At 37.1% G+C, this 60,948-nt stretch overlaps 2 protein-coding genes across 2 annotated transcripts; one reads left to right on the forward strand and one right to left on the reverse strand.

Moving 5' to 3' along the window:
* Positions 1 to 19,385: 19,385 nt before the first annotated feature.
* On the reverse strand, positions 19,386 to 20,912 carry LOC6647505 (aldo-keto reductase family 1 member B1). Its single transcript, XM_002070695.3, has 5 exons — positions 20,820 to 20,912; positions 20,295 to 20,462; positions 20,069 to 20,241; positions 19,869 to 20,013; positions 19,386 to 19,803 (listed from the first exon to the last, which is right to left on the reverse strand). The coding sequence occupies exons 1-5, from the start codon at positions 20,892 to 20,894 to the stop codon at positions 19,411 to 19,413; spliced, it is 954 nt and encodes a 317-aa protein (XP_002070731.1). The 5' UTR covers positions 20,895 to 20,912; the 3' UTR covers positions 19,386 to 19,410.
* A 6,144-nt stretch (positions 20,913 to 27,056) lies between these two features.
* Positions 27,057 to 59,988, forward strand: LOC6647503. Its single transcript, XM_023178704.2, has 6 exons — positions 27,057 to 27,987; positions 51,184 to 51,325; positions 53,178 to 53,386; positions 58,815 to 58,948; positions 59,347 to 59,623; positions 59,684 to 59,988. The coding sequence occupies exons 1-6, from the start codon at positions 27,879 to 27,881 to the stop codon at positions 59,737 to 59,739; spliced, it is 927 nt and encodes a 308-aa protein (XP_023034472.1). The 5' UTR covers positions 27,057 to 27,878; the 3' UTR covers positions 59,740 to 59,988.
* Positions 59,989 to 60,948: the final 960 nt, after the last annotated feature.

Raw genomic sequence — 60,948 nt, forward strand, 5'->3', positions numbered from 1 at the left:
TCGTTGCCATCGTTTCTAGTAATTTGGCTGGAAACCAAAAAAAAAAAAAAAAAAAATATTACCTCTCGTCTCGCCTCTTTTCTGGTCCAGTGTTCAAATGCGAATCGCTTCTCCGCGGCTTCTGGCAGTCATTGCCTTTTTGATGACAACCCAAAGATATCGGTAGAAAAGTGGCCCCGGCAAGCTAAAGTTACGCAGTGGCCATGAAGGAGCCATTACCATATATCTAACGGTGAACTATATACTATATAGACCGCACTGATTAAGCTCCTTGGCTTAAACCAAACGTTTGTGCCCCCTCCTCCTCACACAATGTACTTCTTTGTCATCTTGCGTAAACAGCAGATTCGGCGTTAAAGGAGAGCATTGGGATTGAGGTTGGAGTTTGGATTCCACTGTCTCTCCTTTAGGTGCACTTTTCAATGCTAACATGGCCATGCCTGGTCATTTCCATTTCCGTGGTTGACAAATTTTTGGCAACCGATTTTCTGCTTATTTTCCACAAAAAGCAAAAACGATTTTAGTAACAACTAGAGATGGTAAATTACTTCGATATTTTTTTTTTTAATATTTAAACGACTAATCGATGACGCAAAAGTGAAGAACGGTTGAAATGAAGGATGGAAACATTGAATCTGAAACAAATTAAGTGAATGTGAAAACAATTGGAAAACTTTGAAATGCGATATGATAGATAGGATTATATATCGTTAAAAAACATTATTACAGGTCGGCTTTTGTCAGTTTTGGTAAGGGACATCTTATAATCTAATTTGTGGTAATATTCCATTGTCTTGAACTTATCCATCTCTAGCATTTTGGCGTGCTAAATTCATTCCATTTCCTTTAATAGACTCGGTCAGACTTAGCACAGCTCAGCACGGCACGGCGAGGCTATAACTGGAACTGGCATTGCAGACAGCACGGCAGGATAATCATTTTTTCATAAAGTCATTATTGTTGTGGTTGCAGTTGGTGCGCCAATGTACTCCACTCCCTATCCACTCACCCCATCCTTAAGGGGTGGGCTAGCATTCCCATTCCCTTATACTTATCTCTAGTGCTAGTGCTATTGCTATTTCTATCCCCTGGCAACTATTGTTCTCAAGTGTTTGTCGTCGACTGTGGCAAGACGAAATTATTTTGCTGATGGCCGGAGCAGCCACAGCAGGATGAAAACAATTTCCATTTAGGACATTTGCTTTGTGAGTAAACATTATTTTTTTGTGGGTGTTTTCTCTTCTTACTTTTTTTTTTTGGTGTGTTTTTCTTTTTAAATGTGCCACGGCGTTTTATTCAGCGGCAAATGCCACAAAGTTGGCGACAGCCTAGACGGGCAAATGAGTAGAAGATGAGAAAAGAAAGAAAGACGGAAATTTTCATCTGTTTTCTTTGCATCTTTGTCACTTTGTCTTGTCGAGTGCGCCGACAATTAACTGCGGCCATGATGATGAGCTGGCTTAGTGGCAGCAGCCAGCTCCGACTTTAAGGCTTAGTCTTCAAATTAATTGATCGACCAGCTTTGGCTCAGCCAATAACCATATCACATTTCAGACAATTAAACTGGCATTTAAAATTTCTAACCTCCCACCTCCTCTTCCATTGACGCCACCCACTGGACCCGAACTATATATTCATTTTGACTCATTTAGCCCAGTCAAAATTCTAATAGGGTCAATTGCAATAATATCATTAGGAAAATTAAACACGACCGACGAACGCTGAACGGCCGCAAAGTTTTAGCCGTCGAGCAACGACACCCAACCAACTCAAGCGTATTATGCCTAATTGGGCACTGCCAGCACCAACGAGTCAGCCAACCAGACCTCCGAATGAAACTGAAAAGCACCTACCTAGCTGTCGCCATCTCCAGCTTCAGCTCAGGCTCCGGCTCCGGCTCCACCATTAGCATCAGCACCAACACCACTACTATTGCCATTGCTACTACCACCATCACCATCACCACGGCCACTTGAGCCATCTCCATCGTTGCCTTCGCCCTTGCTTTGCACGTTTTGTCTACGCGAGTAATTAACTTTAATTGCGGCCATTAAAATAAATTGGCAGATACCTTTAAATATTGTTATTGTAGCATACTTAGGGTACGAGAGAATAAGTTGGTGGGCAGGTGGGACAGGTGCGCGCAACACAATCGCATGTAGTGGGGAAAAATTAAATAAAAATTCTATTGCATGCATTTATGGCTGGCATCAAGACATTTTCCTTTACTCATTTTTCTTCGAAATAAATACAAGTTGCTTATGACAAATTTTTAATATACACACATATTTATTTTTTACTTTAATACCAGCTAGTCTTCTTATTAACTATGTATTTTAAATATATATCTAAAAAACATCTTATTTTTAGACTTAAACAATATTCGGAATGAGCTTTATTATCCTTCAATAGCTAGCAAGTTTTTTTTACTAACTTAAACTATGTGATAGGGTCTAAGGTGACTTAACATGAATTAGCGGTTTAAGGCCAGTTTCTTCCCATAGGAGACATTATTATTTGTATATTGAAACATATGCCCCCAATCAGACTAACGCACAATGTCGATGTTTTGGTGAGAAACAAAGAAAGGTTCAATAGGAGCTGTAACGTTTTTTTCATGAAATCCCGCACAAATCTTACATGTGCTTGAACCATGTAATAGTATAGGAAAAATTATGGTTTTGAAAATGATAATTTTGTAAGCTGTAGAAAGTGTTATTGAAAGAAACATTATTGATTGATGATCATGTATAATGTGCAGTTATACCAGTTACCCAAAACAACATCTTTAAAGATATTGGTTGTTATACATTGTTGTTGATTTTGAAGCTTTAATTCGAAGAATATGGACTTCAAAGTTTTACAATTTTAATTTAAATTATATAAAGTTATATATATTTTTCTTTTATGGTCAATTACTTTAATGGCCAAGTAAATAAAATGATACTTTTAAATAAGTAGTACAACAAAAAGAAAAAAGTAAATAAATGTATAACGTGCGCGAGCCTTTAGTGATAGAATTTAAAAACAATTATGTCTTTTGAGAGTTACTTTGTGCGAAATCCTACTAAATTTAAGTAATTTTTTTAGTAAATGCCAGAGTTAGTTTTTGTATTGTAAATGAACATAACTTTCTACACTGAAACTGATATGAAAATTAAAGACAAATACAAATGTTGATAGGGACTACATTTTCAATTCCATTATGTGTATGTGTAAATGTATGTATATATTATAGGTACGATGTTTCGACCTGACTTTTGTTTTAATGGCATTGCCATCATAGTGCCTAACAAATGCCAATTGAATATGCATGAGGCAAAAACATGCCAGCTATTTTGTTGCATACTACTTTGGATGATGTTCCGCTTGACTTGGCAAAAATGCCTAAGAATACAAACATTTTGTGTATGTTTCGTTTTTTGATATTCTGTTCTGTTTTCTTTCCTGCCATCGGATGCCAGGCGATGGGTTCTGAGACAAATTGCAAATGTAAAACTTCTTTAATTTTGTTGAAACGCTGTAAGCCAGGACACGGCTCACAGAGTGAAACTAAAAATGCTTGGCCTACGGCAATAAATGTCAAACTAAAGTTTCGGCGCACTTTTTTTTTTCAATTAGACGAAATTCTTTTGAAAAAGAAAACTGCATGGCAGGAACACTAACAGAGAAAGAGAATGGATGTGAGATGTGGCCAGGTTTATATACACATGAGTATAACAAAATCCCGCTGAGTGACAACCCTGGAAAAACAAACAAACGAAGCGAAGGGTTCGTTCAGTTTTCAATGTTTTGTGATAACCTTTTTGCGCATACGACTCTAAAATTTATTTGTTTTGGCCAAGACAAATGTGACTTTTAGCTAGGATTCAGACTTGAACTGGAATTTGGACTCGGGCGCGGACGTGTTTCAGGTGGATGTTGTGCTGCTAAGGCAAACACCAAGTTGAATCTGAAATACGCAACGCACGCACTATGCGACGCTGCCTCTTCTCTTCTTCTTTTTCTGTTCTTTCGCTGGTAAACTTCCGCTTCCGCTTTTAGTTTTTGCGTCCGCTGACCGAACCACTCGAAAGCGAGTGGAATGCCGCAGGCGCTAACTTGATATTTACTTTGTTGCTGTTTACCTATACCCACATCGCCTTAGTTACTCCTCATCCATTCCTCTGCCATGTGCCTCCATCAGGCGCAAAGTTTCTTGACTCGTTTCCGTCTGACCGTGCGCCCATCAAACTTATAGCCCGAGTACGCTTGACCAGCAAACTACTCAGCATCGTTCTGAAAATGTTTTCGTTGATGAAAAAACTTTGTCTGCCTTCAACACTTCTCAACTTTTGTGTAGTTTGTCTGGCCAGTGTTCTATTCCTATTTGGTTCCTACCACCACCGCAATACTCTCTCTACCACGTTTTGTCTCCATTTCTTTTTTTGTTTTGCCCCATGGTTCTATCAGCCTTTTACTGGCCATCTTCGTTTTCCCAAAAAAAAAAAAAAACCCTGACCATGATTCATTTTATCATTTGCTGTTAATTGTTTTCGTTTTCATCACAAAATATATATTGAAAGACCATTAATGGGTCAGTGGGTGGGTGAGAGCGATGGGAAAACGAACCAAATTTACTCAATACTCATATGCCATGTTGCCAGAGTTCGTTTGGCGCCAGCAATAAACCGAAGATGAACTTCCGGCTTCATGCACTGTAAATATCAATCAGTTTATCTATTACATCGTTACCGAATAAACCCTGTATTGATCTTGAGTGGGTCTGTCTATATTTTCTCAGTGTAAGCCCTGACCAAGTAAGTGCGAATTGGAAATGCGCTTAATCACTGCTTCTACGATAGGATAACCGAAAGTTTTGGGAATGGGAAAGAGCTGTCAGCAGGTCAGTCTCCAAGTAATCGAGTAAATAAAAGCAAAAGCTCCTTCCCTTCCCTTCTCTTCCATTCACTTGTTCATTTCCTCTATAGACAAAGAACCCATATGCAATGTTTGTTTGTGTAGCAAAAGATTCTGAAACTATGCGCATAGAAATTGAGAAAGACACTAATTGCTTTTCTTTCCAACCAACTCTTTTTCTTTTCTAATTACTATATACATATATACACAGATGTCTTTGTGTGTGTGTGTGTGTGTGTGTGTGTAAGACAGACTCTTGGCGACTGGCGACACACATTCTCCTAAGTAGGAAAATGATAGTTTGAATCCTCTCCAGCAAACGAGACGACGTCGAGAGGAGGAAGAAATGAAGACAACGACGCATTTAAAGCACATAATTCGGTTTTGATTATGTTTTTGGTTCTGGCCGTCGTCGCTGTTGCCAGTGCCGTTACCATTGCCACTGCCATTCCTGTCGTACTTCTGAAGTTAGCAACTTCATTATGGCTAAAACCCCAAATGTGTTGATATTGCGGTTGAAGTGGTCGTTCCCGTTCTTTGTTAAGGGGGGGTTTTGGCCAAATGAGTGGGTATTCATGTGTGTGTGTGTGTCGGTGTGTGTGTTTTTGTGCGCAAATATGAGCATTTCTGATTATTTGCAGCTTAAGCCATGTTTACCGGCAGATAATAGAAGTGAAAGATAAAAGAGTTGGCTATCCTTCGAGTCTTACTCATCCAATGTGAATGGGATGAATTTCCAGTTTTGTGATTGCAACGAAATGAGTTCCTCGTTTGTTCACACAAATCTGTTGTAAACCTTCATCGTTCAGACATATTGCTATATGTTATCAGATATGAAATGTGGAAAGATTTTTGTCCGTCTTTTTGTCCGTATTTTTGCCCACATTAGATATACCTATGTAAACATAGGTAGGTTTAACTTACAACGAGACGTAGGAGGGAAATCTTCAATGGTGAAATTTAAGTTTCGGTATATTTATATAAAACAAATTTAAGCATTTTCTTACCATGTATCGCAATGTTTCTAGTTGATTTCACATCGTACTTGTATTCGACTTTCTGACGCATTTTGCTCTTAAAATTACTAAAGCCCTTAGCGCTTCGTTGCCTCGCACATAATTTAAGCTGTTTATACGCAGCTTTTGCTATAAATTATAAAATAAAAGCCTAGGCAGCAAATCAGCACATAATTTTGGACACACTTAAACAACATCATGGCCTCCAGCCAGCCTGCATTCCCAGCGGAAGTGCGTAGAAGTCGCGCACAGGAAGTCAGTAAAACAAAAAGTTTACCCGAAAAAAAATAATGAAACAAAATATAAAAGGGTTAGGTCGACATGGGCTAGGTTTATTTTGGCACAAATTTGGCTAAAATCAAAAAACAGAAACAAAACACAAAAAGGCAACAACAAGAAAACAAGAACAATTTAGCACAACAGAAGCAAAAGCCAAACTGAGGTCGTGGGCGGCGAGCACGTTGTGACAATGTCCCTAGGACAAAGACGCGACGCTCGGGGATCACTGCAGACGCAATGGGATGCAGCAGGAGAAAAAGCGTCAAAAAGGGTACGTGGTAATAATCAGCGACAAGCGAGTCTTTAAATATTTTATGCGGCTCAAATTGCCGACTAAAGAAAATAACAAAAATGCAAAGAAAAAGTGAAAAAAATACAATATATTGGACTTTTAAATACCTTGCAAACGATCATTTACTAACGCAATTGTCATAAATTGGAAGAAGCAGAATCCAATAAAAAAGGCATATAATTGTCATTGTCTGATTCGATTGGGTAAAACAAAGTTATAATTCTTTCATCCGGTTTTATGAGATTGTCAATATACTCTTGCTTTCCCTACTTATCCTGGCTGAAGTTTGACTGAGGCTGACAACGAGTGATACACCCTCACATACACACGCACACACACTTCCAGTTCCAGTGGCAGGCAGGGATGGCAACTTGAGCCACTTTGATTTTTGCTCAAGCGTAATTACAAGTTAAATGAGGCCAGGACCGCGGCCAAAGCTGGGACTCTGGTGGCTAGGCCACCAAAAACAGTGTCATCATGCGGAAGGATGCTCGGCTGGCAATGAAACGGAAGGAAGGAAGGAAAGACGAGCGGACGCAGACGGACGGACGGAAAAACGAGCGCCTGGATGATGTAAAGGCGGCGATTGCAGGCACAACCGCGGACATGGACATGCCGACGCTGTATGCCGGCAACCAAAGCACTGGTAATGAATGCGAATGGGTGGTCCAATGCGATGGCTGGCTCTCATTCTCACACTCTTCCTTTCTATTTCTCTCGCTCCCTTTATGTCTGTCCTGGACGAGAATGAAAAATTACGCCGGGCGACGCAAACGTCGACATGGCGGACTCGGACTCAAGCTTGTTTGGCATCCTGGCCGCGTGGTGACGTTGTTTGTCCTGCAAAAAGGGAACGGACCAACAGAAGGAAGTATGCGGAGAAGAAAAAAAAATGCCAGAAAAGAGCGGAGAAACTTAAAACAAAACAAGAAATAACGAAGCGCATAACAAAAATTGCGAAAACAAACCGCATTAGCGAGAAAGCAGAATAACAGAGGAAACGGAATTGGGGTAGGTATAGGGAAAGGGATAGGGATAGGGATAAAGGAAGGCGGATCTGACAATGGAATGTCAGTTGATGGAACATCACGTCAACCAACAATGATGACAACGAAAGTGATGAGGATGAGGATGAGGGCCAGCCAACCGATGGTTCAGTGCTGAAAACATTGTCGCCGGGCGTCTCAATGGACATTGCATAGCATGGCATTCCGCTCAGAATGGATTCACTTGGACAGGAAACGGCAGATGCTGTTTGCTCACTACCAACCCGCTCCAGCTCCAACATCATCAGCGTGGAAAAGTTCATTTTGCAGTAATTAACAAATTGTAAAACGCACGCGGAGCAAAGAGGCTGACTTTAGAAGACCAAGACCAAGACCAAGGCAACCGGCAACTTGCAACTGGCAACCAGTGCATTCTCTGTCCAAGTTTGTTTAAGTGTAAGAAATTATAGATGCTGATGCCTGATGGCTACAGCTTTGCCTCAACTTAACTCAACTCATCTTCAACTGGTCCACTCAACTCCATGACCGGCTTTTCGGTTTCCTTCCCTGATGATAGTCAATTGCAAAAGTTCGCTTGACTATTAATATTTTATCCCATTTCACTGCTAGCCAGCCCATGGACCAGAACGTTCCATTGTCATCGGCACTTGTTGGGTTTGTCAAGTGAAAACTTTTTACAAAACTTAAAAATCCAAGAAGGAAAAACTACACGAAGCAGCAGGACAACTGATGAGAACTATGTAGATATGTATAGAACTGATTTCTGAACAAATTGAAGCAGCCAGCCAAGTTTTGATTAGTTTCACAGCCCATCAAAAAAAGAAAAATATGGAAAAATTATTAGAAAATGTGTTAAGCAAATTGTTGTCTTTACATTTTTCTTAAGTAGACATCGAGTCAAAAGTAGGTGGCAAAACTAAAAAAACGTAAATAGAATTCCCCTGCTTTTAGGATTGAATTATGGTGGGAGGTAGAGACGATGCAACTAAATGCCAAATGACAGATGCCGCGGCGCTGCCATCAGCTTCACACTTTCACACCCCCAATTGCCCGCCCATTCGCATCTTCATGCCAATGTCAGCCCCATGTGGCACATGTGCGTGTGTGTGTGTGTGTGCGTGTGCAGCGAACAACATGTGACAGCGGCTGCGACAACGTTCGTAAAAGCCGTGTCAACAAAAGTAGCAGCAACAGCAGAGCCAGCAGTCGAGAAAATGCCAAACTGTTGAAGCTGGTAACCAAAATGTGCGCTTCCTTGAATTTGACTCGCATCCACCCACCCACATTGCCCGCCCCACCACTCAATCTATCTATTTCACTCTCACCAGGGTGGATCTTAAATAGCTTCATGGCGTTGATTCTACTTGCGGTGGAAGCCTCCACCAACCAAGACCTGATGCTGACAGTTAGTACTTACCATAATGGTTTTAATTGCAAGTGACTGGCCTTAGTCCGACCACGAGTCTTCCAAAAACTAAGACATGCTTTACTTAGTTAATAAATAAGTAAGATATTAAGTTGAAATTACAAATAATTGCAAATGACATACAAAGTCTTGACACAATGCAAAGATGTGGTTTTGGTCTGCAAAAGATGCCAACCAATAAAATCTTATAGTTATTTTAATTCATTTGAGAGAAGTAAATGAATACCCTTTTTATTATATATGTAGTTGATCTCTGTGTGATAATAAATAAATTAAATGTGATTTTAAAGATCAAATAAATCAAACGGAAGGAGTTGAGCTTAATTAGTTCAGTAGATTGATGGTCCAAGTCAAAAACTTATTCCTTATTTAAATTCCTGCTGTCTCAACAAATCAATTGATGTCTTACTGATACGACATTATAAAAAATATATTGAAAACCGAATAATTTGTTAAGCTAAAGACAAACTCCAAGTGCTTTTGGTTACCACACAAGTTACAAAGTCGAAAAATAAAGCCATGTTTCATGCTTAAAAATATTATTTGGCTGTTGGGAATATAAACAAATTAGCATACATTTTTATATACTCTTTAGAAACAATTGTATGGCCACTTTTTACAATTTTCTCCTTTAAACACCATGTCATATATGTAAGTAATATTTACCCTTTGAAGGTTAATTAATATAAATTAGTTAATTCGTTATTCAAAAATAGTTTTAACGTTGCATATATCAACCATTTAACCAGTCAAGTGCATGGAGTTGATTATGGATAATAAATAAGTGACAAACAAAACTTTGATGTGAATTTTATTTTCCAGATGTTGCACTTGCAACTGGCTAATTTATTTCTTATTTGTTAACTAACTTTTTCAACTAGTCGCAACAGTTTGTGTTAAAAGTTTGCTAAGAACTTGCTAACGCCAACATCCAAGATTGGCAAAATGTTCCATTTTATAGGCAGCAGCGGCAAGAAGCGTAAAAGTGAAGATGGGCTAAAGAGATATTTGTGGTGGCACAGTGGTGCAATGATGAATTTTGGAAGCACTGTTATGGTGGAAACCCCCGCTATGGCGGCGTCGCCCATCAATTTGCATGGCTCGTCACTTCAGCAACGAAATCTTCGCGCATTTTGCATTTTAGTTGTTTCGCTTCGTTGCATAAATAACTGAAAGCATTTTGCAAAGACCCGCTTCCACCCACTCAACTGCAGCATTTTATTGTTTCAATGCCCCATTTGCATATATGAAAGCGGAGTGAAGCTGTCCCGTTTCAGTCCCTTTCTCTGTCTCTGTCTCTGTATCTGTCCCGCCTCTCAATGGCAGTCCCAGTCGTTGCACAATTCTAAGCGCAAACAGATTTTTGTTTGCAAAAACTTTATGGGCTGTGCTCTAGAGGAGGAGACACAGAATGTGGAGTAGAAGCCGAAAGACTTGAAAGAGACAAGGGACGAAGACACTAGCAGCAGCATTTGCAGAATTTTTCTGCTTGACTCGGCAAAAGTGTCGTAAATTTTTGATTTCATTAAAATGCGTGCAGCAAGAACAATCATCCAACCACCCAACAACCCACCCACTCTACCTCCCAACCTACCTCCCTTTACTGCCCCACCCGCCTCAATCCGATTGCCTCTGAGGCCAATTGGAGCATAAAATATGCATTGTACAATTATCATCATCTGCATTCTGGATGCTTACAAGAACATAATTAAAAATTGTATGTACATTCTTTACTCTTACATGCATACATATATGTATATAGTAAATGTCTACTCCATATAATGAACATTTAATATAAATCAAAGCAATGGCAACCTTTTGCAAACATAAATTTGTCAATTATGCACTCGGCAGTTGGACAAAAGTTCATTTTCAGTCAACTGGAACGGGAATACCAAAGCAAAAGATAATTCAATTGCCAAGAATTCTCATGGCAATTCTCGTTGGCATTTGGCTCTGGTTCAAATTGAAACTAGTTAATCGGCATATATGTTGAACAAGTCCAGCCAAAATCGGCAAAAGTGCCAAATAAATGCGGCTGAAAATCAAATATCAGAATTATTTCTCTTTCTCAGCATTTTTTTGGTTTGCCCCTTACTTACTTCCAGCCTTCTACATACTTCTTCCGATTGCCAAAGAAAATTTGCACTTGCTTATCGGGTTTTATTTTTTTTGTGTGGCACAAGCGCATGAGAAAATATGCCACGTGCCACGCCCCCAAGCCTTAGAGAGTTGGTTTACACGCCTTTGGGTAGCATTTTGTTGCTATTTGGCCAGCCAAGTGCAATGGCAGTGATAAAGATTGACGGCGTTGTAAATTCTGTGATTTTGTCACTTCGGAAATTGGCAAAATTTCCGTATAGCTATGTAGCTTATTTGCAAACGGGTGTATACTTAGATTATGGCCACAGTAAATAATATTTAGAAAATCCCATAAATGGAAATTTATGTTAAGCAAATACATAATTGGAAATCGAACAAATAAATATGTCTATCTATCTACACATAGTATATATATCAGATAATGTTTTCTTTTTCCAAATGAAACGGAGCAAATGCTTTTATCGCATCAAATTTTAAAGACTGAGTTTCCATTTCCATTTAATCATTAAACATTTCAAAACTTCATATCAATTCCTTAAAATAAAATATCAAGAGCAAAGCTGAACTTAAGAGTAAGAACTTCATAAGAAGCAAATATCAACTGCTAACTATTGCGATTAACATCAATTGTCTTTAAATGTAGTCAAGAGTTAATAAGGGTCTAACAAAATATAAAGAATTCTAAACCAAAATTCGCTCATACATTTTTACACCAAATTCTTCTTAAAAATAAAAACAAAAGTTGAAATAGTAACAAACGAAAGAACAAACAATAGCAATGACAATGCGACAACGATGAGAATTCCCAAAACAGAAAACGAGAGCTAACGTATGTTTCTGGGTGTCGCTTCTGCTGGGTAGCTCCAGGGCCAAGGCGTCGAGGCGTCGTGCTATTGCGACAAAGTGCAAATAGAACAACAACAATAACAATTGAAAAGAATTTAAATTTGCATTTTGCGCAAAACATAAGAGGGCTTCACGGTAAGGGCAAGGCAGAGTGGTAATGGAAAGGATAGTACAGGACGGGGGCCCGCATCATTAAAGCCAAGGAGTCCAGCTTGGACCACACTTGAGTGTAGCATTTTACATTTGTATCACTTCTTCGGGTTTTTTTTTATCGCCATTTAAATGTAAATCGTGGACAAACGGTGCGGAGTGGGGTAAACTTTCGACTGGGGGGGTGAGTAATGGTAAAGGACCAAAGAGAGGGTCGCTGGCAGTTTATGGGAGTGCGACGACTTCCGACCGCAATTGAATTTTTTAAAAGCGCTGAGCATTGATAACCAAAACAATAAAAGTGGGGACCATACACACATACACTAACACACACACACACACATACACACACACACACACACTAAGAGACATACCCAGGACCAAACAGACACTCACACCCAAACAGAGATATAAAAACACACGGAAAAAAGAGTAACAAATGTTTTAAAACCGCTTAAATATGCAACAAGCCAGAGAATGGTAAAAAGTACAAAAATACAACAAATTCTTACTTTCGAAAAGAATCTTCGACTTTTGCATACACTGTAAGAGTTAAGAGTTTTCCATTTGTAAATAACGATTCAATTCCTAAAAAGTATTAGGTAAAAAGTATTAACATTATTAATAAAATCAAGTCAAAAGTACATAAAAATTGAATTACCAATGTTTCAGAGACCCAAGAAAATTCGAAAATTACGACAAAGCTTCTGGAATCACTTAAATTACCTTAAACACTGACTAAATGTTTTGATAAATAGAAATTAACTAATTAAATCTTAACTAACTGATCTTTGTTAAGGTCCACCTGTGTTTTTTTGTTTTAATATTCATGCCAAGTTTGTTGAAACCGTGAACATACCCTTCTTAGATGGGGCATAAAAAAGATATGTCGCAAAGGCACAAAGCGCAAATCGGCCTATAGCAAAATATGTGCTAGGCTCTCGTACAATATGTTTGTGTGTGTGTGTGTGTGTGTGTCGGAGTCTCCCCTATCCTGTGCTTTTCCTCCCTCCTTGTCCTCTTTCTCTCTCTCCACTCTGTGCCCACCCATTTGTTTGTTATTGTGACAACAGAGAGGCATTCATTTTGTATGCGCCATTGTGAAGAGCCGTTAAATTTTATATGCATTTTGGCAACAAGAAAAAAAAACAACAACAAAAAACAAAAATTTGTTAAAATTAACAATAAAACGTGACCGGGCAAATATTTTGGGCAAAAGTCAATTGAATATTTGATACTTACAAATATGTATGTGTATGTGGTATGTATATAAACAGTTATGAGACGAGGAAAATTCAACGTTTACTTTTTGTTTTAAACTTGATGGAAATTATTTAATGACTTTAATTTTTTATTTTGTTTGGCCTAAACGATGGATGAACTTTTTAAGAATATTAAGAAGGTAAAAAAATTCACATATATATAGTGTTTAGAATCGTTTTTCAGGTTCAACTAAAATTTAACAACTTCAATTAATTAATTGTAATAACTTATATATAATTTAATTTTTCTGCTAATAAAGTATCGAACATACACATTTAATCGCATTACAAATCTCAGCAATAAATAAGCTGCCAAAAATAATTATTAATAATTATTATGTGCATTATGTGTATTAAAGTGCAGAAAAGCTGCATACAATACAATTTGCAATGAGCCAGCAACGATTCACATACATAAATGTAGATTCAACTACAAATACCCTGTAATCAGTTTTCAATTAATTGTTTATCAATGGGTATTTTAACCTTCTTTGGTCATCTGGTGGCTGTTGAGTTTATGGTCTAACAATAAGATGAAGGTTTTTTCTACTTAGAGTCAAAGAGGTTTACCGACTAAATTTTTACACTCTTTCTCAGACTTATCCATTTAAATCCTCAATTTCCAAAGCAGAAATTTAAAAAAAGTTCCATTTTTACTTATTAGGTATACAAATGTCGAATATAATCCTATTTGTGCCACGCTTTTTTTTACATGTTCGAAATTATCATATTTAGGTTTGGTTTTTCTTTTTTCTTGTTTTTTTTTTTTTGCGTATGTAAAATTATTTTAAAACTAGAATTACCAAAGGATTTTCAGTGCTGTTGGCTTTGTTGAACTTGGCATTAAATGCGGCATAAATAATAAAATTTAACAACTCGACAGCGACAGCAACAACAGCGGCAGAAGCGGCAGAAAGCATTGTGTAATTGTCAGCTGGTATTACATTTAAAATATGCTAATTTGCATTCATTTGATTTTTGGTTATTTTATTTAAATTTTATTTAAATGAGGTTTTTTGTTAGCAATGCTAAACAAAGGCAGTAATTAATGCCTGTTTTGGCAGAATTATGGGGAATTAAATTATCTGGGCAGAGTAAAAATACAAAAAAAAACTGAAGTAAAAACCAATTGTAATACATAATTAATGGTTGTGATTTAAGAATTGAAAGAAAGGTTTTGGTTTTCAAATTAAAGCGGAGGTAACACCCATTAACCATTAAGTCCTACTCATTTGTATAAAGAGTAGTTAAAATTGTGTTTAGTCTTTTACTTTCAAAAAGTATATATGGCGCATATCCTTGGCATATCCTTCACAAACCTCTGTTGTTTAATTTCTTTATTTATCTCTTACTCTATCTATTTCATTTATCTACACTTTTTTTTTTGGCTTTTTGTCAGACATTTGGGTGTTAGTTTGCTTTGCATTTGAAAGCTGTCAGCGTATTTTATGCTCTTTAACAATGGATGGACAACACGTACGTGGCCTGTAAATGAAATAAAACGATAGAACAGAGAACAGGACTTGAGAAGATGGGGGTGAGAAGTCAGGGGCCTTTGGTAAGGGCCAACTCCTTTGAGTGGGGCAATGTTAATTGCTTATCTACGTGATTTCTTACCAAATTAATTTAGCCAAATTGCAAATGGTAAATGGCAAATGGCAGAGACAACTACTACCAACTGAAATAAATCAGTTAAGTTGCTGTATTAACATTGAATACATTTGCCTAATTAAATATGTACATATGTACCTATATACAAATATACATATATATACATATATACAAATATATATGTTTATATATGTGCATTAGAAAGGGCAAAGAAAGCTTTTCGTTTAATTGAAAACCGTTAAGCTTATGGCTTGTTGGCTTTCTTTTGAGTGTTTGAATTTGTTGTAATTGGATGTACCCCAAATGTTTTGCTTTTATGATTTTGTTTAACTAAAAACGACACATGCGCGCGCATAGAATCGCAAACCAACAAAACTAGCATTAAAATCAACATACGCCCCTAGCAAGCGGAAGGTCGCCAACTCTCCGGTGTTTGTATAACGCAACACACACAACACATGCACACACACATACATACATACATAGACTTATTGCGGGTCAGAACCGGCAATGTATGTAATTCGTTTGCAATAAATTTCGCATATGAACGAATAAAAATAGGTAGCTCACTCGTTTGCCATGAAAGTTGCATGATGTTGACAAAATGTCTAATAAAAACATTTACCCTTCTGCATACAGGGGAGGGAGGGAGTGTGTGGGAGGGAGTGTGTGTATGTGTAGAACGAGTGTACATACACCTAGGGCCTGCTGGATGCTGCGACTGGGCGCAATACAAACATAACCATGACAGCCAAAAGGATAAATAAACAGAAACATGGAAGTAAAATTATTTTGTTATCATATATGCGCTATCAAAATAACTAACCGCCCTACATGGATGAGTTCAAACTTTCCATGTTGCTACATAGGAGGATACTTATATTCATATATATTCAGAACTATGTGAATACATTGAAAACATGTTTAATCGAACCACTTTTTTTGTTAAAGGGCTTAAAGCGAGCTTAAGCTTAAGACGCACTGAATGATAACTTACATAATCGATTTAAGTTTGTTGAATTATCTCTCAGATTCAAAATAAAATTTACCATTAACTAACAACCAATAAAGCATACTAACATTTCCAAGATGAAAAAGGGATATTAAATTAGATGAATCCTCCTGATCTTTAAAAATATTGTGTTTTTTAATATCTTTACATACCAAATTTATTTAAAACTCAAATTAAAATGCATTTTGTCTTAATAAATCTCGTGTGGAACGTTTAAGCAATTGGCAACGTCAAGAATAAACAGTTTTTCACTTGCTCACTTGTTCTTCTGTTGGTAAGTAGATCAAGTGTGTGCTCCATTTCACTTTTTTGCCGAGTACAATTCTGATGGCATAACTGGCCTGTTTCTTTCATTGTTTCAGTCTTTCAAGCCTGCCCTTACCCATTGAGTCCTGGCCATAACAATACAGCTTCTATAGCATACTTTAGAGCGCAATACTTGACACTGATAACACACGTCAGCAACGTCTGCGACTATGACTGTGCCGCATTAAATGGACAATGGACAATGGGTTTTACTTTTACCCAGTCAAGGACTTAACATTCTGCAGCCAGTTACTGTTGCAGTTTAGGCCCCATTCTGTGCCCTTTCAACCTTTACTGTCGGCACGATTGCCTTTGTGGTGGGGTTTCCTGTCACATTCTGCTCTGCTTGCTGAGATTCGTCCACCTTGTCCGATTCTCTGTTTGTCAGCTTTATGTTACCCTGCTCCCTCATCCCTTTGGATTCTTTTGTGTTTCGGTTTTATTTATTTTACTCTTAGCATTTGCATTGGCATTGTGCGGCTGCTGCACCGTGTCTGCAGCTGAAACCTAATTTTCTGCACTTAATTGTTTCATTATGGCGCCGCATAAAACAAAAGACTTGGCTCGATGCTGGGCCCACTCAGGCGCAGCTCAGGCCAAAGAAAATGTTGAAAGAAATCCAGCAAGTGAAAGGAAAGAGAAACAGAGAAACGCAAAGAGAGAAAAGATTCAAATATAATGTAACATGTAATGTGGCTTTGACTTGATTGGCCTGTCTTTGTTGTTGTTGCTGCTGCTGTAGCTGCTGCTGTGGTTGCTGTTGCAGCTGCATGTAACCTACTTTGTGTGGCCATTGTTTGCTTTTAATTAGCCGCAATAAACGCATACAAATATCCACAAACATACTCTCACAGACTCTCACACAGATTACCATGGCACGTGCAATAGGCCCACTTAAAATAAACAATTGCAAATGGCATTTCACTAAGCAATTGAATTGAAGCCAAGGCCTTGAAACAATTTGTTTACAAAATGTGCCCCTTATATGCAACTGACTGGCAATCACCCCACCAACCCCACCAGTCCAGCAATCACTTTTTTCCCTTCCCTAGCCAGTCTCTTTGTGCTAATTAACTTGCACAACATGTGCGCCTAACTTTGAATCCATTTCCATTTAAATGGGTCTCCTTGTATGGTAGTGTGTGTGTGTGTGTGTATGTGGCAAGTTGGCGGCTCAAAATCAAATTAGCTAGCCAGCCAAGCGAAATATAAATCTGCTGATTTACACAGATATAAAGTCCAAGCAGCCATAAAAACAAATTAAGCCAAAATGTTAAATAAATAACTTTTGCCGACCCGCTGACAGTCATAAGCCAGCGGTTGTCCGCCAAACTCTCAGTCCTTGCGGCCCCACACATAGACAAAAGTTATCTTATTAATTCCTTGCCACATACCCACACCACACCACCTCCCCCCCACCACCCCATTCCAAATAACATCCGCTGCCGCACGCCCCACTAAACTCTCTCTTAATACGCACAATCAAATGTGATAAATATAACGAAATATTGTGTGTAGCATAATTTCAGGCAACTAAGCCGACAGAAATAACACTTAGGTAAATATTAGGAGAAGGAAAGTGAGAGAGAGAGAGATTGAGAGAGGCAGAAAGAGATGTGATGGAGCCATTGCTCACATTTTTTTTTTTTTTTTTTTGGCAAAATAGTCTTCTACTCGGCACACACAACTACACACACTCTCACACCCACCCACACACACACACACTCGTCCATTTTGTTTTTCCATTTGCCCGCCTATTAAGCAATGTTTGCTATAGCAATTTCTTGGAACCGAGTGGAATGGGAATCATCTATGGATGTATGAGTAATCGCTTTCATGCTTGATGACCAAAATGATTAATGGGTCTTGGGAATTGAGCCAAGTCCAAGATTAAACGCAACAGTTTCAAGCATTGATCATTTGTTACATGGCCATGGGAAAGCGGACACTTAAGCCTTTGCAAGTAGGCAAGGCCGAGATAGGAAATTGATATACCACACAAATATGAAAGGGCCCCCCCTTTATTAATTTTCTTTTTTTATAGAAAAATTCAATAAGACCATCATCATCTTGCTTTGTCTTTAAAACACGAAACTATCCTGGAATGCTGTAGTCCTTTGTGAATTATATCCACTTCCGAAGAGGCGACGCAAATAAATGTTTTATCTCATGCACGAATCAACAAGCCATAAACAAGCCAAACGAACAGCACTAAAAAGGATGTGCGCGTACACTGCTGTTGTCCTTGTTGCATCTTCATTTTCTTTATTTTTTGTTTCTCCGGGTTTGGGGTTACATTTTGTTTGTTGTTTTTTCTTTTTTTTTTGTTAAATTTTGTGGAGCTCTAGCTAGTGCAATGGTGTCTATGGTCTGGGGCCAGTTGCTTTTGTCATTGTTTTTGGCTTGGCATTTGCTTTTGCCAGTGCTATCTGGCCGCAAGGATTAATGGGGTCAATTTGACTATGACACGCACCCGCAACTGCAACTGCGACAGCATCTGCATCTGCAGTAGCAGTAGCAGTAGCAAGTGGGCCCATAAACTATGGCCACGGGATGCGGCTCATTTCATGCCAGTCGAGTGCATTTTGTTACGAGTCGACCAAAGATTCCATTTCAATTTGTGTTGTAAATGCAAAAACTCTTGAATGTGTGTATGTATGTAATGTATGTGACGGCTTAAAGTAGAAGTAAAAGAAAAGCCATTTCCTCCCGAGTCTCACGCACATCCTCTTAGCACGCAACAAGAAAAACAAATGAAGGTAGAGGAAGAAAAACTTGAAGAAGTTGAAAAACCTACAACGACAAATTCAACATGTCAGCCATTAGAAGCAGATGGGAGAAAGCAAACAAAATGCTTGGCAAAGCATGTGGAAGCGAGAAAGAGTAAAGCCGTCACGAAGATGAAACTATTATCCACGGAAATTAGCGAGTTCCAATGACAAAAACACATGAAATGCAAAAACTTTTCACCCTCCAAACTCAAGCTCAATTTCTAAATTGTTGTTGACATTGTTTGGTCTATAGTTACATACATACATACATATATGCATGTAGTATGCGTGTGTATCTATTTAAGTAGGTGTGTGTGTGTGTGTGTGTGTGAGTTTCCCCCTTGTTGGTTTTGGCACACTTGAGACAGAGTTTATATATGTACCCAAAGCTTCATTATGCTCGGTATTAGGTAATGAACTTTAATCATTGTTAAAACTCAATATTAAAAGGATAATTAATGTTATTTACTGCTTGCAGGGCGCGAACCACACGACCATCTGGACTATTAAACGATTCCAAAACTTTATGATCTTCGTCATCCAGTTGAAAATCAAATATGTTAAAGTTCTCCTCAATCCGCTGGGGGGTAGAGGACTTAGGCAATGGTACAGTTCCAATTTCAACTAAATAACGCAAAACAATTTGTGCCCGTGTCTTGCCATATTTATCCCCAATAGCCTGAACTTTATCGTCAAATAGAAAATCTGGTTTCTTTTTGCTTGGATCTGGTCGACCTAAGGGGCAAAAGGCGCAAACCACAATATCATTCTGCCTGCAAAATGCAATTAACTTTCGTTGATTTAGCGCAGGATGGCATTCAATCTGAAATGAAATGTGCCAGGTTTTAGTTAGTTGGTTTGTATTTCACATCACAATTCAAGACTTACCTGATTATGTATGGGCTTAATCTTACAATTGGCCAATAAACGTGCAAGTTGTTCTGAATTGAAATTGGATACACCAATACTCTTAGTCAGACCCAATTCGACTAGTTTCTCCATTTCCCGCCAAGTGTCTAGATAGTCCACTTCGCTGCAATCTTTCAAGTGTAATTTCAAATATTTACATCTTGATGACAAAAACTTACGTTAATTCCACTTCCCCCTTTTCATTTAAGGGTATTGTTTCGTTATCTCCACGATATACATATGAATAAGGAAAATGTATCAAATACAGATCAATGTAATCCAGACCAAAGTTCTCCAAACTTTTGCGGCAAGCATGTTCCACTCTTTCGGGTTCATGGAAGTGACACCACAGCTAAAAAAAGTTTATTTAGAAAATCTTAATGTGCAAGATTAAAAAAAATTTACCTTAGTTGTAATAAAAATCTCTTCCCGTTTGATGACACCTTCGGCAATTTTTTTATTCACAGCTGCTCCAACTTCAGCTTCGTTTCCATAGAAGTAAGCACAATCCAAGTGCCGGTAGCCAGCATCGATGGCATGTAAGGTAGCTCGCTCGCAATCGCCGCCTAAAGACTGTGTTGAAATGGAATTTCATAAGATTAGAAAATACTTACTTTAAAAAGCACTACAAATTACTAACGTTAATGAATGAACTGCTCACGTTAATAGGTGACTTGACTCTAAACAATCAAGTGAAAACGGTCTAACGGTGATCTTATCTTATCATGGCATAGAATGGGACCAAGCCAGTGGCTTATCAATTATTTAGCTTTAAAGGGGGCGTCTACTCAAATATGGCAAGTATTAATATACAAGATAGTTTTCAATATTCGTCTCCTTTGAACCCCGCCACTTAAAAACTACGTTAACAGGTCCACATTATTCTAGTGACGTTTGCAAACATTCCGATTAAAATATATTATTATTTACCTTGAAGGTTCCCAGTCCTATAGATTGTATTTGGGTGCCATTATTGTTCTTGACAAACGGAACTTTAGAGGTCATTGTAATCAGAATAGTTTAACTGGCTCTGCTCTTATTGCAAATATTTCACACACTGTTTGCTAGACGACTTGTAGTTGCCTTTTTATAGGCACATCTTATCAATCTTATGCATTAAAGTTAAAACAAAGGCAAAGTCACACACAAAAACACACAAACGACAAAAAAAAGTGAAATCCATTAAAGATTGTGTTTTTTGTATCTATATTTATGTATCTGCAAGGCAACAACATAAAATCTCCTCTCACCGCTATTTTTCGTTTGACTTTGGGGTCATAAAAAGGCAAAAGCAAAGGAAACCAAATAGAAAAAAAAAATGCGACAAGGCACATAAAATATGCGTTAAATATACGCAAAAATAGTTGGGTCATCTAATAGCAGAACATCCTTGTCTATGTCCAAGTCCAAAAGATAATTGCGCTAGGACTACTTTGTCCACTCGCTCTCTTTCTCCTTCTCTTTTCCTCTCCCTTTCGTTCCCTCTTCAACAATTTTCGTTTTTTTTTTTTTTTGTGAATCACCCGACTGGGCCGGCATTGCTTCGTCCCATCAGAAAGATACACTCAAAAATTTTACGATCCCAAAATGGCATTAAATATCCAAATGTACTTGACGCGACTTTCTTGGCTACGTGAAGTGAAGTAGAAAGCTCTTGGCATGAGTTTTGGATTTAGTCTGGTCTGGTTTAGTTTTGCCTAGTTGCAAGTGTACTATATATATGTATATAAGCTGGCGAAGGAGGGTTAACTTTTATTGCTGGCCATCAAAAAATGTTAAAAGCACGATTTCCATGGCCATTGTCTGGCATCTGTAATTGCTTTGCCTTTTGCTTTGGCCAAGCTGCTTGGAAATCTGAAATTCTTATTGCTCTCCAACATAAAATAGAAATTTACATAGTTAGTATACTCAATTCTTCAGTCAAGTCAATACAAAGAGACAATGTAGTAAAAAAAAAAATAAATTTTAAATTAAATAATTATGCCACCAAAGTAAACATAATAAACTATGCAATTGAATTAAGTCCATTGACTCACTTAGATATAGAATTCTTTATGACTCTGCTGGAGTCTGTAAAATTATACCAGAAATCTAAGCCCAAGCCACATTAATGATAAATAATAAGGGTTTTCTTTCATTTTGTATACTTTAATTAAGCACAACATACAAATGAAAGTTACATCAAATATATAAATGTTGATCTGTATCTAGTTTTAATATTATTATGGGGGAAAAAATTGAAATGACAATGTAATGTAAATGTCTTTAGAGTTAACAGCAATTCAAATATGGTTTTAACATTTTGTGTAGACTTTTTAACAGAGCCGGCAGCAATAACAGCGCTATGTTAAAAATATAAACAAATTTACCAATAATGCTTAGAATATGTAAATATTTGAATATTTGTATATTATTTTTAAAAATATCCAATATGAAATATATTTTTAGTCATTGGGTTTATGATTTTGAATGCTTCGTTTGTTTCCCTTGGGAGACTTGTAAACTGTTCACATAACTGACCTAGAAACGTGTGTGTTAGGCGAGTCTAAGAGAATTTTGGCAGGGCGACAAAGCTACAGAAGAGTGAATGGTACTCGAAAACCGACATCGACTCTTACGATGCTTTGACGCTGCGACTCGTTTAAGTGTTAAACTTCGTCCTTGATTTCGGCAGCAAATTTCTGGCCATGCGACAATATGTTATGCTTACTGTAGCCATAGCCGCATGACTGACTGGCTTCAGCTGCAATTTTGGACTCCCCAAACGAATACAGGAGAAGCAGGAGTAGCAGCAGCAGCGGCACCAGCGGCAGCAGTTAAGGCAGCATCCATATACCAGAGGCGAGGCATCAGCCAGACACTACTTCAACGGTGTTGCTGGTGTGTCTCAGCCTTCGTCTTGACGTGACATCAGCGAAGTACTTCGCCTTTTGCTGCCATCGTCGGCTTCGCTGGCAGAGGCAGCTCTGCTGTGTGTTTGGCTGGCCCCAGCATCACCAACATCAGTCTTGAAAAGCCTTCTGTTCGTGCAGAGGTTGTTAACGCGCGACCGTGCCACACGCGGCGTATACGCAACATACCAACCCAAAACCGAAAAAGAAAACAAGCCAAAAAGACGAAACTTGACGACAAAATACATGTAAACGAACGAACCCAAAAAGTGAGTGCCCCAGTATTTATAAATGTGTGTGTGTGTGTGTCGAGTGTTTGCCTTTGACTACCACCAATGAACCATGCCAGAGGCATTGAACTGTGGCTTACCATGACTGGACGCCGGGTAATGCTGCTTCTGCTGCTGTGTGTTGCTGTTATTGTTACTGGAATGGGTTAAGGCAAGAGACGGGCAGGCTATTAAAGATTGATGCCCATTGAAAACTCTTAGCAAGTGCAGAAGGTGGACCTCAGGCCGCCCTTTCTTAGCATTATTCTCGCTTTGCATGTTTTTGACAGTTTTTTGGAGTTTGTGAGTTTTCTTTGCACTTTCACACGCACTCATTTATGGGCAGAGGTCAAAGTTGAGCATCCGTTGTGTTCACTTGTCTCCTCGAGTGTTGGCGAATTAATTAACATGACAATGACGAAGGTGAATTGCCAGTTTCAAATCAACTCTTCTCAGTCTCAAAAGTGCTGTGCGATTTTTTGGTTCTTTTAATTTTTTTCTCCCTTTTTTTGTATTTTTTTTTGGTTTTACAAGCTTTTAATTAGCCCTTTACCATGCCTTTTGTGGGATGAGAGACATAGAATTGACAAATTGCTGTTTGGCAAACACAAAAATGCCCTGTAATTAATTGTTTATTGTTGGCGATTTTCGGGACTTGACTAACAGGCTATTTAGTCGTAGGCTTAGGCCTAGACAATGCCAAACCTAAGGGTCTTGGTCCCCTTGTGCTGGTTTGAGTGTGCGTGATTGAAGTCTCTTGATGGGGAGCAGACCCAATCATTTGCAATTGATGCTAAGTGAGACACTTGACCATAAGTGGAGTAAGTTCTTACCACAATAATCACCATTGGAATGCGGTAAGCACATACTTAACTCTGCTGTGAATGAGGAAAACTTCCTACAAATGCTTAGAACTTCCCATAAGCAGTAGAAAGAGTCAACCTGAAATAAGCTTGTTAAAATGATTATCAAGTAATTATATTACTGAAACTAGATTGATTGGTTCATAGACTTACAGAGTTCAAAGAATTCGACTCTTAGGCATTGTTTGTTTATTTCTCTAATTAAAATTAGATTTATTATTATCATTATATAAGTGCTTTAATATGGTAATAAACAAAACGTAGGTGATTTCTTTAGAGAAGTTGCATAATAGTAATACCTAATACCTTTTGTATAAATTTCCATTTCATTGTTAGGTTAACCTTTTGCATATCTTATTCACAGGAAATTTGCTTTAAAATTATGTAAATTTCCTGCTTTTATAAGCGAAGCAAAAGTTGCTTTAAACTTTTCCCTTAACAAGCATAAGTCGCTCGTCATGTTCGAGTTCGAGGAGTCATAGCAACAATATTCCAATTTTTTTTTGCCTTCATATTTGTCTAGCATTATGGGGTGGTTCAAGTGTAGCCACTTAAACCCTTTTGACAATGTCAAGAAGGGCAACTCATGACTGAGATGATGACAATAATGATGATGATGATGATGATTATGAGGATGATGTCGATAATGATGCTAAGAGCGATGATGACAAAGTTGGTAATGTTGGCAATGATGGTGAAGCTTAATTGAAAGCATTCGTCGAGTATTTTCTTGTCTCTTTTTTTGCTTTCTTTGTTTTCTTTTATTTTTTTTTTTTTGGGCCATGCATAAGTATGATATATGGGAAAACTCCTTCAAATATTAATTAATGGTTAATAAAGCATTCAATTTCTTGACTTTCTATTGAATTGTTTGCTTTTGTCTTTGAACGAGTAAAGATTTACATTAACAAAATATGGCTGAAAACTCATTAACTCATAAATTTTTTAAATAAACAGCCAAAGGTTTTTTGCTTGATAAATGTGTATGTGTGTGTTGGAAATTGAAAATGTAAAGCATTTTCAAGTGCCACCTACCCCCCACACACACACGCACACACACACACACACACACACACACACTTACAAAACATGTACATAAGCGTTTAGGAGGGAGGCATGTGAATATTTTTCGCAATAATAATTTATAAATGAATGAATAAAGGGCGCAGAGACGAGAGGCCCAAGCCAACGGCAAATAAAAATAAATAAATAAAACTGGCAATGCGGCAGAAAATGGGCCCAAAAGAACCAAGAGAGCAACGGAGAACAACGGATATGTTGTAGCTGCGACGCGTTTATTTTATTGCGTATACGCCGAGCACAAAAGTAGGCAACAATTTTTCCCTTCATATTCCTGTGCATGCATGTGTATATGGATGGATGTTTGTATGCTTGTATGCTCGTATGTGTGTTTATTTGTTCATCTGTGTGTTTGTATTTCATATGTGTTATATGGCCGCCACAGCAGCGGCTCAACTTATTTTCCACAAAATTAAACCATCAAAAATTTGCCAACAACAATGTTGGGGTAATTTATTTGACTCATGGCATTTTACTGGGCTGTTTAGAAAACGCCAACCAGCCAGTCACCCAGTCATCCAGCCAGCCAGCCAGCCAGCCATCCAACCATCCAACCAGTCAACCAGTTTGGCCTGCCAGCATAGAAGCCACATAGGCAACAACATCGTCCTGCAGTAAACAAAACCAAGCAGAAAAAATAAACACACATTCACTCACTCACACTCACACACTAACACACATACATATAAAGCAAACACTCACACTGAGGCGCTTGCATATGAGGAACATAGAAAAACATTTGGCGCTAGCTGCGGCTTTTTGGTTATGCTGGTGACGATAGCAAGCTGGCAAAAGAGGAACTCGGACCTAACGCAAGTCAGCACCAACTCGTTCTCTTGACGCACACGCATACAAAAATCCACAAACACACACATTCACGCTGACACCAACACATACCATACATCAACACTATGAAGAATTTTGTTCTTTTTTTTTTTTGTTTTTTGGCCTACGGCTCGACTCTTTTTTGTTGGGTGAAATTAAATAAACTGAGCAGTCGACTAAAACTACGCTACAGTACCGCATCCTGGTCGCCACTTTGCCGTTTCCAGGCTCTTGCCACTCTCTGTGATGATGAATTGATGATGATAATGCCGCCAGGGATTTGGCCAAAAAAAAAGAGCAAAAAAAATATAATATAATGCAGAAAGTCGAGCCGCGTTTTTATGGCTCGACGAACTTGGCTTTGAAAAGAGTTAAGCATTTATTTATTTACATACATTTTGTTGCTGCCCGTTGGCTTCAGTTTATTAAGTCTCAAGTGGCCGACTCCCATCCAATGTTGTTTCCCATGTTAAGCACAGCCAATTTCATGCAAAGTTGAACTCTGCACAGAGCTCCATGTCGTTGTCTTCCTGCTCCACTTGATGGATGACTTTTGACGCCAGCCAGCACCCAGTGACTCATTCAGTCAGTCAGTGTGTTTTGGCGGCCAATTTGATTTGAGCCTTTGCCTCAGTAGTCATATGAAGCAGCCAGCGGGGAGAGAGGTCTGCAAGTCTGCTGTCGATTTGTCAGTGGCAATGGCCCAGGCAGTACCATACAGATTGAGTTTTGAATGGTTGAAATTTTTGTGCATTAGTTAGCAGAAGATGCAAAACAGGAGCGGTTTAATATTTCCAAGAAAGTTTAGCACTTAAAAATAAATAACATGAAGCCAATTTTAAAGCTTTGAAGTGAATACATTTTTTATTAAACAAAATGAAACAGAAACAGAGTTCTCCTTTCAAAATCTAATTCTGTGTCTAATTCTAATAACTGGAACCAATGTTATTAGTTACATATAATTGCTTAATAAAGTTTAGTTAACTTGAATTGCTAAAATCAGTCCAATGGACATGGATAAGATGAATGATTATCTTGTCGGGTATATGACATAAACGACTTGGTTGATCGGAGCTTAAACTTTGAAAATCTATCTTTGGGTCTTTGGTGAAAAATCTTTTGTCTGCTTCCATTCAAGTAATAACCTGAACAAAAGTGTGCTTTGTGTTGTAGTCTTATGTTTGATCAACTTTTCCGTTTTCATTTTGTTTACTCTCTCTGTCATAATGCCAAGGACAACTCGCATCAGAAACACAAATATACACACAGACATGTACTATATACCTCTACCTTGGCAGTGCAACAGTCAGCTATAGTGTCTCTCCCCTTTTGTTAGCCAAGAGCTGTCTCGACTTTAAGCCAATGCTAAAACTGGTCTTTGCCAATGTCTGAAAGTCGACGAGACAGACATAAATTCTCAGAAATAACAGCGGCAGCAACAGCAGCAACCAGAACCAGACAACGATAAATCTTTAACGTGGATTTTGCATGTAAGCTAGCAGAAATCTAGGCTATGTGATGATACATGAACCAAAGCTCGAAAATTTAATAAGCCAACTCTTTATACGCAGCAAAAGTGCATTGTTAATTTTTGAATAGACTATGGCAGCAGCAGTAACAACAACAACAACAACAACATCAGTATCTTTGGCAACTAAATGGTAATAAAATGTTAAAAGATATAAAAGGATACCCAAGAGTCAGCCATGAGAAACTAGATCCAGTGCCATAAACATTATCAGCAAAGAAAAACCAAAGAAGAAAAAAAAAGAACAAGGAGAAAAAAAATATATATATAAACGCAGCAGGGCGCAGAGTGCGGCATATTTAGCGGCAGGCACACTTCCTGCCATCCTCGTGCCCATCAACTGCTTAGAACCTTCCCAGGCCATCCCTTCGTTTAGAGTCGAGAGCATTTCCGTTTCTTATCGCGGCAATGTAAACGCGTTTCCGTTTAATGCCCGACATCCACATCAGGCAGCCAGCAACGACATTAAACTAGAAGCTCTCTGGCTCAGGGATACGGCATCTGGATTACAAGTAAATTGGAAAGGATTTAACATGAACACCACGCCAACGCCAACGTGGACGCCAACGAGGACGCGGATAACTCCGTTGCAGCCTGTTCTATGCCTGTTGTTTGGCGTCCTGTTTCTGGCCGCATTTAATGGTAAGTACGTTGAATTTAGCCCCTGATATTTATGCACATGATTAACAGTAAACTGTTGCCATTCCCACAAATCTCCAACATCCTTCCCAATTTTAACTTCTTTCCGCCCTCCACCACCACTTAGGACCCTCTATCACCATCGTGGCCATAAATGTCATAAACGTTCGCCTATCGCATCAGCCGCGATTTATTTTCGCTTGCAATTTATTTACACAACTATTTACGAGAGTGCCGCATCGGCATTGGCATTGGCAATAGCAACAATTCAATACTATAAATGCTACAATTTGCACCGACAACAACAATAAATTTATCTGAATTGAACAAACATTTTGCTTGCAGCTTTGTCAGACCGACAAATACAATGAAACAACATATAAAAAATTAACAGAACAAAAAAAAAAACAGAACAGAAATTGAAAGGCTTATCGTTGCCACAAAAGGCAGTAACAACAATAAGAAAAACTTCATATATAGCAGGTACTAGTTGATGAAAATGAAAAACTCTTTCTTTTTCTTTATCCCTCTGTCTATCTCTATCGTACGCCTTTGTTCGGTAATAACAATACATTGCAATTTTTATGAAAATTCAAGAGGTCAAGTACAGAAACAAAAAAAAATAATTTCAGAAGTTTTTATTTTTATCATACATGAATATACATATATTATATATACATATAAATTACAGTATTTTAACCTTGCATTCAAATTTGTAAATATGTTGAAGGTAGGATTTCAAACAAATGTATATATGTAGATATGTAGTGCAAGGATATAAAAATAATCCAAAATATATGTTCAATTTGTCAACCCTTTTAATATTCTTACAGTTTACTCAACATATTAAAAGCTATCGTATGTCATTTGGGAATAACTCATTCATTGGTCAATGATTGCAGTTAGGATAGATATTGATATCTCTCTTAGAATCTTTAAGTACATTTTAATTCTTGCTTTTCATTTCGATAGAGGTTACTCATCCTCGTCTGATTCTGACTCAAGAGATTTGTATAATATTTGGCTCAATTATGCAGATTCATTGCTATTTCTTTAAAATGACTAAATTCCTTAGTTGCTATGGTGAAAACTGAATTATTCTATCAATTTCAGTAGCTTTAAGAGAGTTTGAATTGTCTGAAACAATTTACACTTTATGGTAAAGACCCGGATGAAGCCCCGGAAATGGAATTGTGAACTGATTGATATTTGCGTTTATGAATTGTTTATAAGACACTGGCATATTTGCAGGGTTTGCATATATATATATACATACATATACACAAATGCATGTGTATATAGTCTTGAGTACATTTTCTGACAATATTCCATTGCCGATATGTGCATTATTTTGATTTCGCTTGTCTCTGGCATGGCAAAAGTCCCATAAAAATATGTCAAATGCAAATTATGTGCACAAATATAAATAAATATATGAATCAACAAATAAATATGTCAAATAAAATGATATGCATGCCTTCCACAGACACCGCCACCAGCCGCCTCTTTCTTTCCATCTCTTTCTCTTGCTCTCTCTCTATCCCTCTCTCTCTCCATTATCTTTCCCTCTTCTGCATCTTTGTGTAAAAGTCAATTTGCAGTCATCGACCAAAAGTCGCGAGTGTCATAAACATGGCGAAATGTGCGTGAGACCGCAAAAGCTGCCAAATGGCAGATGAAAATAAATAAAAATTATGAAAGTTATTTCACAGATGGAGCAAGGAGGGACACAGAGTCGGTTTGGCTATGATGGTGGTGGCATAATAATTGCATATTTATGTGGAGTCAATCGCTCAAGCGAAATGCAAGAGAAGCCAACTCACATTCTTATATCCAGGAAGCCTTTTAATGAGCAAGTCCTGTATGTATGCATGGCTGATGCCACTTGCATCTTTTTGTGGCATTAACTGAAGCAGGGCGTAAATTAATATCATTTAAACATGAAATACATATACATATATAGCTCAAGGGCTTTTTAAGCCTTAAAATAGGCTTTTCAAATGGAATAAGTAAAACAAGAAAATGCAATACGAACAGAGAGCCACCAAACCGGAATTATCATTTTCACATATTCACAACTCATTTTTACCTGTTTTTCCTTAAAACAACCATGACATATTGAGTCTCAAATTTCACTATGAACAGTAATGAGGAAAACTCTATAATGACGAAATTTAGACTATGATTTTAATTGGATGTAAAATTTAAACAGAAACGCATTTGCACTAATGAATTTCTATTGGGCATTATCGTTAATTAGAAAATTTATCTCTTTAAACTAAAGTCCCGCACATTAAATTTAAAAATATATGTACATACATATAATAAGAAGCTCAGTTGATTTCATAATGAGACATCTATTACGTTCCAATTTTCTTTGCTTTTTCCATCTATTTATGTGGGCGATGAAGACAGCAATAAAATAAGCTAAAAATCACTCAAGAGAATGAATGCCAACGTTTTATCTTATCATTTGTCTTTTGTGTTGTGCTGCGGTAACGGAAAAGGAAACGCGTTGATAATGATTATAATAATAATAATAATAACAATGATAATGATAATGAAGCCAACACTTGGCTTTTGTTTTGGGTGCCAGAAAATAACATGACACTTTAATAGGGCAAAATGAACGGAACTGAACAAAACCCAAAAATCTGTGAAAAACGGAGCCAGCGGCAGCTGTTTCTAATGAAACAGTCAAGGACAATAGCCAGGCGGCCGGCGGAAATACAAAATCCCACCCCCCTCCCGTTTCATTCCATGCCATCCCATGCCATCTATCTAACCATGGCATCCATCCGGCCGACCATGTTGATGATAAAAGCGGCAAGCGAAATGTTGTTGTCCAACGGTATGACCATTTATAAGAGCATCAGTTACAATGGCAATGCGTCCAGGGAGTACAGACTCCGCGAATTTGTTAGGATGGCTTGTATGCGGCATTGTAATAAATTAAAAATGAGAAAGTGTATAAAAATAAACAAAACCAAATTTCAACGGAAATATAAGAACAAAAAACTTTGATAAATCTTATTAAAATAAACAGAAAAAAAGGAATAAAACATAAAAAACCACAAACTTAAGAAGCTAAAAAGCAAAGAAAAAGTGTTTAAAAGTGTATTTGCCCTTCTGTGGCCTAGGTTGTGAGCCTTCAACCCCAAAATCACTTGGCCACTTGGCCACTTAATTTACACTTTAGGCATTTGTTCTAAAATTTAAGTTGTTGTTGCTGCTGTTGTTCGCTTCAATTTGGCATGCCAAATTCAACGCGTTCCACAAATTCTACGAAATTCGCGTATTTGGGAAATGTGTTTTATGTGTCGCAGTGTCCTTCCCATATTCCGACATTCAACCACTCTGTCCGCCATGGCTAACAAGGACAACAATGCGCAACACACACACACAACATCTGAGTGGCAATTGTTACATCCATGTAGGATGTAGTTGCTATCCTCCTGATGGAATTCACAAAAACAGGCCACAAAAGCAGGATCGAGAAACGACTTCGGGATACTCAGTAAATAAAAAGTGATAGTTCGATTTGCTTTAAGTGTTTCAATAGTTTCCCCGTTCAGTTGTTCCAAGAAAAATAAAATTATTTAAGAAAAATCACTGAAGTATAAATTAAACAAATATTACAATCCCTGTGAGATTTAAGTATTTGAAGTTTCCCTTATCATGTTTAACTAACAAGCGAACAAATGTGACTATGAATGTCGTACTTAATCTCTATTACGAGTATTCCTAAAAAAAATTTTAATAGTCTGGTTTGATTAACTAAATTTCTGCCACACATTTACCAGCACAAAATCCTTAAACTGAGATAACTACTTAAATATCAATAAATTGAAATTAGGAGCATAATGCATAAACTGCTTTATGAGATCATATGAGTTAATATTTACATTCAATAACATTCAATAATCAAATGTATATTGATAAACAGATGATAGGTGGTGGCATATGTGATAATTTTCATTCATCAATTTACTAAATTTATAAATTTCCATCTAAATATTCAATGAAACCTGAACTAAACAAACAAAATTCAATTACCGCTTCGTATATTTTAGAAATATTTAGTTGACAGCAGCTTTTGATTTTGCTATAGAAATTTCTCTTTAAAGTTTGGATGTAGATAAATATGTACCAAAATTGATATACTGTGTATGCATGTATATACTCCTTCAGCTTATTTGCTAGCCCTGCACGTCCATTTTGGGGTTTTTTTGTTTTTTTGGGGGGATTCTTGGACGCGTTCCGGTTTTGCCTCTGCTTTTGGCTTTATTTTTAGCTTTAGGCATTTGTTTAAATTAAAGATTATGCACAAGTGTTTTGTTTTTTCATTTTTTGTTGGAGCAAGTAACAAAATGAGTCCTTGGGATTTTATTAAAATGGCATTTTATAATTTAAATATGTGCACAAAGCTTATCCGAAGGCCCATCCTCATGGCGCTGAATGAATTCTGCCTGGATGACGTCAATGTCACAGCAAAAGGCCACAACCAATTTGACTTTGTTTAGGTTTTGACTCCAGACTCTTTCGGCTTACGAGAGTCAGTCAATAAGTAAGGGCAAAAAAACTATAACGTTAAAAAAATTAATCAAACAAATGTGTAAAAATTTAAATCAAAGACCAAGTAAATATGGCCTTCTTAAGAGGATCTAGAGAAATATTGAATCAATTTGTTAATACGTAATGTTTTTGGTATTAAATATTTTTTGAAAAACTCAAAAATAAAGACTCAATGTATTAAAAGCCAATTCTTAAAATTTAAATTGAATATGTTTAGAGTCTTTGTTATCTTATGTTTTTTTTTCGATTTTATGTCCAACTTATCGATCAACCCATGCATACTATTTCTATTAGATTTATTTTTAATTCAAGCTTTTGGGTCGTTTATATAAACAGGCAATTTTTGCTAAACATGGGAAAAGTTGCTAACTCAGACGTTCCCAAACGAAATCCGCACACACACACAGCCAGTCACCCATACACAGAAAGAAACACATAATAACACAAGTACAATTATAGTAATCATAATAATAAAAGGCCATTTAGCACTTTTGCCTCTTGTTGTACTACTTATAATTCATATTCATATTGTTAATTCTTTGACTTGCCACTCCATCGTAGCCATAGCAGGCTGTTGGCCCGCGGGTGGCAGCCATAAAAGCTTCATAAACATTTTACAGCTTGCAGTTGTTGCAGGAAACTGCACCAGCAACGGAAACAGTGCCAACCTCTACACTGCCCCTCCATCTCCGCTCTGCTCGGCCCACATAGAGGCCAGCATCAGCAGCAGCAGCAGCAGCAGCAGAAGGGACACTATAATTGCTGGCAACCATTTCGCATTTTAGCTAGTCTGGTCCCAGGAATGTGAAAGGGATTTAAGATGAGAGCAAGGCAAATGGCCTTAAAAATTTAATGTGGTGACATTCATTTTGCTAGATGATGGGTTTTTTCTTCATATATTTCTTTACATGATCAAAGAGGCTATAAACCTTAAACGGTTGAATACGATGACAATGTCTCTTTGATCCCTAGAAAAATATTTGATAAGACAGAGAGTATTCCCAAGAAATGTGATTCAACTTATTAAATTTATATATCTGGTATATCAGAAATGCGTTAACATTTAAATTTAATTCCCATCACTCGGTAAATTCCTAATGAACGAACTGTTTGTTATTAAAATAATTCTTTAAAAAAATGCTTTAAATCTTCATGGCTTGTTCATAGAAATAATATCATGTTACCATGGAATCCAAGTTTAATGTGAGGGGGTGGGGTAACCCAACCATTGAACTCAATTCAGTTCGTGCTTGTTAGCACCGTCATCGTCTCCAACTCCGGCTCAGGATCAGCCTCAGGTGTAAATTACAAATCTGAGGCAGCGCATAATGAATGAATCAGGCCCAGTTGACTGGGGCAAAAGAGGCAGCTAAATGAAATGAAATCGGAGTGAAAACGCTTTCATTAAACATGCCATGTTGGGTTCGGTGGGGAAAAAGTTTTTCCACGTCGAAAGCGTTGGAAAACGGCGACAAACTGCGGCCAAGTTGATTAGAAAGCGGTGTCGCCTGGGACTGGCAGGCAGCCTAATGAAAAACTTGGAAATTTACGGTCAACGAGTTGTCAAAGCGGCACACAAAAGGACAAAAGAAGAGCTGGGACTATGTTTGGGGTAGGGGGCCATAGTTTCCGACGCCAAGTCAAACAATTAAGGTCCAACCATGTTCCAATGGGGGGCAGTTTAAATAAATAATTGCCATCGAAATTAAGCAATGAGCAGTGGGGCAATGGGGCATTTCGACAATGAAGCAAGACGACGATGAAGATGATGATGACGCGGAGGCGGAGGCGGAGATGTTGGAAGAAGGGGGCGTTGTAATCTCACTGGTCCAGAACATCGACGACAACGTAATGCGCGCACACGGATGTGACACAGGACCTCTACGGCGACTATGGGGCATGGCAAAGTAATGACAGGAAGCACTGATAAAAGAGACAAAGAAAACGCATGCATTAACACAGATAAGAGGCGCCAACGAGGAAAGAGAAAAGCGTTGAAGGAGGCGAAAATGGAGAAGGAGAAAACGGCTGACAGCGTAAAGCGCCAACAACGCGCAGAAAACACTGTCGAAAGTTCATTAGCGTAGATCAAGAATGCTTCCCTCATCAGGGAGTGCGGAATTTGGTACGCCAAATGGTCCGGCCTCAGTAAAGGAAACCTACAGATTCCACATGGTTTATTCGCTGTTTGGTCTGGACGATTGCCAAAAGCGAATTCATTCTAAATGCTCATTTGCATGCAACTGTGTTAAATAAAATGAACATAAAATAAATATTAAATTCAAATCAAATCGCCTCTGCAAATTTGAAACTAACCACCAAACCATTTCAACAATTGTTACCAATTCATAAAGCCAAAAAAGTGACCTATTAATTCAAATGGAAAATGCAGTTTAATTTTTATTCAAATTAGAGAAGAGTTTGTGTTAATATCAGCAATATGTCAAGTTCTAATTGAAAATTTGGCAATTTAATTCTATATCTAAAAACATAAACTTTAAAAAGATCTTAATATCTTTTAATTGGATCTAACTCACCAATGAATCAGTTTAATTGGTTTATTATGGACTGTTTATTGTAATACTAAACAAATTTGGTTTTGTTATTGATTTTCTTTTGTGGCTAGTCATGTCAATTATTTGTATGATATATAAAATGTTTTCAATCGTCAGCACTATTTCCATAGGCCGTTGCCCATCTGTCACGTGCTCATCTCTATGTAACATGTGTGTGTGTGTGTGTGTGAGTGTGTGGCTATTTTTGGCGACCCAATCTTGATGCCATCATCAATTGTCAAATAACCAACTGTGTGAGATTTGCGCACCAGCTGTGTGGCCAAAGCGTTGAAGCATTTATGGCATGGCAAATCAACGCACACAATCCCGCCCTCATACACATACATAGATAGATAGATAGATAGATACATACATACATATATGCACATGAGACTGGATGAGTTCTCACCATTCCTTTTGAAACAACTCACTTTGTGGGTTATTTGTTTTGGTCATACGCTCATTTTCCCTTTGCCAAGGCAATCGAATGCAAAAGTACCCCAAAAAAGAAAAGAAAAAGTCTTGTAATGGGAAAACAACAACAGCAACAACGAGAAAAAAAGGGTTCAGCAAACGTATCCTTGAGCACATTTATAGGAATAGGAAAAATCAAACGATTCTAAAAGCAGAGCACAGGAAAACAAACAAATGAAAAAAAGGGGAACCGCAAATGTACAACCAGGACCAACATCCAGGCCATGGGACTGACCAAAACGAAGGGATCCACAAAAGAAAGGTTGCTGCTGCTGCTGCCAAAAACCAAGCGTCAGCCAACGAACTGAGCAATCGTAAATCTTCTTATGTGCAGCAGCATTTTAACGATAATTTGCTTTATTGGAGCAGTTAGAGATTTTAGCAGTAGAACGGGACTGGACAACTACGTCGACCAAGGCGACGGCATCGGCGACGGCGACGGCGACGGCAACGACCACAAGTCAACTGACAACTGGAGCGAGCCGTACCCAAAAAGCCAACTCCAGATACCATGTGTGCGATGCTGTGACTTTGCTTCCTTGCTTTTTGTTTGGGTTGTTGACTAGTTTTGGCGATGCCTTTTGAATGTTTCAACGTTTCCGTTTAAATGGTTTTTATGGCAAATTTATGTAGAGGAAAAACACTTTTAAGGTTGACCAAAAGGACGCACGCAGAAATCCATAAAAATTGCTAACAACACACATACACACACACACACACACATATGTACTCACAAAAGTCAACTAGCCTCAAACCCCACGTCTGAGGTCCGCCCAATACTCCGTAACGTCTGAGGTGTGAACAAAGATTTGCCACTTTTGCTGGTCATTTGGCACCGCTTGCTGGCTCAATATGTACCATGAATAATGGCAGAGCAAATTGCTTACCGGCCAGAGTTGAGGAGCTAACCAAGCGGCTTCCTTTTCGACTGCACTAACTAAATTGCCCCAGTTTGGCTGCTGCAGTTGGCCATTTGTCCTTTACCATTTCTCTCGACTATTGACCATTGACTATTGACTGCTGACTGCTGGTTGTAAAGAAATGTTTTACCAGCTTGATTCCAGGTAATTACTATGTCATTTAACAATTGACACACAAAAATTGGCATTTCAACTTAAATACAATTTGTCAAATTGAGATACGAGTTTTTGTTTTCTTTTTTTTTTTTTTTTGTTATTGCCTATAAGTATATCTTGAGTATGGCATTAATTTAAATAACTCAATTCGCCTCTCTTTCTCTCTACACGACTGCCACATTTAATTAAAATATTTCATTATTTATTTCCGACGGCAAAAAGGTCATAAACAATGTGGAAAAATAACAATAATAAAAGCAGTAAGAGAGCAACAGCAACAAGAGTCAAGTACATATATGTGCAGAGTCGTATATGAAATAAATTTCTTTATAAATGCAGGCGCGTGCTTTATTTTTACCAGCCACATTGCTCTCTATCTCACTGTATCTGTCTCTCTCTCTCTCTCTCTCTTTCTCTCTATCTCTGAGTATGTGTGTGTGCTTCATATTGCACTTTTCGACCATTTATTTAAATTAATAAATAAATTACAATTTCACATAAAGTTTACCAAAAGTATAAACCAGAGTTCAACTCTTTAAGGCTTAAGATTTTTCATATCTTGCATTGCGTATACGCCCAGTAGAACACACTTTATAGTTTATGTCTTCAGTGTATATATTGTATACAATACATTATATTTGCCTATTCCATTTGCGTGACTGGCCCCTTTATTGTTGTCCCCCGATGGTTCTGTCCATGTTGATGCTGTGAGCTTTGGCATTAGATTATGCTAAGCATTTTGCCAAGAGTAAGAATTTTTCACACAGTCTTAAGTCCACACACACAGAGGACTTTAACAATTGCGAAGGCTGTTTATTAAGTATACGCATTGCAAACACAAGGGGACCTTTTTTGAAATTCTTTTCACCTAGTTAATTATGAAATTCTTAGAAATAAAATTGTGTATAACCTTAGCTGTTTTGCAGTCTCTTATTACTATCCAAAATAGTGTCTTATGGCAAGTTAAACTAAGAAAGTTATATTTGGGATAAAGTTAAGTTTGAAGTTCGTTGAAAATTTATCTGGTGGAATACAATTTTTACACTAATAGTCAAATGAGAATTGATTAACAACCATTCAAAAACTACTTTGAAAGGCTTTAGGGGATATATTTAGACAGAGGAATGCGGCAACTTATGAATTTGCTCTCGCAAACCAATGCTGATGCAATGTTGGCTGCCGCATTGCCTTAAGGCTCTGGCTAGGCATGGCATGTGACATTCGCCGGCATAAATGTCAACAACTGCTGCTGCCGCTGCTGTTGTTGCTGCTGCTTATGCTTTCACCATTGTGGTTACTTGTTATGTTGCTAGTGTTGTTGTTGTTGCAAGTGTGACTGCGGCTTTGGTTGTCAACAATGTGACGTCCATGCCATGGGCACTTTGTAGCACCCAGGAATTTCCTTTTGAAAGCCACTTCAAGTTCTTTACACAACTGTTGCTGCTCATACATGCGATATGTTGCCATCGCGAAGCAATAGGAATAGCAATGGAAATGGCAGCGGCAACAGAAGTTGTAATTATAATTATTTGTGCTTTTATTTTCCGATTTGTTAGCCCATTAGGCAACAGGTTCGTTTTCTCCTTTTGCTAGCTCTCATTTTTCCATTCTTTCTCCTCCCTCCGAAAGCAACCCCCCCAAAACACACACAAAGCAAAGAAATAAGAACCATTTACATTAATATTTATGCCCCGTAGCTAAGTATCATCATATTATTTGAGAATATGAGAATTCGCTAAAATTTCCTTCATTTTCATTTTGTCTGGCTTTGCCTTCTAGCAAGGCATAATTAAATTCATTTATGCTCGCCAACTTTTCCCCCATAAAGAGACAACAAAAATAACCATAATGATAATAATAATATCAATAACAACAGACATTACTTGCCAATAGTTGAAGGAGGTTCATAAAAACCAGCTGTTAATGTTTTTATTTCCATATCAGTCTGATAAGTAGGCGAAGAAAAAAAGAAGGAAAATTAAAATGGAAAACCACAAAGTTCACTGCTTTTCTGGTCTGACATAAACTGCAAGTATTAATGGCCATAAAAATTGAATTGAATTTGAACCCGAATATCTGGCAATTGATTCATAAATAATTACTTGATTGTCTAGAAAGAGAAGAAGACGACATCAAAGCATTCATTGTGAGCTCGACTCAAGGAGAACCATTCGATTTGGTTATTGAGATGGGGAATTTTATATGGTTGATATACTATTTTGGCCAACTATTCCTTGGGAAATAACATTTTCTCTGTGTGCATATTTGCGGCATTTTCCTATTAAACTATCCATATGCTTTGTCTGCAAATATTTTGTATCTGCTTAAAGTTGTTCATATCTATTTATCAAATTCCCCAGCTTATTCAGTCGCCTTTTGCGAAATATGATTTATTTGCCCAGCGGCGCTTGACTGCACGATGTGGCAAGAACAAAGCGAGGTGGGGGGAAGAGTTCCCCTTTGCCTTGCCCATTTAAACTGTCGAAAGTTGTAAGTGTTGCCAAAGCAAAAATCGAAATCGAATGCCGTCTTAATAGCCCCGGGGCAGACAGACAATACGCATAATTTTACAGAACGAGGCGGACAACAGGACAAATGGACAGATCGGATCGTTTGTCTGGCCCTACCGAAGGCCAACTACTCAGCTTTAGCATTCTTATTAGCAGCTAAAGATATTTGAAATTATAATGCCGTTCGACAAAGCGGCCAACTTTCTCCTTGTCCTTGCCTGTCAGTGCTATGGCTCAGTTGGCGTTGGCCATAAATATAAATTTGATTTTTATATTGCGCTTTGATATGTATATATATATATATATATTATAGTGTGTGCTTGTGTGGGTGTCTGCTGCTTCAACACCCAGAAACTTTTCTACCATTTCATTGCCTTTCGTCTCCTGCCATCGTTACAATTGTAAAACTAAGCTGGCTTTAAGCTTTAAATGCTCAAGTTTTATAGTAAGAAGCATTTCGATTTGCATTAGTGTCAATAAAATATGTGAAAAGTTTGCCCATAAAACCAAATGCCTTAATTTAAAATGTCGTTAATTTTGTGTGCTGAATGTTTAAGAAACGGAAATAAAAACGAAATCATGTTGGACAGCAGTAAAACATACAAAACGATATATATATGGTTTTTTTTAATGGTGATTCGGATTTGTATGTAATTCGTGTTTTAAATCTATTGGCTAACTAATTGACTTTTTATATATTTAATATCATCAGACGTTACTAAGTAGCAAGCTTCTGCCTCAATCAACGTAAATTTAAATAAAGACCTTAGAGCCAAATACAAGTCTGTACAGCTTATATCAAATGTCTTTTTACCATTACAATTATATGGCTTTCAGTTGTTGCTGCATATGATATCCGATGTCTATATATCGGCTTAGGGCTTGGAAGGTTTATTAATGTATTCGGATTTAAGGGACAATTTTTTACCGCTTTGAACTGACTAAAAAAGTCAGCAGGTCAGATTAAATACAGAAATGCATATTTACATACAAAAAAATAAATTAATTTCTGTTTTTAATACTCTTCTAATTCTTGTCTGAGCCTAATTTCTGAGTCTGAACTATCAGACTGATCCTTTCACAGATCCAAAGTTATCAAATGCTTCTGGCTTTCTGCTTGTACAGAAAAGTCTGTGTAAATTCGATGAAATTCTGTTGCAATTTAGATTATAATTTAATTTTGTTTTGCTAATCTTTATAAATTCTCAAAGGCACAACCTCCCTTTACTCTGTATATGTGTGTGTGTGTGTGTGTGTGTGTATCTTTTTGGCCATCGGCATAATGCACACTTCATTTTATCTGCATGTCAATAGCTGTGAATTTTGATAATAAGCTTTGAGGCTGTCGTTGACAGTGATTTGGCGTGTGGGACTAAACTTTGCCAGCATTAGAGCCCGCAAGTTGCAAAAATGTCAGAAAAATGTTGGCCTCATCATATGAGTTGGGCAGGATGGCAAAAGAAAATGAGGCAAAAAAAAAAGAAAAAACTTTTTCATTACGCAATTTTTACGCTCATATGCACCTTAACCTCTCATACTATTATACTTTACTTTTTTATATTTTTTTTCTGGGATTTTCCTTTTCTTTTGGGTTTTTTTCTTTTTTTTTTTTTGTTATCAAAATCACACTCATTCATATTCAGCTTTGCTTAAAAAGTTTTCTAATTCCATTAACGTTACGCACATGCAAGGCAACTGTTCGCTGTTCCTTTTTGTCCTGTTTCTGTTGCTGGTCCTGGTCTTGGTCTGGTTGCCACTACCAAAGACCTACGTCTTGCCTTGTTGTGGTTGGCAAAGTCAACGTTTGGGATTTGGTCAGAGGGGAGAGATGACTTTTCAAATTCAGTAAGCTCACATTTCTCACTTTAAGAACTTAACATTTGGCCAACATCTTTAATGAGCTGTAGTTGTATACAGATTTTCCTTTGTCCACCACAAACACCCGCCGTCTAATAATAGAAGAAGAGAATGCTAGGAAGTCTGTTTCATGCTTGGGTAATTTGACTTCTTGTGGAGTGAGCCTTTTAAATTTTTATTAATGAAAATAAATTTAACTTTTTAGCTACGACGAAATCGCATTTTCGTCATTTATTTGAATACCTTGTAGGCAAAGGTCAGTGGGGTATATTAGAAATGACAACAACATCATTAATATCTAAAATGATTCAAATTGGCATAACAAATTTGTCGTAGTTTAAATCAAACTGGTAGAAAAGTAGAATGATTAAAGACCTTCAGTTTACCTTTACTTAATATACAGTAACAAATTGTCGGCTATTTTCGTCGTTTTTGTTGTTTAATTTTGTTTAATTTCTGTTAATAATTATTTTGACTTTTTTTTTGGGCATTGCTTGCGGTTGGCAGCTTCAGTTGCCTTGGCAAGGGATCTCAGTTAATTAGTTTGTAATTATTATAAATTGAGGATGAATGCTTGTGGCAAGTTTAATTGGATATTTGATGTTTTTAAATTAAGCAAAAATGATGGCAAAAAGTATTAGCAACAGCGAAGTAAATTAATTTTTAATGCTATGACTTTGTCATTTGGCTGGATATTTATGTTAGCGACTGTAGTTTCTTGCACGTGTCATTGACCGCCATGCTTTGTCATACGTGCCACGCCCACTGCCCCATCTACAGACACACACATACAAATAGAAAGAGAGCGAGCGAATAAGAAAGATAAAACAATTAATCATAATCTCTTGTAGTTGCCTGGCAAGTGCTTGGGCCACGTACAAACCAGGCAGAAGGCAGAAAGCAGCAGTTTTTCATAGAAACCAACAATAAATTTCACATTGCGACACCAGAGACAGAGAGACAGGGAGTGGCAATACAGAGGGTTGGAATCGGTTGGAGAATGGGTAGCAGCATCTTGAGCAGTCATAACTTTGAATCAAGAAAGCAACTCCGCCCAGCTAACCATATGCAGCGAAATATGTTTAAATTTGCTTTAGTTTCGCCTCCCCCTGTTATTGTATATGTATTATCATTTTCGAGTCTACAACACCACCAAAAGCACCACCGCCTCCACCACCACCTCAATCGCCGCCCTCTCTACACGTAACTTTGTAATAATTTACGATGAAACATGGCAGTAACAATTGAAGTAGGGAGCCCAAAGTACAATAAGAAATTATCTTTTTTAGAACAAAAAGAAGAAATATTCGAAAGGCAGAAAGTCGCCTTGGAATGGGCCATAGCATCTTTTACTATGACAGTTCTTTGAAGTTAGGAAATACCATTTCTAAGAATAATAATTTTCTATATAATTATCGATAGCGAATGAAATAAAAATGTCAGTTAGGTATTGCCCAATAACTTCACTACCCCCATCCATTTGGATAAAATTCAAAATAAAATTTTATTTGGCCATGCGCTTTGCAAACTTTTCTATTTCTATTTCTGCTTTATTTTTAAACAAAGAATACTTCAACCTTTGGCCTTTTTTCTTACTGCCAAATGATTTACAATTGTTGGTGACTATGTATGCTACTCCTGCCATCTGCAGGACTAGACTGAGCTCAAGGCAACCACAGTTGCAACTTCAGCTCTGTGTCCTCTCAACTTCTTCACATATATATATATATAGAATCTACATCCCACACTCCAGAGAATCTTTAGTTCTTGTTGTTTTCCCATTGGAAGTCGAAAATTGATTCTATTGGCTTTGTTGTGATAAGGTCAAAAGTTAATGTAAATGTTGTGGCTTTTTGGGGAATTGAGACAGTTTACCAAGAAGTTTTTAAATTAAAAGTTGCAAATTGTTTTTAATGGCTCATTCAATGAACGAGGATAAGAATAAATACTATAGACTATATATATGTGTACATATATATGGCTAACAAACTTGGCCATTGATTATGGACTAAAATCAAGAAGAGTCAATAGACATAGACTATTCCAATGGACCAGTAAATATTAAATATCTCTGAGATAGAAAAAGCTTGCAAATTTTATTACATTTATTTATTTATTGATTCTTGAACTTTCGTTAAATGAATTTAAACAAATTTATTGTATTTCCATTGAGGAATATAAATAATAACTTGAAAGGTTTCAACTCAATTTGAAATTATTATTAATTAACTCTGTACTCCAATTTAATGTTATATATTTTAAATCAAATCGTTTGTTAATTCATACTTTACTCAAATATAAATAGCAATTTTTAGTTTTTTATATGAAATTCATTACTTAAAATTAAATAACAAAAACGAGAAAATTTATCCATCATGGCCAATTTAAGGGATATCAATTTAATGCTTTCTTTTTGTATACTTTTTTTGTGTTCAACACAAAATTGAGTGCCAAGCGAGTCGTGTCATTGTTGAAGCCATCTACACAGACCCCAAGTTCAAAAGAAGTCCCAGCCAACTCTCCATAAAAATCCATACCTTCTCATTCTACAAATGTGTGTGTGTGGGTGTGGTGTAGTGTGTGTGTGTGTGTGTGGTTGTCTGTTGGCAAAAAGTTTTCTGCGTTGCATGGAAAAAAACTTGGATAAATTTACAGTTGAAACAATTACCATGAATTTTATCAAAAATGATACGCGCTGTTCGTATCCGACCATGCAGCAACAATATTTTTTAATGCACTTTGGGGGAAAATGAAACGCAAAAAGCGAGATGGTAAGAACGAGGCAAAACTAAGTCGATAAAGATCGAGAGATGAAGGCAGGCGAACCAAAAAAACAAAAAAAAAAAAAAAACCAAAAACGACAGAATGAAAAAAAATAAGCGGAAATGCCAACAAGAACAGCATTCAGTCTGCTGACAGATAGACCAGGACCACGACCAAGAGCAAGACCAAGTACCAGGAAAAAGAACTGTAAGAATAGCAACAGGGCAGAACTACCCCTATGGCCAAAATGGGGCGTGTGGTAAAATGTAAGCGTAAAATTGCTTGAGAAAACTTTCTCAACTTTTCAGCTAATATTTGACTTTCACAAAATAAGGAGACGATGTGGAAAAACAACGCCAAGACATTGCACCGAATGAAGAAAAAGAATATTATATATTTTCTTAAACATTTTTGCGGAACGATTCCTCCATAGACAGACACGGGAACTTACACACACACACACACATGCATTGGGGTACACACATCATTGGGGTACGACATGTTGTCGTGGCATCTCACAATTTAAGCGTGTTGCAATCTTTAGAAAAACTTTAGCTTATTGATTCTGTTTGTGCCGCAAAGTTTGGCTTAAGCATTTGCAACATTGATTTTGCCTCGAATTGAAAATTAAAATTGATATTTATCCAAGTTCAATTTGACAACTGCAACTTAAATGTTCTGATAAAATGAGAGAAAACGGAAGAAGGAAAACTTTTTAAATTTGTGTAAACTTAATATTTTGTTATTATTAGTTCTCCTAAGTGTCCAATGTTGTTTTCGCTTCTCGTTTTTATTCAATCTCTTTTTGGTTTGTTTGCCTTTCTCTGGTTCTCCTCCTGCCTTCGTTTATCAGCCAACTCAAATAGATTTTGAGTAGCTTTTCAGTTTTGCCTCAGCGTTAAATGAGAAAAGTTTACCCGTAGTGTTTGGTTCCACTTTTTGGTCGTGTAAGGTGGCACTTGCCTAACTTTAACACCACCCCCACACCTGCCCCCTCCTTTAACCACTATCATCACTTCGTACCTGCTTCAAGTGGGGGAGGCAAGTAAAACGTTTCGTTAATGATGATTTTTATATTTGGTTAACCGTTTGCCGTTGGCGAAAGGTCAAGTTACTTTCACTTTTCACAGTGACTGGACCAGAAACACTAAAAAACTTAAGCGAGAATTGTGGAAAATTCGGCAGTTAACTATGAATGGTTAAACTTTAAATATTAAGTACACATTTAAGTGGAAAAAGTCTAACTATCCTATTACAGTTGGCACACTTCTCAAGCACTATACCCTGTAAATGTATATTGGTCAGATCTTTGTTGTATATGAAAAAAGTAAAAGTAGGAGAAAAGAACACCCTTTCGAAACTTTTATTTTATTTTTGGTGAGATACTTAAAGACATCAATTTTGATTGTTCAAAGATTTTTACCTACCTGCAATCGATAAATACTTTATAACATGATTCACAAGATTCTTGAAATGCTTTTGAACTACATAATTTCTGGATACTTCTGAAGATTTCAGACTTGATATTTGAGACTTTAAATTTCTAACTTTGTCAAATTTGTTTTCTTTCACTTGGTCCTGTATATTTTATTTAAAGTCTGTGACTTTAGAAGTCTGACTTCATTGCTTAAATTTTATTCTTTTACTGGATGATTTTCTAAATTTTTTCAGCTTTCTGAAATCTACGACTTTAACTCCTAACTCCCCATTGTGTCAATTTATTTATTTTGTCAGATGATCATCTATATCTTTTGTAGCTTGTGAGATTCGAAATTTAATTTTTTTTTTTATACATAAATATGTATTAAATATATACAAAACTCCAGCGTAAAGATTATAAAATGAAAAAAATATATACATATTAACATATAGATTCATTTAAAGTACAAATGTACTAAAATTAAAGTTCTTTTAAATTTAATGTTATTTACTTTAAAAACTGATTTCTTACTCTACACCCGATGAAATTAATTTTATCCCATATATGTATGAATGTACATCTATATATGTTTCTATTTACCACGTTTCGTATATTGGCATCAAAACCATAGCCATAGCATTCACACTGACTCCAGCAAGTTTACTAATTTTAGTTTGGCAACTTTTGCTGTTGAAATACACAATAAATAAACGCCAGCGTCTGCAGAGACTGAAGAACCACTAGAACAAAAAAAAAATACAGCAACAACAACAACAATAACTAAGAGACGTGGGAAATCTACTAGTAACAAAAGCCACGCCAATGCCAACAGCAAAAAAAGGCGAAAGAAAAAAATAAAAATTCTGTGAAAAAGCAAAAAGAGCAAACGTCGCGTTCAGCCGAGCATATTGAGAGTTCGTTTTAATTAAAAGCAAAAGGAAAAACCAGAGCTAGGGAAGATGAAGCCAAAAGCAAAAAAAAAAAAAGTTAAAAGGCGTTGCCTACAAACAAAAATGCTTAAAAAAACGAACAAATCAAAAGGTAAAATGAAGGTTGTATACCCTTTCCTACTCCATACTTTACCGACATTAAAAGTTGAAGTTTTGAAATCGAAGATCGAGTAAACCTTCAATAAAACGTAACCATTTTTGAAAAGAATTTGAAACTAAGTAAAATTTAAGTACTAACTTACTTTTGGATTGTTAAAGAATAAATGATATAGCCTATCAATTTTAATTGCCAGTTAAAACTTTTAGATCTTGTTTAAACAAGCTTTAAGCAAGGGTATAGAAATAAAACTGGAATGAAAATTTAAAAAATAAATTATTAAAAAAGTTGCCACAATACAAACAATCACCAAAATTGCAAAAGGGGAATATATAAAAAACAAAAATGAAAAAAAAACTGAAAAGCAAAAATAGTGAAATAAGAGACAGAAATTGTTGTCAGACATAAAACAAAATAAAAGAAAAGATGAGAGAACAATGCATTGCAGCATATTTGCATTGCGTATACGCCATGTAATAAATAAAACACAAGCTAACAAAACTGTGGCGGTTAAGGGGAGGCAGGAGATTCAAGCAGACACTGGGGTGACTGCTACTTGAGCTGACTTGGCACTGGGAAACAGTTTCCAACTCAATGGCTTTATATCTACTACTACTGCTACTTTTTCGAGATATATTCGCCACAGCTGCCAAGAATAGGGAGTTTAACCAGAATGGTATCCCCATCTGCTTCCCTCTATACTCTTGCCCGATTGTTATAACGTCTCACCATCAGAAGCAGCAGCAGCATCATCATCATCATCGTCAGCAGCAGGACCAGCAGGTTGCAGCTCGTTTGCGCCAGTTTGCCCGTTTACAGGCTTTTACCTGAAACTATTACCTAGTTGCCGGCTCAGTTGGTCGATCCTTCGTCTAACTGTTGAATTCTACTCTTTCTGCAATCAACTGACAACCGAGTGCAACATCTTCTCCTCTTGTTGTCCCCTTCAGTTGCCTAACTTTCCATTTTATAAATCTCTTATGCCAGAATATTTTGTTGAACATCTGCAGATAGTTGCTCATCTGATTACATATTTATTCGCAATTTATGCATAATTTTATAATAGTTTCATTGTAGACTTTCGACTTGCTGGCTTTAATCTGCCAGAACTTTTACATGCGATGCCAAATAGCAGTAGCAATTTGCGAATATGCAATAATTTTGCATGCCAAAATGCTAAGGCACAAAGGCAATCCATCAATCCAGCGTATCAACCAGACCATTCCAGACCTCCGTCCCTTAAATCCCTAGTGCATAAAACTGCCAAAACATGAACTGCCATTATAGTTTCGCTTGAACCTAAATGGGGCTTAAAAAAAAGGAAAGAAAATTACATTTCATTATCGACTTTGAGATATCCCATAGAAAATTATAACAAAACTTGCCTGCACTTTTCATTTTTAAAGTTATCATATCTGACTTATTTAATTATGCTTTTGACATAAACTTTTAAAGTCTATTGGATTTGGACAGTCCTGATATACCCTTTTTAACCTAATGTGTGTACTGAGTAACCAGAAAATACAAAATACACTGATAAAACCCACACAAAAACTAGTCTAACAAAGGACATGAAAAAAAGATGATGAATCTTCTTTCTCCTGGAAATGTTAACTAAAATGCAAGAATGTTTTGGCCAAGACAAAAGTGAAAGTGCTCCCCTCTCAGAATGATGAAATGTGATGCTCCATTTCTCTAACAATAACATAAGGGCGGGAGATAGGCCAGGAAATGTGATTAAAGTGGTGCCGGGGTAGCAAGGAGGAGTACCCTTATGGTTGCCCAGATGTAGTAAACTTTTGCAGAAAATACATACATTTTTAGGGCAAAACGAATAATAAATACTCTATTTGTCTCGTTTTATACTTTCTAAAGCCTTGGGGCTTTATTTATTCAGACTTTACGTTAATACTTTTAATTTTCTTAAGTTTTTAAAGATATCTTGGCTAAAGGAATTGAAGCGTGCTGTCTCATCTCTTTGCCTTAAAGAAACTGGCGAAATTGATGCTCTTAACATTACGCCCCTTGTAGATAAAGTAAGTGGATGGCCAAGCAAAGAGGAAAAAAAACAACAACAACAAAATAAAAAGAAAAAATCCAACCACATGTCAATGTCAACGGCGATGACAAAGACAAATTTACCTATCAAGACTCCAAGCAAGGAAACATGGCGGAAAATGTATAAAAGCTGAAATTCACGTGAAACGCTTTTTGGTATTAAAATTTAAATTAGCAAATAGTCGTTGGGCTGTTTTCTTTAATAGAAAATTCCAATCTTTCTGTGGTGAATTTAACGCACCGTTACACGAAAGACCGAGACGCATACACATCCAGCAAACACACACACACACCAAGAGAGAAAGAGAGGCCCATACACATATAGAGCAAATGGCGCCAAATTCCGTCCGGCAATCAACTAAATTCAAAGCAAATTGTCCGCACAATGGACCCAGGGCACCCAAACATTGGTTGTTAGCTTCGAGGCCAAGCAAATGCCTCATTATTTTGCGCTTGAGAAATTTCTGTCTCGTCACTAATTCATCATTGTTTCGGCACATTAAATCCTTGAACGTCAACGCATTCATTATCTCATGTGAGAGGGGCAAGGTTAAGGGAAATGTATTTGGCCAACTCATCGCCTGCTCACAAATGGTCAGCTGGCTGTCTGTCTGTCTGCCTGTCTAACTGTCCGTCTCTCAGTCATCGTGCGCCGTCGTCGCCAAGGCATGTTTGAGTGATATTAACTGACCAACAATCAGTCAAAAGCAACGTAAGGCAACGCAACAGCAGCAACAACAAAACGAAAGAAAGAAAGAAGCCAAATACAGGGGCCGATGGGACTTAGGCCAGATTTAGTTCTTGTAGCATACTTTGCGGCTGGCCTTTGAATAGTCCTCTCGTCATTTGCCTTAGTCCACGCAAAATCCTTTCAAGTTTCTATCCCCAAAGAATTCACGTGAATGGACATAACAGTGTGTGTGGGTGTCCGTGTGTGTGTATGTGTGTGTGTGTGGGCGACTGTGTGGGCAAGTGTGTCCCGGTGTGTGTGCTTAGCATGTTAATTGCTTTCTAAGCTAATCGAATTTTTTGCCTGTCATTATGAGTAATGCGTAATATGCCTCGGTCTGGCATTAAGCAATTTGTCCAGAATTACATTGTTCTGGCAAATTGCTTTAAGCCAACAAACAATTTAAACTATGCACAACAGATTTATCGCCCTGATAATAAAATCAATTCCAAAGCCATGTTAATATTTTGTCAATTGAAAAAAGACAACAACGAAATCAACAAAAACAAAAATTAATAAAACAACAAAAATTGCTGGCCTGCATAATCGCACTTGTCATCTGGACTTAATTTTGTATGCAAATAAAAAATTATTATCCAACAACAACTAGTTTGAATTAAATGTTTTAAATACTGTAAAACACAAATGCTCTTAATCGAATCAGTAAATAAATCGAATCAGCTCCATTAATTTTTGTGAATTTCCCTTAAAAATAAACGAAATACATATTTTTAAATTTCTACAGTCACACAAAATGTATGTGAATACATCCTTTAAATGCAAGTTACCACACATTTATTTTTATCTATCAATATTTATGAAATGCTATTCATCTGGAATTGATCTCAGTTTGTAATGTTTGCGATGGAGTTTAGTCGGATTAGCAAAATTTACTTTTAAAAATGTATTTCGTTTCATATTTTTTGCCACGAAATCAATTTATAAAAATGAAAACTAAAATAAACGGATATATTAAAAATAACTATAAAAAACACAAATTATTATGAGTTGATTAACTACTTGTGATCCAACAAACATCTTTAGGTTTTTTATTTTACACAGTAAAAAGTGGCCACAACAAAAAAAAAAATAGAAACAATTCTCTTTTATGGTATTAATTCACATATGTTAAGGTATCTTTTACATGTTATTGATTTCAATCCCAATAAATTTTTGTAATGTTGAGAAGTTTACAATGTATTTTACCCAGCTAGTCACTTACAAATTTGATTAGAAATTTAACCAAATTGATATAAACCAACTTAAACTCCTTTTAGGAAATTAAAATGTGCCACATTTAACAATTTAAGTTTTTCCTGGTCAAACTTGAAGCTGAAATCATTATGCCCAGTGTCGAGATGAAAACGATAAACGGAAAAAGTCATATAGTCTTAATTTATATGGCATACAAGTTAATTTCTGTTAGTTCTGTTATTTGTTGTAATTAGCCGACAACGTTCAAGCCCTTGTCCCTAGAGCCATTAAAGAACCGGCCACGAAAACTCGGTCACATAAATAATAAAAACCCAAAAAGACAACAAAAAAAAGATAGGGAAAAAGAATTGTTGCTTCCGCCTGCTGTGGGTAGAAAAGGATGTCTAGATGTGGACAGATAGGCGGAGAGAGAGTGAAAGAGAGAGGAGCTAATTATTTTGTCGGTCAGCCAAAGTTCATAGTTCAGATATAAAACGCAACAATACAGCGTCCCATTTCCCATTCATCGTCGTCGTCGTCATCTGTTTTATGTAGTTTTTTTTTTTGTTTTTATTATATCAGGCTCAAGTAAAATAAACTTAATTAATTCGCACATTGTTTACGGTTAAGTTGGCTCTGGCCATGGCATTTGATTCATGGCCTGCATTCATGGTTCCGGCTTAAATGCAATAATAAGTGTGGACACACAAGCACAAAAAGCATTCACAAAAAAAAAAGAGAGCAAACTTAAAGAAGACAGACGATGGGTCCTGTATTTATTTTCTTTTTCGAGTATTATTTACCAAAAAGAGGAATTTTTGTGGAATTGGTTGGCATACAGACTTAAGCCCCATCGCTTTTAACACTTGACGATTATGAACAGCTTTAAATGATGAATCCCGTTTGAATCGTTACTTAATATATTATATTTTTATTGCAGCCGATACACTGCATCTATCCAGTCTCTCCGTCCCACGTATTATCGATGTTGCACAAAAGGCGAAACTTTTCTGTAGCTATGAAATGGGCAATCGTACATTGAACTCTGTTAAATGGTATAAGGATGGCCAGGAATTTTTCAGGTGAGTCACACACAAACACACACACACACACACACACATACACACAGACACAGATCCAGGCTACTGTGGCCATAAAGCAAATAAAAATTGTCATAAAAATATTTTTTGGGCATTGGCACTACTCGAAATAATAAAATGCCTTCAATGCTGGCGCATTCATGCAGATTTTATGGCGCAAATTGAAAATGTCATGAAATTGCAACTGTGGACGCAACAAAGTGGAGTAAGATACACGTTTCACGCTGGTGAGGTAAGCGGGGTTCATGAAAGTGTCGCAACTAATTTAAATGCTTAATTGAAATGGATTTTTATGGGCGCCAACAATCGCGGCCAGGTGTTGTTTCGAGTTTGGTCTCAAATATGTGCGAAGCGAGCTTTTCATTTAACTGGCTTAATTGTTGCACATTGCCCGAACACAAGCACAATCCGCTCCTCTGCCCGAGCGCGCCTAATGGACCACTAAATTTCGGAATGCGTTTTTTCTCTTCCCTTTTTTTTTTTTTTTTTGCTGTGTGGACAATTGTTAGGAGCAGATGGAGCAGGAGACGAAGTACTGGTCCGAGTTATTGATTTTAAATCCATGAACAAATATGGCTACAACAAAAAAACAAAAAAAAATTATTTACGTCAACTGCCAAAACCATTAAACGGTTTACGGGTTTTTGCCAAATGGACTGACCACGCCCACGGGCCAACACTTTGCAATCCGTGAGTGGGAACAATTGCATGTAAATTGAATGCGTTTAGTTGACCACATTCGCAATGGCATTGGGCATTTTTACTCATGCCAAGTTATTGTTTCTGACATTTGTTCAGCGGGGCAAGAGCTTGGGTCTCCTCCCCCAAAAACGAACCCTTCTGCTCAGCAACCGGCAACATAGTGTCAAAGGCAGATAGACCAACTAAGAGAGAGTTGGCTTTTATCAATTACGCTTTGTGTGGGATTTTTGATTGTGCGGTCGGCACTTATTTTCAATTATTTATGAACATTTGACACTGTGGTTGCCTTTAAAGCACAACAAACATAATTTGCAAAAAAGAATTCCACCCAGAGTACTTAAAATTTTAATAAATATCTCACAAATTAAATAAGAGTAGTATTAAAACAAATTCAATAATGGTTTTAAAAACTAATTGTACAGTAAAGTATGCAATATTCTCTTTAAAATATGTAAAAAATATGTGAAAGCCAAAACTAATGGAATTCTGGCATTCTTAAAATTATTGGTTGTAGAATTGTGGCAAATATTATAAACATCCTTATAAAATATATTTGCTTGATAGAACAAGGACTTTACAGAGGATCGTTATTTGGCAGCAATGGCAAGAGAGAGAGAGAGAGAATTCCTATCGATATTCCTGCCAGGAATTCACTACCTCTTCCCTTACAGGCATAACCAACTATTCGGCTAATTGCTATAATCAAATGCAACATTTTGCATCAATGTATTTGTATGGACGAGCACTTGGCAATTTGAATTCAAATTTGATTGTGTTTTCAAGTTGCAGGAGTGCCACAAATTGCAGTTGCATTGAAAACTGGCAACTGGCATTCTATTCATATAAAAGCGGCTACAAATCGATGAACGTATTATCTGCAGGCCATTTTTTTTTGTTTTTTGTTGTTTTTTCTGCGCTGTTTTGTTCGCCAGCGTTAGCGCAACTTTGACGCAAATGCAGCAAAAGGAAAACCTCGAAAAATCTCGTTTTCCTTTTTTTTTCCATTATTTTGCATACGCTCATCAATATTTCATGGTTTTGGGGCTCTGGTGCAGTACTCCAGTTCAAGTTGATATAGGCTATGGACTCTCCTGCTTTCCCTCACACACTGTATGCATCTCTTTCTTTGTAGATATTCACCAGTCACACCACCAACAACAAATTGGTTTCCCGTTAAAGGTGTCACCATAGCCGATGGTTCGTCGCATTGCAATCAATTCATCTGCAATGTGGAGCTGGAGAAACTGAATGTTCATTCATCGGGTCAATACCGTTGCGAGGTATCCGGCGATGCACCTGAGTTTAAACTAATCGATCAAACAGCCAATATGACAGTTGGTGGTAAGTACTAAAAGTATTTTCAATTTATAATATATGCAAATTAAAGAATTTTGTAGTGATGTTCAAAAATTTATTTATTGATATGACTATAAATTGATTTCATTTATGCCAATTTTTTGTTGTGAGTGATAATCATTTCAACCATTGTTAATGGCGCAATTATATAAATTTACATGTTTTAGTAAATGCTTACATAAAGAAATGTTAATATATGAGTCTGAATCTTTTCATTCCGACTAGTTTCTTTGTCTTTGACTTAAAATTGCTTACTTGTGAAGTTTTTAGTATAGTTAAACTACAGTTAAACTTGCCTGTAGTAAAATTCGTTAAATAAATTAATTCTTCAAGACATTGAAATGTGTTTTGATCTGCTTACAATGTGTTTCCATTCATTAATTCTACCTACGTATGTAGATTCCTGTAGAATGAACAAAACTTATGAATTTTTCGTCTCCATACAACATATACTATAGAAAAAGAGATAATGGACACGTTTTATTTCAAATGTTTATCTTTATATTAACAAGTTTAAGGGGGCCGTCTTAAAAATAGATATGCAAACTACACTTAATCTATTTATAATTCTTTTCTTCACATTTTTCAGTTTTGATTATGTGACAACTACTTTACCTTTCTTTTGCACTTTGATTTCCCATAATTACCATAATTCTTTTCAAAAATTTGTCATTTATGTTTTTAAGCATATTTGTCAAAATATTGGATATTTTTTCCTTCCGTAGATATGAATGTGTGTTTGTATTTATGGATGTACATGTACATAGAGGTATCTGGTTATAATTTTTGACGTCTATGATTTATGTTTATCGCACAAAGACAACAAATTATGTGCAATTTTGCAAACACTTAATAAAATTATAAATGGTCTTTGCACGGCCACCAACCCTGAGGGCCAAAAGCAGTAAAACTCCTTTTCATTTATCAATGCCAGACAGGCACCGAAACGAACAGAAAAGAACAGAACAGGACCGAACCGAACCCAACTGAACTGTAGCAAAGTAGGAGCACCACCCAATTGGTGGTGTAGGTAGCCGAAGGGGTATTGGGGCCCCATAGGCAGTTCAAAGGGCGCCGCATAAATACTGCAAAATTGTGACACGCTTCAGCCATTTGTATGAGTAATGATTGTTAATAAATCCTCACAACCGTCGCGTAGTCTTGCCACACCTACCACCAGGCACCTCACACCTGCCGCAAACAAGCCAGCCGCACCAGCAGCAGCAGCAGCATCAGCACCAGAACAAATTCAACTCAATTGTGAGTTTTGTATGAATCAATTTATAATCTACAATGCGCGGTCTTTGGCGTTGTCACGTGCTGGGCTCACGCAGTGCCGAGACAACACCAACAGCCAGAACGACACCAGAAACAGAGGCAGAAGCCGAAACCAGGATGAGCAACAGCAGGCAGTGGTCCAGAAACGGCAGCGGTATGCAACAACAACAACAACAAAAAGAACAGGGCCAACTCGTTTGCGGGACTTGTAGTTGGGTTTGTTAACGTCAACGCCACCAAACGATGCCACAGTGCTAGGCCGCCATTTTGATTTCGCTTTGATTGGCAGCGTACATGACGATGATTCTCCTCTACCCTATGCTTCTGCGGTTGATTGTGGCCAAAGAACGGGGTTTGCGGACTGAGGGAGCACTCTGTACGCTTTGAAATTCAAATCAATTGATTTTGGTCCAATGTCGATTTGAGGCTAAAATGGAAATGGCCTGCTTAAATCTTTTGTTCTATGTAGTTCTATGCGGCTCAAAATGATTTATTTGTCGCAATTTTGCCGCTCAGCGATTTGTTTCTTTGTTGCTGTGGCTCTTTTCTCTCCCTTTATCTCGTTCTTTCGCACCCCCTCCAGTCGCCCTTTCTGTGCCGTTTACTTTGGGGCTTGGCTTTATTTATTGACATTACTTTAAGAGTATTGATTTGCATAATGCGCACTTAAGCATTTGTTTACGCGTAACAATCAAATTTGAATTCACATTTTCGCATTTGTATTGCGCCTTTAATTGGATGTTTGGTTGGGTATTTGTACACCTACGCCTTGCCTCCCGCCTCTGCCCACTGCTTTTCATCCTGTCCTGTGTTTGTGTGTGCCTGCTTTTGCTATTTGCATGTCAATTTGACTTTTATCTATTCAACGTACTTAAATAGACAAAGTAAGCCATGCTTAAGTTTCGTTGTTGTTTTGTATTACATGGAAATCACAATGACTAGATTATGTACAAGGGGTCCAAGGACTTCTGACTGTACCTGTAGATGGGTTTCATTTTAATGTTGGAGCTTAGATATGGCATACTTTATGTAGCCTACATATACTAAATTAAATCATACTATCTCTTTGGTCGTTTTACGGATTACATAATGTGATACATAAAGTAAAATAATCTTTAGTTTAGTTATCGACCAAGACTTTCTAGTGTACATAACATTGAGTCGGAATTTTAAACAAATCAAATTATCCCTACACTATAAAATCTTGCAGTCAATTTGATAATTTAGTAAATTTTGACCACTTCATCTACAACATAAAATTAATAGGATTATAATAAGCTTTATAGCTAAAGTGACTATAGAATTATTTATAAATATTTACACAACATTAAGTTATTGTCTCCCCCCCTTCCCCGACTACTTATATCGTTTTCTCCTATTTACTTTCAGTATTACACAAGTTTTTCTTATTAACAAAGTGACCACTATAAACATATGAAGAGAAATTTATGTGTATACATTATGACTGCATTTTTATTCATTGTTCAGGACATCGTTGTCCGTCTTTGACATATGCCAGCAAAATTTCGTCATTTTAATTTATATAGATGAACATATAAAATGTATATAAAGTTTAAGCCATAAAAAGTACAATACCCGAAAAAAGCCAACCACCATATAGTATATATATGTATCTATATAAGCAGAAGCAACATGACCATAGGAGGATGCCAACAATAACAACAACAACAACACGTATTAAACCAACTAACCGACCGTTCATGGTATCAAACTTCATCAACAAGCAAAGTTTAAACTCCCAGCCAGAACAATGTGTCCACGGTGGACAACGTGAACACAACGTGTATGGGAACGAGAACGGATGACTCCGTCGTGGTAGCTGCACGTAGTTGAAAAACCAAACCCTAATGCCATACTGTTCAGTTTTTTGTTTCAATGAAGGCAAAAGCTGTTGACAGACCAACAATCAACTTGGGAATTTTGTCACTGAAGTGCCATCGCCATCGCCCTGTACATACCTACACATATATTCATTCACTTTAAAGAAAAAAAAAAAGGGAACTTTGACATAGTCAGTTGGAGATCCCGGTGAAGCTCGATTTTCTCAAAAAAACAGCAAAGTCCTCACCTTGTTCTCTTTGATAAGGACTTGGGCCAAAAGCCTTGAGGTTTGGGTCAAACTTTTGTCAGAGCAAATATTTTGCCGCTTAGCTGAGTGCCGTATGTCGACTCACTGATTAACTTTGACAAAATGTTGTCCGCAACTAAAGAGAGTGGTTAAAGGGGTGGTGGATGGGATTGTATGGTGGCCTGGCCCGTACATAATTACTAAGGGGATTTTTTGGCAATGTTTAAGTAGCAAGCTGATAACATTTTCCCACTAATTAAACACATATGTATTTACCTTCTTTGTCTCTATATACATATGTTTTTGTTTATGTTTCTTTCTGTAGATAATACTAAATAACACTATATAATAAAGGTAAAACTACTCGGAATACAATTTCGTTTTACACAGTTTACAATTCTATCACTAACAACTCTTTTAATAGAGTTTCCTAAGGGAGATTTTACAATAACACAAAAAACCCTAGTATTTTTCGCATTTTATTTTGAAGAACTTAAAAAATGTTCATATTTCAGAGGTACGAAATTCAAAAGTCATAAGAAAAAGGCTAAAAGATTAAAGAGAAAATAGACATTAATGCATAAATTACTAATTAACTTAAACAACGACTAAATAACTACAAAATACAATATGGCATTTTTAAATCTGTCAGAATCTGAATAGCTTATCGTACCCTAATTTCTCTAATATACTCATTTATTTTGTGGGTTATCATTTGTGGTTAGAGCTATGATGGCATTTTCAAATTGTTTTACTTACCTGTTTCTCGTACCAGTTTTTAGATTCGTTTAGCATTCAAACCGGGAGGAGAGGAATTTTCCACTTTCCTCTTCTCTCTCTCTCTCTCTCTCTCTCTCTCTAACTCGCCTTAAACAACCATCAACTGTTGTTGTTTTTGTGTGCTCTTGATTTTTGTTTTTTTCAATCTTGTTGCTTTGTTGTTTCGTTGTGTTTTACTGGTACTTTTGGTATTTTTGGTTTATTTACCCGAGTTGATTGCTTTGTTTTCGTAAAATTTCCGTATATATGTGTATGTGTGTGTGTGTGTGTGTGTGTGTCGTTGCCGTTGCCAATGCAAGTCACAGTTCCGGCTACCATATAGCCAATAGGTAGTGGTTGGGGTAGTTTGGGCAACGGTCCCCAATGGTGCAAAACCGGCACAACATGGCCGCAATCATCAACTTCAACTCCGGGCTACAAGCTCCAACTTCCGCCTACCGCAATCGCCTCAGTAAGTTGTACTTGAAACAGGTCAAAAACTTTCCACCAAAGTGGTTTGTATTAAGTCAATTAAAAAGTTTATAGTCCTGCCGACTGCCTGACTTTTGATGGCAGTGCCTCTGTTTTCTCTTCCCCACCTGCCCCCTTACCAGGCACTGCCAATATCCATGCCACTGTCTCCTCTACTTTGCTTTGCCTTTGGGTCCTTAGCATATTTCACAAATTTTCAACAACAACTGCGGCAACAACTCAGTCATTTGACTGAGACAGAGAGAGAGAGAGAGAGAGAGAGAGAGAGAGAAAGAGGATGAGCTAGCGAAATTCAGAGAGAAAGTGAGACACCGACTTTTGTTCTTCAAACATATTGTTGTTGGTGCCCACTGTGCTGCGGTTGCTGGGAAATGAAATTGCTGACTCTGTGTGTGTGTGTGTGTGTGGGCTGAGGCAATAAACCAAATTACGCTTGTTTTCATCAAAAAACTTTATCCTGGCAATTATTTATAAAGATTAATTAACACTTCAAATAAATATTTGCAATTGGTGAGTTGATAATTACCTGAGTGTTTGCATCTGACATTTAGTTTTACTCTTGGTATGCAAATATTTTCCTTATGGCTCAGATCATCGAAGGATGATTTCCAGTAACAGGAAAGCACTTACCTTTTCATAGGTCATTAAGCTTTGATTGAATTATTTTTAAGCAAACAACAACAAAGTCTCTCTGCTAACAAAATGACAAAATCTGTAGACATTTATTTAATTGATAATTGCACATTAAATCGTTAAATCCATTATTAAGTATTTTTTGCTTTATTTCATTTACAGTCTTACCCAAATTTGATCCATATATAACTGGTGTGCGACATGCTTATAAGTATCGCGATACTTTGGTGGCCAATTGCAGTTCAGAATGGTCGAGTCCAGTGGCAAAGCTTACTTGGTATATTAACAATAAAACGGTGAGTGAAAAATACACATTAAGCATACGCACTGTTGTGCAACAATTTGTAAATTGTGTATCAATGGTGGACAAATTCCTATATACACACACACACGTCCAGATGGCAACCGCATTTTCATATGTGTGTCATGTCACTGGCTGTTGCAGCCTGGCCACAGTCACTCAGTTGAAGTCACTCATGTGTCATGCATCAGGGCCAAGTCAAACCCAAATGTTGACACTGAGCTCTTTACTTTGGGGCCTCTGGGTCGGCGTCTGGCTTTGGCTCGGGGTTTGGTTTGGATTGGATTGGGTCAGACCCGCATATATTGCTCGCTAGCGCTGGCGTTGGCGTTGGTGGTGTTGATGGCTTTAACGCTGATGTTGTTGGTTTTGGTTTTTTTTGTTTTTTTTCAGGCACCGTTGGCCAGTCTTGAACCGCAAATCAATGAAATCACACGAAACATTCAAGGCTTTACAGTGTATGCCAGTCATCTGCAGTTACGCATTCATATTGAGGACCAACGTTTTATTCTCAAGAGTGAGATGTTGGAACTGCGATGCATTGCCGATATCATGGGACTGGCCAGCTTAAGGCGCGAAAATCGTGTACGTACCACAATTTTGGCATTAAAGGATACCGGCTACAATCAAAGACTAATGGAAAGTGGTTCGAGTGTTGCAGTCAGATCAGGTGAGTCCCATCCCATTTGATCAAGTAATAATCAGTCACTCAAGGATATCCATTTTACAGTCATCTGGCCGATCTATCTCTCCGTCTTGCTACACTGGCATTGCTTGCAGAGTTAGTTGCTGCCCTTCTAAAGGACGCTATCATGTCATTCCCTAAGCTTAAACTGAATGGCGGCCACATCAATTTCGAAGGGACTGCGGTTCTTGGCACCGTTCTCTGGCATTAATAGAAAAAATAAAGTTAACAAGGTAACCGTTGAATTTGTATATAGTCGAAATCGAATTAGTCTAGGCACATGAAAGAATCATCCAATGAATGTAATGCAACAATTTATAAATAAGCCAATAAAACAAAAACAAAAAAAAACCTACCACATACTACATACATATACAAAAAAAATGAAAAGTTGAGAATATCATACATAAATTTACATAAAACTATTTCTGCACGGAAACTGAAACACACACAATCAATGGCAAGTAAATTTAATTAAATACTGTATGTGAATTGTTAATGTATTAAATGATGTATGAGAAATAAATATATGTATGTAAACCAAAAAAAAAAGAAAAAACAGAACAAAAAAATACGAAACCAAACAAACTCACAAATTACCACAAAAACAGGAAAATTTAAATTTGAAGGCGTGAAAGCGGAATACCAGAATTTTAGAGATGAATTAATTCATAGGTAAGTAAAGTAAAGCCACAAATAATTATTGCCAAATCGATTGGAAGCCATGAATATGGTAAATTTAGATTGAAATAAATAATTTAGAGTTTGAAAGGCTTTTAAGTTGCCTTTTAAGGATGTTACTTAAAAACACAATCAGGCTCGTCAGTAAGGTAATACAGAACTAAAGACTTACTATCAGAGCAGCTGAGAATCAGTGTTATTAGGGCGTCAGTATCGAAGTATTGGCATAATGAGCAAACTAGTAACTAAAGCCAAAATGGTTATCCAATAAACGATTGATTTTATATATTGAATCTCGAGTCTCAATTAAACACGAACCTCCTTGCTAAATATGAACTACATGTCAAAGTTTCTAAAGGTTGACCAAATTCCATTAGAACACATCTTTCAATTTCGTTTGCCAACCAATTTGCAAACTAAATAGCTAACGGTTGCCTATAATTCGTTTACCTTTTTTTTCGTAGAACAAACGGATAAAAGAGTAAAGGCAAACGAAATAAAAAAGAAAAGCGATAACAAAATTCGATTTAACAACTACCTAAAAAAGAAACAAAAACCGGATGAAGGCAAAGACAAGCACTTTAAGGGCTTTCTTCTTCTTTTTTTTTTGCTGTTTGGAAATATATTCA

This window comes from Drosophila willistoni, chromosome 3R (assembly GCF_018902025.1).
Source record: "Drosophila willistoni isolate 14030-0811.24 chromosome 3R, UCI_dwil_1.1, whole genome shotgun sequence".
In the NCBI taxonomy this organism is placed as follows: domain Eukaryota; kingdom Metazoa; phylum Arthropoda; class Insecta; order Diptera; family Drosophilidae; genus Drosophila; species Drosophila willistoni.

What these genes read in the sequence shown, in the direction of transcription:
- LOC6647505 (XM_002070695.3), bottom strand. Translation starts at nt 20,894, where the DNA reads ATGACCTCTAAAGTTCCGTTTGTCAAGAACAATAATGGCACCCAAATA. An exon ending in AGATTTTTATTACAACTAAG is followed by an intron (nt 20,242 to 20,294) that starts GTAAATTTTTTT and finishes AACTTTTTTTAG; the next exon opens with CTGTGGTGTCACTTCCATGA. An exon ending in AAGGGGGAAGTGGAATTAAC is followed by an intron (nt 20,014 to 20,068) that starts GTAAGTTTTTGT and finishes GAAAGATTGCAG; the next exon opens with CGAAGTGGACTATCTAGACA.
- LOC6647503 (XM_023178704.2), top strand. Translation starts at nt 27,879, where the DNA reads ATGAACACCACGCCAACGCCAACGTGGACGCCAACGAGGACGCGGATA. An exon ending in GGTATATTAACAATAAAACG is followed by an intron (nt 58,949 to 59,346) that starts GTGAGTGAAAAA and finishes GTTTTTTTTCAG; the next exon opens with GCACCGTTGGCCAGTCTTGA. An exon ending in GAGTGTTGCAGTCAGATCAG is followed by an intron (nt 59,624 to 59,683) that starts GTGAGTCCCATC and finishes TCCATTTTACAG; the next exon opens with TCATCTGGCCGATCTATCTC.